The following is a 72,089-nucleotide window of genomic DNA, read 5'->3' on the forward strand; positions in this document are numbered from 1 at the left end:
GATGCAATAAAATTACGTTTCTCGTTTTGTAATCACATGCATTAAAAAAGCAATGGGCTAACACTGATATTCTCCAATGGTGTTACTTCATAACTGTTTTAGTCTATTTTTCTTCATAAGCTGTACTCATTCTCTATATGCCACATTTTTCTTCAATGGTAGAGATAAGTACTTATATCAGCAACCTTTAAAAAATTCTTTACAACTATTATAATGAGCAAAGAAAGTGTAAAAAATACATATGTAAATTTATGTGGAATATACTATGGTATATATAACATACAAAATAAAACACACACATATATGTGTGTGTGTGTGTGTGTGTGTGTGTATACATGCTACAAGAACTTCCCTAGGAAGAAATATTTCGCAGTACTTATTCGTAATCACACACAAACATGTATCATGTTGTTTCATCCTCATATTTCAAAAAGTCATGAAATAGTAATAAAAATAATAAAATTTAACATGGTTATTAATTTTATTATTTTCTTTAAAAGATATTCTCTTGAAAATTTGGAAAATAGAAATAGAAAACTCAAATAGAAAATTCAGGACTTCTGGGGAAGATGGCGGAAGAGTAAGACGCAGAGATCACCTTCCTCCCCACAGATACACCAGAAACACAGCTACACGTGGAACAACTCCTACAGAACACCTAATGAACGCTGGCAGAAGACCTCAGACCTCCCAAAAGGCAAAAACTCCCCACGTACCTGGGTAGGACAAAGCGGAGAGATTCCCGCAGAGGATCAGTGCCGACCGGCACTCACCAGCCCAAGAGGCTTGTCTGCTCACCCGCCGGTGCAGACGGCGCTGGGAGCTGAGGCTCGGGCTTCAGTCGGAGCACACGGAGAGGACGGGGGTTGGCGGCGTGAACACAGCCTGAAGGGGTTAGTGCGCCACAGCTAGCAGAGACGGAGTCGGGGAAAAAGACTGCACCTGCCGAAGAGGCAAGAGACTTTTTCTTCCCCCTTTGTTTCCCGGTGCGTGAGGAGAGGGGATTAAGAGCGCTGCTTAAAGGAGCTCCAGAGACGGGCGCGAGCCGCGGCTGAAAGCGCGGACGCCAGTGACGGGCGTGGGATGCTGGGGCTGCTGCTGCCGCCGCCACGAGGCCTGTGAGTGAGCGCAGGTCACTGCCCACACCCCCCATCCGGGGAGCCTGTGCAGCCCATCACTGCCGGGGTCCCGGGATCCAGGGATGGCTTCCCTGGGAGAACGCACGGCGCGCCTCGGGCTGGTGCAACGTCACATCGGCCTCTGCCGTGGCAGCCTCACCCAGCACTCCGTGCCCCTCCCTCCCCACCGGCCTGAGTGAGCCAGAGTCCCCGAAGCGGCTGCTCCTTTAACCCTGGCCTGTCAGAGCGAAGAACAGACGCCCTCCGGCGACCTACACGGAGAGTCGGGGCCAAATCCAAAGCTGAGACCCGGGAGATGTACGAACAAAGAAGAGAAAGGGAAATCTCTCCCAGCAGCCTCAGAAGCAGCGGATTAAAGCTCCACAATCAACTTGATGTACCCTGCATCTGTGGTATACATGAATAGACAACGAATCATCCCCAATTGAGGAGCCAGGAGTCAGTGCTGTGCCTCTGAGGTGGGAGAGCCAACTTCAGGACACTGGTCCACAAGAGACCTCCCAACTCCACATAATATCAAATGGCGAAAATCTTCCAGAGATCTCCATCTCAACACCAGCACCCAGCTTCACTCAACGACCAGCAAGCTACAGTGCTGGACACCCTATGCCCAACAACTAGCAAGACAGGAACACAACGCCACCCATTAGCAGAGAGGCTGCCGAAAATCATAAAAAGTCCACAGACACCCCAAAACACACCACCAGATGTGGACCTGCCCACCAGAAAAACAAGATCCAGCCTCATCCACCAGAACACAGGCACTAGTCCCCTCCACCAGGAAGCCTACACAACCCAGTGAACCAACCTTAGCCACAGGGGACAGACACCAAAAACAATGGGAACTACGAACCTGCAGCCTGCAAAAAGGAGACCCCAAACACAGTAACATAAGCAAAATGAAAAGACAGAAAAACACACAGCAGGAGAAGGAGCAAGATAAAAACCCACCAGACCTAACAAATGAAGAGGAAATAGGCAGTCTACCTGAAAAAGAATTCAGAATAATGATAGTAAAGATGATCCAAAATCTTGGAAATAGAATAGACAAAATGCAAGAAACAGTTAACAAGGACCTAGAAGAACTAAAAAACAATCAATGATGAACAACACAATAAATGAAATTAAAAATACTCTAGATGTGATCAATAGCAGAATAACTGAGGCAGAAGAACAGATAACTGACCTGGAAAATAGTGGAAATAACTACTGCAGAGCAGAATAAAGAAAAAAGAATGAAAAGAACAGAGGACAGTCTCAGAGACGTCTGGGACAACATTAAACACACCAACATTCGAATTATAGGGGTTCCAGAAGAAGAAGAGAAAAAGAAAGGGACTGAGAAAATATTTGAAGAGATTATAGTTGAAAACTTCCCTAATATGGGAAAGGAAAGAGTCAGTCAAGTCCAGGAGGCACAGAGAGTCCCATACAGGATAAATCCAAGGAGAAATACGCCAAGACACATATTAATCAAACTGTCAAAAATTAAATACAAAGAAAACATAATAAAAGCAGCAAGGGAAAAACAACAAATAACACAAAAGGGAATCCTCATAAGGTTAACAATCTTTCAGCAGAAACTCTGCAAGCCAGAAGGGAGTGGCAGGACATATTTAAAGGGATGAAGGAGAAAAACCTGCAACCAAGATTACTCTACCCAGCAAGGATCTCATTCAGATTTGATGGAGAAATTAAAACCTTTACAGACAAGCAAAAGCTGAGAGAGTTCAGCACCACCAAACCAGCTTTACAACAAATGCTAAAGGAACTTCTCTAGGCAAGAAACACAACAGAAGGAATATACCTACAATAACGAACCCAAAACAATTAAGGAAATGGAAATAGGAACATAAATATTGATAATTACCTTAAATGTAAATGGACTTAATGCTCCCACCAAAAGACACAGATTGGCTGAATGGATACAAAAACAAAACCCACATATATGCTGTCTACAAGAGACCCACTTCAGACCTAGAGACACATACAGACTGAAAGGAAGAGGATGGAAAAAGATATTCCATGCAAATGGAAACCAAGAGAAAGCTGGAGTAGCAATTCTCATATCAGACAAAATAGACTTTAAAATAAAGACTACTAGAAGAGACAAAGAAGGACACTACATAATGATCAAGGGATCGATCCAAGAAGAAGATATAACAATTGTAAATATTTATGCACCCAACATAGGAGCACCTCAATACATAAGGCAAATACTAACAGCCATAAAAGGGAAATCGACAGTCACACATTCATAGTAGGGGACTTTAACACCCCACTTTCACCAATGGACAGATCATCCAAAATGAAAATAAATAAGGAAACACAAGCTTTAAATGATACATTAAACAAGATGGACTTAATTGATATTTATAGGACATTCCATCCGAAAACAACAGAATACACATATTTCTTAAGTGCTCATGGAACATTCTCCAGGATAGATCATATCTTGGGTCACAAATCAAACCTTGGTAAATTTAAGAAAATTAAAATTGTATCAAGTATTTTTTCCGACCACAATGCTATGAGACTAGATATCAATTACAGGAAAAAAGCTGTAAAAAATACAAACATATGGAGGCTAAACAATACACTACTTAATAATGAAGTGATCACTGAAGAAATCAAAGAGGAAATTAAAAAATACCTAGAAACAAATGACAATGGAGACATGACGACCCAAAACCTATGGGATGCAGCAAAAGCAGTTCTAAGAGGGAAGTTTATAGCAATACAATCCCACCTTAAGAAACAGGAAACATCTCGAATAAACAACCTAACCTTGCACCTAAAGCAATTAGAGAAAGAAGAACAAAAACACCCCAAAGTTAGCAGAAGGAAAGAAATCATAAAAATCAGATCAGAAATAAATGAAAAAGAAATGAAGGAAACGATAGCAAAGATCAATAAAACTAAAAGCTGGTTCTTTGAGAAGATTAACAAAATTGATAAACCATTAGCCAGACTCATCAAGAAAAAAAGGGAGAAGACTCAAATCAATAGAATTAGAAATGAAAAAGGAGAAGCAACAACTGACACTGCAGAAATACAAAAGATCATGAGAGATTACTATAAGCAACCCTATGCCAATAAAATGGACAACCTGGAAGAAATGGACAAATTCTTAAAAATGCACAACGTGCCAAGACTGAATCAGGAAGAAATAGAAAATATGAACAGACCAAACACAAGCACTGAAATTGAAACTGTGATTAAAAATCTTACAACAAACAAAAGCCCAGCACCAGATGGCTTCAAAGGCGAATTCTATCAAACATTTAGAGAAGAGCTAACACCTATCCTTCTCAAACTCTTCCAAAATATAGCAGAGGGAGGAACACTCCCAAACTCATTCTACGAGGCCACCATCACCTTGATACCAAAACCAGACAAGGATGTCACAAAGAAAGAAAACTACAGGCCAATATCACTGATGAACAGAGATGCAAAAATCCTCAACAAAATACTAGAAAACAGAATCCAACAGCACATTAAAAGGATCATACACCATGATCAAGTGGGGTTTATTCCAGGAATGCAAGGATTCTTCAATATACGCAAATCAGTCAATGTGATATACCATATTAACAAATTGAAGGAGAAAAACCATATGATCATCTCAATAGATGCAGAGAAAGCTTTCGACAAAATTCAACACCCATTTATGATAAAAACCCTGCAGAAAGTAGGCATAGAGGGAACTTTCCTCAACATAATAAAGGCCATATATGACAAACCCACAGCCAACATCGTCCTCAATGGTGAAAAACTGAAACCATTTCCACTAAGATCAGGAACAAGACAAGGTTGCTCACTCTCACCACTCTTATTCAACATAGTTTTGGAAGTTTTAGCCACAGCAATCAGGGAAGAAAAGGAAATAAAAGGAATCCAAATCGGAAAAGAAGAAGTAAAGCTGTCACTGTTTGCAGATGACATGATACTATACATAGAGAATCCTAAAGATGCTACCAGAAAACTACTAGAGCTAATCAATGAATTTGGTAAAGTAGCAGGATACAAAATTAATGCACAGAAATCTCTGGCATTCCTATATACTAATGATGAAAAATCTGAAAGTGAAATCAAGAAAACACTCCCATTTACCACTGCAACAAAAAGAATAAAATACCTAGGAATAAAGCTACCTAAGGAGACAAAAGACCTGTATGCAAAAAATTATAAGACACTGATGAAAGAAATGAAAGATGATACAAATAGATGGAGAGATATACCATGTTCTTGGATTGGAAGAATCAACATTGTGAAAATGACTCTACTACCCAAAGCAATCTACAGATTCAATGCAATCCCTATCAAACTACCACTGCCATTTTTCACAGAACTAGAACAAAAAATTTCACAGTTTGTATGGAAACACTAAAGACCCCGAATAGCCAAAGCAATCTTGAGAACGAAAAACGGAGCTGGAGGAATCAGGCTCCCTGACTTCAGACTATACTACAAAGCTACAGTAATCAAGACAGTATGGTACTGGCACAAAAACAGAAAGATAGATCAATGGAACAGGATAGAAAGTCCAGAGATAAACCCACGGACATATGGTCACCTTATCTTTGATAATGGAGGCAGGAATGTACAGTGGAGAAAGGACAGTCTCTTCAATAAGTGGTGCTGGGAAAACTGGACAGGGACATGTAAAAGTACGAGATTAGATCACTCCCTAACACCATACAGAAAAATAAGCTCAAAATGGATTAAAGACCTAAATGTAAGGCCAGACACTATCAAACTCTTAGAGGAAAACACAGGCAGAACATTCTATGATATAAACCATAGCAAGATCCTTTTTGACACACATCCTAGAGAAATGGAAATAAAGACAAAAATAAACACATGGGACCTAATGAAACTTCAAAGCTTTTGCACAGCAAAGGAAACCATAAACAAGACCAAAAGACAACCCTCAGAATGGGAGAAAATATTTGCAAATGAAGCAACTGACAAAGGATTAATCTCCAAAATTTATAAGCAGCTCATGCAGCTCAATAGCAAAAAAACAAACAACCCAATCCAAAAATGGGCAGAAGACCTAAATAGACATTTCTCCACAGAAGATATACAGACTGCCAACAAACACATGAAAGGATGCTCATCTTTAAACATTAGAGAAATGCAAATCAAAACTACAATGAGATATCAACTCACACCAGTCAGAATGACCATCATCAAAAAATCTAGAAACAATAAATGCTGGAGAGGGTGTGGAAAAAAGGGAACACTCTTGCACTGCTGGTGGGAATATGAATTGGTACAGCCACTATGGAGAACAGTATGGAGGTTCCTTAAAAAACTACAAATAGAATTATCATATGATCCAGCAATCCCACTATTGGGCATATACCCTGAGAAAACCGTAATTCAAAAAGAGTCATGTACCAAAATGTTCATAGCAGCCCTATTTACAATAGCCTGGAGATGGAAACAACCTAAGTGTCCATCATCGGATGAATGGATAAAGAAGATGTGGCACATATATACAATGGAATATTACTCAGCCATAAAAAGAAACGAAATTGAGCTATTTGTAATGAGGTGGATGGACCTAGAGTCTGTCATACAGAGTGAAGTAAGTCAGAAAGAGAAAAACAAATACTGTATGCTGACACATATATATGGAATTTAAGAAAAAAAAGTCATAAAGAACATAGGGGTAAGACAGGAATAAAGACACAGACCTACTAGAGAATGGACTTGAGGATATGGGGAGGGGGAAGGGTAAGCTGTGACAAAGCGAAAGAGCGGCATGGACATATACACACTACCAAACGTAAGGTAGATAGCTGGTGGGAAGCAGCTGCATAGCACAGTGAGATCAGCTCGGTGCTTTGTGACCGCCTGGAGGGGTGGGATAGGGAGGGTGGGAGGGAGACGCAAGAGGGAGGGGATATGAGAACATATGTATATGTATAACTGATTCATTTTGTTATAAAGCAGAAACTAACACACCATTGTTAAGCAATTATACTCCAATAAAGATGTAAAAAAAAAAAAAAAGAGACACATGTCTCTGGCGTGGCAAATTTTGCCCTCCTACAATTATAACAGTGACACGGGTTTTTAACTGGCCTGAGATCCCAGTAAACATTTAAACAAGCATGTTTCCAGAAGAAAATGTGTCCCAAGGTCCAAACAAGGGACACCCAAATGAAGTTTCAGAACATCCCAACTCTGACACTCATCTCATCCATAGAGACTCAGAAAACTCATCAATAGAATGCGCGTACCACCTTTACGAGCTTCCTTGCCAGACATTAGGAGAATGGACCAGATTGTCTCTTGCAATACCAACAATGATGTAAGATTAAAGCTGAGCTCAAGAGAGAGAGAGAGAAAAAAAAGAAAATTCAAATATACAATATCATCTTGAAATAAATACACAACTAAAAAATAATATTAGGTTATTGTTATTGTTATTTGAGTCTATAAGTAAAACATCAAGGTTTTTGAAAACTGCATTTTTCTCGATTGTACTTACGATGCACAGAATGAGATGAGTAATAAACCCTGGTTCACTGAACATACTCATCGTTGTCAGTACTTAGCACACTTTTGTTTGGTATTTATTATATTTTAATAATGTTAATAAATTTAATAATGTAATAAGCAGCAGCAAACTCATCAATGAAAATCTGAGTCATCTTGCCAATGTTTTAATTTTTAGCTGTTTTAATGCCTTTTTAATATTTGTTTTTATAACATATTATAATTTTTCTTTTATTACCTCTTTTGTTTCTCTTCTTTTGGGTATATTCTATAATAATTAAAATTGTTTTTCCTGATGAATGATGAATGTTGAATTCATTAATTCTGATGCTTCCTACCATTCTAATACATATATTTAAGGCTATAAGATTTCCACAAAGCATAGGTTTTGCTGAATTCTACAGGTTTTTATAAATACTCTTTTTACAATCATTGATTTCTAGGAGTATTATAATCAGCCTAATTGAGTTGTACTCCGCACACAGTAAAATTCATAAATTTTAAGTGAATTGCACAGTAAGTTCGGAGACAAATATATGTACTCATATAACTACCACTGCAATCACTGCAGAGAACATTTCCATCACCCCAAAAGTTACATCATGCCCTTTTGCTTTAAATCCCCTCCACACATCCACCCTAACCCCGGCAATTATTGATTATTAAATGTGCCTTTTGTGGAATTTTACATAAGCACAATTATATAGTTTAAGATTTTTTATCTCAGGTTTTTTTTAACTAAGCACAATTTGTTTATCCATTCACCAGTTGATGGACATTCGGGTTGTTTACAGTTTGTGGGAATTAAGAATAAAATTTAATGAACTTTCACGTACAAGTCTTCGAGTGGACGTATATTTTCCCCTCTCTTGCATAAATACCCTAGGATTACTAGGTCATATGGTAAGTGTGTTTACCTTTATAAGAAATTGGCAAAGTATATTCTAATGCGGAAACCATACCAGCAATATTTGAGCTTTCCAGTTGTTCTGCATTCTCACAGATACTTGTTATCATAAGTTTCTTTCATTTTAGCCATACTAGTGTATTTATAGTGGCATTTCATAGTTTGATTTGCATTTCCCAAAGGATTAATGGTGTTGAACATCTTTTTATGTGCTGACTGGACATTCATATAACTTCTTTTGTCTATTTTATTTAAATGTAAATTAACTAAAATAAAATGAAATTTTAAAAGTCAGTGTTCTCAGAAATAGACCCACAAACATAGAAAACAAACTTATGGTTACAGGGAAAGGGAAGAGGGATAAATTAGGAGTTTGAGATGAACATATACACACTACATATAAAATAGACAACCAACAAAGACCTACTATACAGCACAGGGAACTAAACTCAATATTTTACAATAGCCTATAAGGGAAAAGAATCTGAAAAGTATACATACACATATATATGTATAACTGAATCACTTTGCTGTGCACCTGAAACTAACACAACACTGTAAATCAACTATAATTCAATTTAAAAAAAACTTAAAAATAAAACATTAAAAAAATTGGTTTTCTAGTCACACTTGGCCACATTTCAAGTGCTTAAAAGCCACATGCAAAAATGCAAACTATAAACAGGGAGAAAAATTTTGAAAACAAAATCTGATAAAATATTTTAATATTGAATATATAAATAGCTCATAACTCAATAAAAAGTGAACCAACCTAGTTTAAACAACAGGAAAAGTTTTGAACAAACACTTCACAAAAGAAGTTTTATTCATACCAATTTCTTCCTTTTGTAAGTGACTTAGTTTCTTTTTCTTTGTTTGTTTGTTTGTTTTGTTCTGGAGGCACAGATTTTCTTGTAATTTTACTTTGATATATTTTGGACTTGACCCTTCCAGGTTAATTTTTCTAGGCACAAAGATAGACCTTTTCAGTAGAAAGGGCAGGTCTGCTTTTATGTCAGAAATTAGCTCAGTTATAAAGTTCTGTCTTGTTTTTATTAGATCTTCCCATTTCAATTGTATGTATGTATGTATGTTGGATCTCTGTGCCTGCCTTCTTTTTTTCATATTTAATCTTTTTTTTCTGATTTCATTTTTGTTCTTTTACTTTGTGTATCTATCACTGTGTATTGAGTCATATTTTTTTCTCCCTTGGATACTTTTTATCTCCATATTTATTTCTGAGTTGATTTTCTGTTTTTCTTCAATGAATAATTTGTTTTCCACTTCTGTTTTTGAATTTCTGATTCATCTGGTGTACCTTATCTGTGACAATTATTTAATAAGGTTTAATTCATATTGATGTTATGTACCAGTTTTTCTCTTCTTTGTGGTTTGGAGTATTTCTTCAGCTGAAAATTTTTGATTTTTACTTTATCTTTTCTTCTCATACTGGCTTTTTATGATGAATGGGTTCCTTTTACTGTTCTTGATAAGCTTGGTAATATTTTTCTGGACCAATAATGATGGATTATTCTGTGGATGGAGGATAAAAGAGTTTGGGTGATTTTATCTATTAGTTCAAGATTACCTTCAGAGTAAAGGACAGTTCATTTAATAAATGGTGTATTGGGAGAGGTTGATTTTTTATTTTATTTTATCTAGTGAGCTCATTTGCCCTCCTTATATCAGCTATTTGTCAGACATGTGGGAAGGACATGACAGATCCAAACAGCTGAGGGATAGAGAGCAAATGAACCCCTAGGATGAAGACCCAGTGTCATTAGAAAACCACAGGCAATTCACTCTTTACTATCTAGAATCAGAAAAGGCTTACACTTACCCTTTCCCCCAACAAGACAACATTAGGAGGAGACCCTCTTTAGAGTTTATCAGTCCAGTAAGTTTAGAAAGGAGGGGTGGGGAAGCCCTGCCTAAAATTAGTTATTTTAATCTATTTTATCAGATTCTTAAATACATAGGGCTTCCGATTTTACTCCTGACAAATCCTGAGCGTACCCGGAATCATTACCAATGTCAAGCAGGCACTGTTTGCCCAAAGTCATTGGCAAGGAGAAGCAACAATATAATCCCAGCAGCCCTTTTACTATTTTATCATTCTGCAGCACAGCAATGCCCCAAGCCAAAACCTCTACTCCCTGCCTTGTCCCCCAGTCCTTACACAGGATGCACATACTAATTCAAAACAGAACCCTAGACACTCTGTGTTGTTGTTTTTTTCATTTATGGGTGTTTTTATTTATCACCCCACATTGACCTTGTGGGAGAGAATCAGCCGAAGTATGAACACTAAAATAGTGTTCTTACAATGTGAAAACATTGAGTCCCTGTAACATTTATGAAGAGTTCCTGTAACTAGCATAATTTTGAAACTTTTATGAGAACAATTTGTAAGGATTTCTTTTAATAAGAGAAATTCATAATGGAGGTGATCCTTATAAATTCTGGAATTTTCATCTTTCAGATGAGTTTAGGTTAAAAAGATGTTTATTTCACTAACATACTTGCCTTAGTAGGTAATCTTGGCAAATAAGTTTTAAATTGTATTTTCCTTTATTAGAGTAAATAATGGACTGAAGTTTTAAAAGTACAAGTAGAGGTAAGAAAAAACAATGCTTTTTGGAGACTTTGAAGTTAATAAATTTTGTTTTACTGAGGCACTAAATGAACCACAAAACAACTGCTATTACTGTTTATGTAAAAATTTGTTTAACCGGAGATTTTAAATTTGGATCAAAGTTTCAAATAGGAGTGTATCAGGCATAAAGACATATAACCACATAGTTATTCAAACTCAGATTTGTTCAAGGTTTCTTAAGAGTTTTTTCATTCTTGGTTTCTTTTGGATGCTATTTAAAGGACCTAAATCCTTTGTTTTGAAAATCAAACACTTAGAAATATAAATGTAATAAAGGATGGCAGTACTTCAATATATGTGCATATATGTCATTTTCCTCTTATATCCATGAATGGTGAATGAGAAAATACTATTAGCATGGTAAGTTGGGAGACAAGAACCTGGCAATGAGCCATACAATGTACTAGAGAATTTACCTAACCATTCAGAATCTCAATGTACACAGCAGAGATAAAACCATCTCTAAACCTCCCGGGTAAAATTCTGGAATAGAAATTAAGAGAGTAGTTGGCATTATCTTAGAAGGCTCCTCAAGGTCAGTTTATGTGGAATTTTGTACGAGTAAATCAGGATGGGTTGAAGCTTTTCAATAAAGTGAAGATTCTTTTTTATAACCTTCTATTCTGAAATAGAGAGCCTTGATAAAAGACTGGAGCAAGTATAGAGCTTTTATAGACCCTGGTGCAATGTCAGCTACCTTGCAGAGAGCCATACATCTCTATTTAATCATCCTTTCTCTAAGGGCCTTGGGATTTCAGATAAATTTAAATAAATCAACCTTGATTTTTCAGACAGAATTAGAGAACCTCTGATTTATGGGCCACACAAACTTGTACCTATAACAGTGCAATGACAAAGTAGGACACAATTTTAGATAAATGTCAGCTAAGATTACAGTTAAAACTCATGCTCAGTTGGGTCTTGTCTATGTGATATGTTCTTTGTAGCTTTGTTTTATCAATGTATCAAATGGCACTAATATTTTACAGAACCTTTCAACATTTGTTACTTTCACAAAGGGAAATATATATATAAATTGAAAAAAGTTCTGTGCACTGATTTAAAGCCCATACTAAGGTTCCAAAGGTAAAATCAAAATATTATTCTATCTTGTGCTCTGTCAACCTTGTTTAAAAAAATCTTTTTTTCTTTTTTTTTTTTTGGCTGTAGGACTGGAAACCAGTAACTCTTTCAGAGATTAAAATTTTATGAACATAGTCTTCATATTGAAATACTCTGAAGGTGACTGGTTACAGTTTTTCTACCATTGTTTTTTCTACTCAGTATATGCAATTTTCAATTGGGGATATAATTGAGAGAAGATGGAGTAATTAGTTTTTCCTCAATTTGTGATAGTAAAAAAGGTATTTTGCTGTACTTTCCATTCTTGGTAGAGTAATAAAAGGTACGTTATTGTCTCAGGGCATAATATCAGATCAGATATGAATGAAGTAAGGCAATGACTTTTAATAATTTAAACTAAATACTTTTAGTTTCAAAAATAAATCCATTATTCAAAATATATTTTAAAACATGAATAAATGCATATAACTTGTAAAAATTAATATATATTCAACATAGAAATTTTAGAAAATAAAGAAATATATACAAAAGAAAAGCAATATTATGTCTAATCTCACTTTTCAGCTCCCAAAACCCTTAGCATATAGAATATTATTTTGGTGTATTAATCTCTGGGATTTTTATATGTATATGTATATATTTATATATAAAATTGGAATTATATTATGATTACACAAGTTTTCTATCCTGCTTTTGGTCATTTTAGATGATTTAAAAAATATTTTCCCTTGTTATTAAATATTCTTCCACAGAATTTTAAGATCCACATAATAGCCTGTGAAATATATGTAGCATTATTTATTTCTTTGTTTATCATAATAAACATGATTCTCCTTCACTAGACACAATGTAGTGAACTAAATGTGAATATCAGTTGATAAAGGTAGAGCTTTTGCTGGAGACTCAGACATCTGAAAAAATATGACAGAAAAAAATGAAGAAAAACATGATATGAAAACAAGAATTGGAAATCAATGATGGCTACAAAGGAATAAATTTTAAAGTCCCAAATTAAAGAAATTAATGTATCCATGTTGCATTATTTTACTAAATTGAGTTAGAATTGAGTTTTTAAATGTTCTTTTAATTTCCTAAGTAAATAACTTACTAAGGTTAAGCCATATATACATATTTTCAGTATTTCAATTTATTAGTATATTTTCATTCAAACAATAAATCTTCCATATGGTTATGTAATTTTTATTGCATTCCAGATGTGACACACAAATTAAAATTACTTTCACACTATACTATCTAATTAGACATTAATAGAAAAAACCTCTATATTATTTTCCATTTTGTAGCTCTCATTGAAAGATGAAAATTTTAAGAAAAAATTAATAATTTCTTTTAATAAATAAGTTTCTGCCAATTAAGATTGCCTTTTCAGTTAAATAACATAAGGAGATAGAAACAGTACTTGATTTAAAGTATGCAAATTTACTCCTAAAAGCAATGTGAAATACAGCTGTATATGACAGAAAAGAAATTAATCTGGTACTGATGAGAGGAGGAGAGAATAAAATCTGTTCATACATTTTATTGGAAATTTCATGAGATGTTGGTTCTTATTTTTTAGCTTTTGGGGTTGTCAATACATTGGATCACTGAAAGTGTTAGAGTAATTATAAAGTTTTAAAAGATATATATATATATATATATATATATATATATATATATATATATATATATACACACACATATATATTCAGCAGATGAAGAAAATATATCCATAATTTCCATTAATCACTGAAGTACTTTTCCCTTCATCTTACTGATATTATTATATCTTGCACTTTTAACCTTAAATAATTATATACACCTCCTTTGATTTTTTTTAAGGTAAGCACAAATATAAGAACTAATTTTAAAATTTAAATATGTAGTTTAAAAGGATATATAACTTCACTTACACCAATGGATAGATCATCCAGACAAAATTAACAAGGAAACATCAGTTTAAGTGTCATGTTAGACCAGATAGATTTAGCAGATATACATATATATCGTTCTCTCCCCAAATGGTAGAATACATATTATTTTCAAGTGCACACAGAACATTCTCCAGAACAGATCATGTCCTAGGCCACAAAACCAGTCTTAAACATTTTAAGAAGACTGAAATTATATCAAGTATTTTTCCTGACCTTAATAGTGTGAAACTAAAAATAAATTACAAAAAGAAAACTGAAAATTTCACAAATATGTAGAGATTAAACAACATCAAGCTGAACAACCATGGATCAAAGAGGAAATCAAAAGAGAAATTTAAAAAACTTGAGATAAAACAAAATGAAAATACAACTCACCAAAATTTATGGGAATGTAGCAAAAGTAGTTCTAAGAGGAAATTTCATAGCAATACATATTTACCTCAGGAAACAAGAAAAATCTCAAATAAACAACCTATGTTTACCCCTTAAGGAACTAGAAAAAGAAGAATAAATAAAGCCCAAAATTAAAAGGAAAGAAAAAGCAAAGATCAGAGCAGAAATAAATAAAAGAGACTAAGAAGACAATAGAAAAGACCAATGAAACCAAGAGCTGGGTTCTTTGAAAACAAACAAAACTGACAAACCATTAACTAGATTCACCAAGATAGAGAGGGCTAAATAAATAAAATCAGAAATAAAAGAGACATTACAATTGATACCACAGAAATACAAAGGATCATAAGAGACTACCAAGAACATTTATATATCAATATTGAGCTTTGTAGAATAAATTCATACATTCCCAGAAAACTACAGCCTTCCAATTGAAACATAAAGAAACAGAAAATCTGAACAGACTGATTACTAGTAAGGAGACTGAATTAGCAATTTAAAAAATCTCCCAACAAAAAAAGTCCAGGACCAGACAGCTTCACTCATGAATTCTACCAAATATTCAAAGAAGAATTAATACCCATTCTTCTCAAACTCTTCCAAAAACAGGAGGGAACACTTCCAAATGCACATTACAATGCCAGCATTACTCTGATACCCAAACCAGACAAGGATACCACAAGAAAGAAAATTATAGGCCAATATCTTTGATGAATACAAACTCAAAAATCCTCAACAAAATATTAGCAAACTGAATTCAAAGATACAGTAAAAGGATCATACACTATGATCAAGTGGGATTTATTCCAGGGATGCAAGAATAGTTCAGTATCTGCAGATCAATCAACATGATACACCACATCAACAAAAGGAAAAAAAAATGACATGGCTATCTCAATAAATGCAGAAAAAGCATTTGACAAAATTCAACATCTATTTATGATTAAAAAAAAACTCTCAATAAAATGGATATGGAACAAACGTACCTCAACATAATACAGACCATATATGACAAGCTCACAGTTATTCATACTCAATGCTAAAAAGCTGAAAGTTTTTCCTCTAAGATCAGGAAGAAGATAAAAATGTTCACTCTTGCCATTTTTATTGACACGGTATTGGAAGTCCTAGACAGAGCAACTTGGAAAGAAAAAGTAATAGAAGGTATCCAAATCAGAAAGGAAGAAGTAAAATTTTCACTATTTGAGGAAGACATAGTATTATATATAGAAAACCCTAAGGACTCCACCAAAAAACTGTTAAAACTCATCAATGAATTCAGTAAAGTTGCAGGATAACAAATCAGTATACAGATATCTGTTGCATTTTTATACATTAGTAACAAACTAGAAAGAGAAATTAAGAATACAATCTCACTTACAATTGCTTTAAAAAAATACCTAGGAAAAATTTATCCAAGGAAGTGAAAGATCTATACACTAAAAACCGTAAGACAATAAAAGAAATTGAAGAAAATACAAATATATGGAATGATGCTTGGTGTTCAGGAGTTGGAAGAATTAATACTGTTAAAAAGTCCATACTACACAGTCTACAGATTCAATGCAATGCCCATCAAAATTTCAGTGTCATTTTTCACAGAAATAGAGCAAACCATCTCAGAATGTGTATGGAACCACAAAAGACCCTGAGTAGCCAAAGCAATCTTGGGAAAGAAGGACAAAGCTGTAGGCTTCATGCTTCCTGATTTCAAACTATATTACAAAGCTATAGTAATCAAAACAGTACAGTATTGGCATAAAACAGACATATAGATCAGTGGAACAGAATAGAGAACCCAGAAATAAGCCAATGCATACATAGTAAATTAATTTATTTTAAAAAAAACAGCCAAGAAAATACACGAGGAAAAGGATAGTCTCTTCAGTAACTGGTGTTGTAGAAACTGGACAGACACATGCAAAAGAATGAAACTGGTACAATGTCTTATATCATACACAAAAACTAACTCAAAATGGTTTAAAAAATTGAATGTAAGATTTGAAACCATGAAACTCATAGAAGTAAACATAGGTGGTAAGCTCCTTGACGTCAGTCTTAGTGATGATATTTTTTTTCGGATTTGACACCAAAAGCAATGAAAGCAAAAATAAAGTGGGACTACATCAAACTAAAAAGCTTCTGGATGGCAAAAGATACCATCAACAATATCAAAAGGCAGTCTTCTGAGTGGGAGAAAATATTTGCAAATCCATATGTCTGATAAGGGGTTAGTATTCAAAATATAGAAAAAACTCATACAACTCAATATCAAAACAACCAATCCTATTAAAAAATGGGCAGAGGCTCTGTATAGACATTTACCCAAGAAGACATACAGATGGTCTACAGACACATAAGCAGATGCTCAATATCACTAATTATCAAAGAAATGCAAATCAAAACCACTATGAGATATCACCTCACACCTATCAGAATGGCTATTATCACAGGTGTTGGCAAGAAAGTGGAGGAAAGGGAACACTTGTGCACTGTTGGTGGGAATGTAAATTGGTGTAGCTACTATGGAAAACAGTATGGAGATTCCTAAAAGTAATTAAAAACAGAACTACAACAAGATCCAGCAATTCCACTTTGGGGATTTATCTGAAAAAAAAACAACACTAACTCAAAAAGATATAAGTATTCCCATTCATTGCAACAGTATTTATAACAGCCAAGATATGGAAAAAAACCTGTGTCCCAAAATGTGAGATTTATATATATAAATCGAATATTACTCAGCCATAAAAAAGAATGATATCCTGCCATTTGCAACAACATGGATGGATCTTGAGGGCATTATGCTAAGTTAAATAAGTCTGACACTTTGCTAGGAATTATGAGAGAATTCAGGGAATAATTCTGATTTCTTTAAAAAAAATACCTTATAGGGGCTTCCCTGGTGGCACAGTGGTTGAGAATCTGCCTGCCAATGCAGGGGACACGGGTTCAAGCCCCGGTCTGGGAAGATCCCACATGCCGCGGAGCAACTAGGCCCGTGAGCCACAACTACTGAGCCTGTGCGTCTGGAGCCTGTGCTCCGCAACAAGAGAGGCTGCGATAGTGAGAGGCCCGCGCAACGTGATGAAGACTGGCCCCCGCTTGCCACAACTAGAGAAAGCCCTCGCACAGAAACGAAGAGCCAACACAGTCATAAATAAATAAAATTTAAAAATAAATAAATAAATAAATAAATACCTTATAAACTTAACAGCTTACAAACTATTTTACCAAATAAAAAACCAAGGCTCAGAGGAGTTAAACACTTGCCCCAAATGAGACAGCTGGAATGTCAACTCCAGAGTATGAACCAGGATCTGAATTGAACTCCAAGGCTATTATTATTGAGTTCACTATTTAAGACCCTTTAATCAAACTGGAGAAATAGAAACTATGAACATATGAGAGGAGCACCGCCTCAGAGTGGGAGATCTTAAGCATGATGAACTGTTTCTTTCACCATATACTCTTTCTACCAGAAGAACAGCATTTCCAGTTACCCTATATCTGAAAATGAAATCCACCTTGTTCAAATGCTTTTTTAATGAACTTATTTACTAAGATAATAATATAAACTCTGCATGTAAAGTCTGTTGTTCAATCTATCTTTGATTAGAAGTATACGGAGGTTCAGAATCAAACCTATATATCTGAGTCACTCTGAACATAAACACATTTTGTCCTTATAACTCCCCCAACTATATTCGCTTTGAGCAACGAACAGTGGTGATGGGTTAAGTACAATCCTTCCCACATATTTAATATGGTAGGTGCTTTATAAATCTTACCAGTTGTGAAACTGTGCACAAATCTGAGTGTGGAATAGAATCTTTCTGTATGCACAGCTGGATTCATGATGCATGGATATTTATAGGTAACCTGGATACACAATGCATGGATAATATATAGATAATCTGGATATGTGAAACTTAAGCCAGTGACCCAAGCAGCAGCATCATACCCAACCAGTGAAAAGTAATCAGTATCCACTGTAATCTTCTGGGCCAATTAAATAAAAATATATTATTTTGAGCAGTTTAGAAAGGCTTTTTTTATCATTACAATAAAGTCTTCCCATGTGACAAAATAAGATTTAAGCATTATGATACAGAGTCCAGAAAAAACAGTAATGTTTTATTCAAAGGAATAAACTTAGTCATATGTTGAGTAAAGAAATGTTTTTGTATCTTCAGTTGTTTATGTGTTGCAGACCATTTGGAGAGTAGGTTAACTGAAAATTCATTTTATTCAGTCAACTTTTAAAGTACAGTTAATAATTTATATTTGAAAACATTCATAATATATGAAAAACAAATTAGCCCTAGAGCTCCCCAGCCCGCACTTCATCTGCTCAGTGGAGAGCCTGTTGGCATCAATTCCTGGGGATGGTTTGCAGAAGACCATCCTAAATCCCTAGCAATCACTGGGATTGCTCCAGAATCAGCCTTAATTTAAGCATGAAGGAGAATTAATGCAGAGGTTCCCTCCAGCTTCTAAGCTCTGAGCTATTTAATCACTGCTTTGGCTCTGCCCAGGGCAATCAGGGCATCAGAGCTATGACTCATTCCTGGGTAAGCCGAGTCTGGTATGGACCTGGGTGGATGAGAGCTTAATTATACCTTGTCTTTTTCACAGCAGAAACAACCGGTATATTTAGAGTCTTCTGCACTGCCTGAGATCATATTTGATCTACTGACCTAAAGATGAAAAACTTCCAATGTGAATTGCTGACTCATGTAATACCTAGTCTCTCCTTTTCTCTCCATCTCTTTCTATTGTTATTGGTGGAGGGTAAGACCTCATCTTAAATACCTCTGATAGTTTATTTTCAGTTCATGGAAATGAGATGTTCTCTCTTGCTTGATTTTCTTTACATCTTAGATTGCCTCAAATTCTTTTTGAATATGAACTGATTAAATTTCCTGATTTTAGATCAATACTACTGTTGATACTAGAGATCAGCTAGTTCAAGTCATATAACTGTCAGTGAAATTTGTTCCTTCAAGGTTTACTATTGGTACCTGGCCACCCTGAAAACTTGGGCACAGGTTATTAAGAGGCATATGTTAATTTCCCAGCATAGTACAATGGTTTTCTACAGTGAGTTTACAACTAATCTGATGTTCTCTAATGAGATTACAACTTAATCCATTGTAATTTAACTTTTATTTTTGATTTGTAATAAGAATAGCAGCATCTCACATGTACCAGGCACTGTCCTAAATAACTTTTTATATTATTTCAATCCCCCCAAAAACTTCTATGAGATAAATTTTTGTCATCTCCATTTAAGAAATCTGAAAAGAAAGACTCTGATTTTATGAGATTCATCCAGGTCCAAAAAGCAAGTAAGTGGTAGACCACAGAGTGAATCTAGGTCAGTCTGAATCCATGTCCCATGATCTTAATCAATAGTATATACTACTTCACAAAAAAATTGTACAGACTAAAAGCTATAAAAGTATTTAGATAGACTGTCTTTGAAATAGTTAACTTCTCTAAAACTGAAATATATTTTCTATGAATCTGAGGCAATCCATTGAGACTTTTTAAGAGTTTAGATTAACTGTTATCTTTTACATGAAGAGCCAGATATTTAGCTGAATCAACTTTTATCAGACTCTATGATGATTTGAGTCTGTGCTCAACACAGCTAAAATAATACGGTCTACCAAAGATCTTTAGTCTGTATTTGGAAAAATCTTTGTCAAATGTGAGACTACAATCTTGTAACAAATATCGTACTGGGATCCATTACTTCACACATTGTCAAACGGAAATCCTGGTGAATATTTTACTCATTAGATTTTTCAACATAAGTTTTCAAGATATTAAGCAGTCTAATTATTTTTAAAAGTAGATACAGGGCTTCCCTGGTGGTGCAGTGGTTCGGAGTCCGCCTGCTGATGCAGGGGACACGGGTTCGTGCCCCGGTCCGGGAAGATGCCACATGCTGCGGAGCGGCTGGGCCCGTGAGCTATGGCCGCTGAGCCTGAGCGTCTGGAGCCTGGGCTCCGCAACGGGAGAGGCCACAACAGTGAGAGGCCTGCATACCGCAAAAAAAAAAAAAAAGTAGATACATGCAGTAACAGCAACAGGAGTATAATTTTAGAATTAGGCTATTTTCACATTAGCTCTGTAGCAGACTTCAGAACACACTTGAAATGTGGAACTTGTAAAAACACTTATCAAAAATGAAATAAGGTGGTGTCTACACCCACACTTGTAATGGAGAATTCCCAAAAGCATTCGGCTGCTAGCTGGACATTTTCTCCCACGTGTAATTATTTTTTAATTCCATCAATTTCGCACTGTGATTGTTTTCTCCATGACCAAGTCTCCTGTCAGAATTAGGTATATCTTCAACGTGATGACTACTCTTCTATGTTTATATTTACCTGTCCTTTCCTGGACAGCTATGGCCCCTCTTTTTGTATGTAATTTTCATGTTTAATAAAGGGAAGTGGGCACATCAAATAACTGGAGGCTCTGATTCATGGTATAGGCCTTAGACACGAACCTGGCTGAGTGGCCACTTGCCTGACAGTCTTCAGGACCCCTAAGAACCCGAGCCTTTAAAGCTTTCACATCTTCCCATCTTGCTTCGTGTATAGCCTCAACTAAAATAATGACACAAGAGTGGACTATCCTATGAAGAATGTAGCCATAGTCAGAAACAAGTGCTGCTGTACACATTCCTGTGTGGTAGGGCTCACAGGTCTTCATACAAGCAATGAACTCTCTGACTGTGTCTAAGAAGTGTTAAATCTTTCCACCCAGCCTTAAACAGTCTACCTTGGGAATTATGTGCTTACAGCTAATTGCAACCAGGTACAGAACTGGTGGCTGGGCTGAATTCACATGAACAGCCAAAGGGGATTTAAATATTTGTGTTGTTGAAGAAAAGGGCATGCTAAGATATTGATAAAACAGAATTTGCAATATTTATCCAAACCAACCAAAAATTTCTTTGTGTAGTTGAACTATTCATCTCCTCCCAAACAAATCATGCTACGTCCTGTATTTTTCACCACTATCATCTCTTTGGAGAAAGAGATAGAAAAACTGAAAGCATAACAATTATCATAATCTATTATTTCATTTTAATTTTGTGCTAATTTAACCATGACTCGTGCTAGCAATAGGATTCTTAATACCATTAGTCCGGGGAAGTAGCTTATGATGTTTCCCTAAACCACTTGCTTATTCTTGTCATCACTCTTTTATTATTCCAGTGCTTGAAATTCTGATACTAAGATGTATTTTTAAGCGTTCTTAGAAAAATATCAGTAGGCTCCCAGCAAATCTCTTAGAGCAGTGAAGCTGCATTCAGATTTTGCGTTAAAATGGTAGGTGAAAGGAGACAGACACCGATGCAGTCTAGGAGCAAGGCAGCCAGGTGTTTAGTAAAGATTATGTCTGATAATTTAAAAAGGAGGGGGAAAAAAAGCTGTGCACATCATCAGTCTAAAACCAGGAAGAGAAACCCGCTGAATTTAAGCTGTGTCATTTATTCCATCACCGCCGTGCGTGTGCCACCTTCTCCTCCTCCTCTACTTTATCCTTCTATTTCTTCAGTTTCCACCCACATGGATTGTTGCTACCTATTATCCTCCAAGGGAGATAGGAGGGTGGACTGGCAGCTTTAGCTCTCTGGAGAGCTGGTGCAGCTCCAGGTCTGGAAATCAGCTCACTGTGAGGGCTGGATGCCTTCTGAGCACTGAAATTTCATGCTTTGCTAACATGCTTACAGTTCCATATTTTAGGCTTTGTGTGATTACAAATGTTTTAACAGGTTAGTAAGATCACCCACCGGAAGTGTTTGTAGAAACTATATTTCAGAACGATTTCTAAATGTCTTTCTTTTTTTCTTTCTGAAAATCAGGATAGGATTGAGAGGCTGTTCACTTATAATAGGATAATGATAGAGAGCTGTTTATTTCTAAGGCTGTAGGATCAAGCTTCAAGGAGAGCGATTAAAAATGCATCCATGGCAGAATAAGAATGTACACTGATAGTACGAAGAATACGATTTTATTTTATTTTCCTACGCTCCAGATATGTACCAGGCCCCTTACACCATCCTCTCCAAGGTTCTCTGAAAGACATTCTTTTAGTTGCAAAGTGCCTTACCGAACTTAAAAGGTGTGAGAGTAAAATAACAAAGACAATTACTAACAAATACCACAATGAGTGTTGACCTTCTAAGAAATCTCTCTGGGAGACTGTACATTAATTACAATGAAGCTACCACGGATTGAAACCTTTCTGGAACTCCTCTTCTGGAATTGTGTTCAGAAAGCCTTTTTTACAAATCACCTAAGAAAATGAATTTCGTACCTTGTCTATTCTTACTGCTGTGAGCGCACTCAGGCTGAGTTTAAAAACTGGGTTGCTTCATAACCAGTTTGAATTTGATGGGAGAGCATTTGTCACGGATAGAACTTACCAGTTTCTGCTTTTTTAAAACAGAATCTCTCTTTTCAAGTATTCATGAACTGCTTATTGAATTTCAACAAGAAGTTCATGAATTGTTCAGCATCTAGAAAGATTGATTAAATAATATAAACCATTTCCATAGAAATGGGCTTATTATTATTACTAACTTCCAATATTTTTACATGGCAAGTCAAAAGAAAATCATGTTTTAAAAACTCATGAAGAAGTATGGTCCTTGAGTTTTCAGAAGTTCTAGAAAATGAGACTCTCACCCTGGGGTGAAAACTGACAGTTAACTTTATCAACTTCCAAAAAAAAAAAAAAATGAAACGCACAAAACTGAAAAGACTACAATTAAAAATAAAATAATACCTTTGTGGGTTTGACTATAATAACCACAGTAAAGGAAAATAAAATTTGATTCTTCAGTTGTATATGAATAACTCAATCATAGTAACTATAAATAAGGTCCTTAATTTAAAAGCAATACAAACACCATTTTTAATACTTGTTTTCAAGTTTATATATGCTTCTTAAAAACCTTGATTATATTTATTATTAAATAACTATTGAAGGAAACAACACAATTTTTTTTTTTTCTTTTTTTTTTTGGCGGTACGCGGGCCTCTCACTGTTGTGGCGTCTCCTGTTGCAGAGCACAGGCTCTGGACACGCAGGCTCAGTGGCCATGGCTCACGGGCTCATCCGCTCCGCGGCATGTGGGATCTTCCCGGACCGGGGCACGGACCCGTGTTCCCTGCATCGGCAGGCGGACTCTCAACCACTGCGCCACTGCGCCTAGCCAAGCCATTTTAAAAAGCAAACTGAGTAGCACTTATCTTGTCAGATCTTACAAATATATCATAAAAATAAAATAATTAAATATTCAGAATTTAATTATTGTGTAAAATTTTGTAAGTAGTAAAATGAACAGCTTCTCCAACTTTTTTCTCTAAGATGCCATGAAAAGATAGGAAAAGAAAATTACCACGTTGAAAAAGACTCAAAGTCAATCTACTGACAGATTCCGTGAAGAATTTCCAGTAACCACAAAGCCAATAAATTTAAATTAAGAACAAATTGGTACTGTGACCTAAAAAGAATGCAAACATTTTCACCTTAAAGAAAGTAAAGATGCCTTTCCCTTATTTCCCCCAGTGATTCTAATGTTTTGTCCATAAGATTTGTAACAAAAATGTTGGAGTAGTAACTGTATTGTGTGACTTTTTTTTCACCAAACCGTTTATTCTATCTCCACAGTTCTACAGGTATCTATTTTTTTATTTACCCATCTACCGATTATTTTTGTAACTGTAAGAAAATATGAGTACATATATTAGTATATTTCTTGCACAAAAGATAACATACTATGTATATTGTTTGGCATCTTCCTTTTTTCATTCCACATTATGTCTTGGACGTTGCTCCATATCAATTTATAGAGATATTCTTCATTCCATTTTGCAGCTGCATTGTATTTGATTGTGTAGGCAGAGAATAATTTATTCAATCAGGTTCAAACTGATGGATATGTGGGTAATTTCCAATATATTTCCACTACAAATAAGACTACAAAGAATAACTTTTTGCCTGAGTAATCCCCCCCTCCACCCTCAGCCACGCAGCATGTGGGATCTTTGCTCCCTGACCAGGCATTGAACCCACGCCCCCTGCATTGGAAGCGCAGAGTTTTAAGCACTGGACAGCCAGGGAAGTCTCTTTGCCTAAGTAATTTTATACTTGTGCTGGTACATCTTAGGAATAGAATCCTAGAAAAGGGACTATCAGATGAATTAGTAAATGCCCAGCAACTTTTCTAGGTCTTCCCACATTCTTCATTGTAAGTGTTGAACTATTTTGCATTCCCATCAGCAATGACTAAACCTTCCTGTTTCCATACAAGAGTTTGTTATCAAATTTGTAGATTTTTGCAAAAGACCTTAGAAATATAATTTTAATGTTTATTTTCATGATCATAAACAAGGTTTTCTGTCTCTTCACATGTTTAAGAGCTATTTTCATATCTTCCTCTCTGAATAGTTTATATATGAGAACAATTAACCTTTTGTGTATATTATATGCCTCAAATATTATTTCTCAGTATGTAATTATAATTTTTATTTATTTTTTAGTGTTTTCTAGAATGCAAGTTTTAATGTACTCAAATCTAGTAATGTTTTGAGACATAATTAAAAGTGTTCCCCTTTCTCTAGTTATAAAACAATTTACCCAGGCTTTCTTTAAGTACACGTTGGTTTAAGTTTCCACATTTTCATCTCTGATCCATTTGGAATTTATTTTGCAGTACGGTGTGACATGAATCCAATATTATCTCTTTTCAAATGACAAAGTAGCAACAATCTTTAGCAGAAAGTTCTTATCTCCTCACATATTTGAGATGCCCCATTCTTCATATACTGCATTTCCACATGTATTCATATCTATCTGTGGATTTAGGAACTTGTTCCACTGTAGGTCTGTACCAATAATAAACTACTTTAATTATAGAGGTTTTATACTATGTTTTAATATTTGGTAGGGTTATATCCCCCAATATTCTTCTTTTTTGGTGAAGTTTCCTGGTAATTTTTATTTGTTCATTTTGCTATATGAATTTTATAGTTAATGTAGAAAAATAAGCCTATAGACATTTTTATAGAAATCATGCAAATTTGCAATTTAGGAAGAGATGGCATTTTCATGATGTTGAGTTTTCATATCCAAGAATAATATATGTTTTTATTTTTTATTTGCTTAAATCTATTATGTGTCTTTGGGGGTTTTAAACTTTTCCTCATATAGTTATTGCACAACTTTAATTTTTTGTGCTTAGGTATTTTTTTTGCATTTTTGTTATTCTTACCACAGAAAACAGAATTTTCTCTGGCATATCTTTTAACTGTTTTCTTTGTATTGATTCCTATATGTATACTTCCTGTTATTTTACCACATTCTCTTATTGTTTTGTAGGTTTTCCACTAAATTTCTTTGGTTTTCCAGTTATATAATCACATAAACTGTAAAACTCCTTTCATTTTTTATTTTATTCTTCTGACTGCATTCTTTTATCTAAATGCAGTGACTAGCACCTCAGTACCATGTTAAGTAATAATGGTAATAGTGGCATACTTGTTTTATACTTTGAAGAAATGCCTCTAATATGTTCTCAATATATTAATTTTTCAATATATCAGTCAACTTTTTCTACAAACAGCCCTAAAATTAAATGGCTTTCAAAATAAACGCTTCTTCCTTCTTCTCAGCTTGATGGGTTGATTGTGGCTTTGCCTGACTCCTCTGGTCTCAGTCTGGCTTAGCTCTGTAGGTTGACTTCAGGTCTGCTTCATGTGTCTCCCCCTGCTAGGATCCAGGTTAAAGGAACAGGAATTAAGGCAGCAGTCCCTAACCTTTTTGGCACCAGGGACCGGTTTTGTGGAAGACAATTTTTAAATGGATGGGGTGGGGGATGGTTCAGGCAGTAATGTGAGTGATGGGGAGTGATGGGGAGCAGCAGATGAAGCTTCGCTAGCTCGCCGCTCACCTCCTGCTGTGCAGCCCAGTTCCTAACAGGCCACGGACCGCTGAATTAAGGGAATAAGTGTTCCACTGCTGGGAACAAATTTTAATTTGTTTATTTTCATGTTTATTGATATAGCCATTTAGTGCTATGAATTTTGCTCTGAGTACTGCTTTAGCATCATGCCATAGACTATGATAACAATTATTAGTATTGGTAAGTTTTACAATTTAATTTTGTATTTCCCCGTTGGCATAAGAGGCTCTTTTTAAAGGATTTTTATTTTATTTCCCTGTGGCAGAGGTTTGATTCTGCTGCTTCTCCTTCTACATCTCCTCTTTCTCCTCATTATTCTTTTTTTTGGCCACACCTTAGGGCATGTAGGATCATAGTTCCCTGACCAGGGATCAAACCCATGCCCCTTACACTGGAAGCATGGGGTCTTAACCACTGGACCAACAGGGAAGTCCCCTCCTTCTCATTATTGTTATCATTCATATTATTATAAAGAAAAAGTTAACAAATGGAAATGATTAGAAGGAGAGAAGTAGTGAATATGAAAGAAGGAAAATGGAGAATAAACCAAGAATTATAAATGTGCATGAAAAATAAATAACAGAAATAATATTTAAAAACAGAAATGAGGAAAATTGTTTTCATTAAAATAGTAACTAAGTATATAGTTAAAAGGGAACCACTATACTCCCACACAAATTAGATAAGATCCAAATCAAAACATGTCCTGACAAAAGGTTTAAATTTCAAAAAGAGATGAGAACAAAAGCCTATAAACTTTGGTCAAAAAAGTACTTTTAAATTTTATACTCATACACAATAAGATGCCAAAAAGGCACTGGAAGGTATTGAACACTTAAAGGTATTGAACAAACATGTTTAAAACACAAGAATTTTATAAACAACCAAGTCTTCCATGTCAGAAGACAATGAATTTCTCAGATATACAAGGGCTTAGAAAACATACCACCTATGTACTCTTACTGAATATACCATTAACAAACACACAACATACACACACATAAAACTTTAAGATTTTCTTGTTATTTATAACAAATATTATTTTTTAACATCTTTATTGGAGTATAATTTCTTTACAATGGTGTGTTAGTTTCTGCTTTATAACAAAGTGAATCAGCTATACATATACATATATCCCCATATCTCCTTCCTCTTGTGTCTCCCTCCCACCCTCCCTATCCCACCCCTCTAGGTGGTAACAAAGCATAGAGCTGATCTCCCTGTGCTATGTGGCTGCTTCCCACTAGCTATCTATTTTACATTTGGTGGTGTATATATGTCCACGCCACTCTCTCACTTCATCCCAGCTTACCCTTCCCACTTCCCCTGTCCTCAAGTCCATTCTCTACGTTTGTCTCTTTATTCCTGTCTTGTCCCTAGGTTCTTCAGAACCAGTTTTTTTTTGTTTTTGTTTTTTAGATTCCATATATATATGTGTTAACATATGGTATTTGTTTTTCTCTTTCTGACTTACTTCACTCTGTATGACAGACTCTAGGTCCATCCACCTCACTACAAATAACTCAATTTTGTTTCTTTTTATGGCTGAGTAATATTCCATTGTATATATGGGCCACATCTTCTGCATCCATTCATCTGTTGATGGACATTTAGGTTGCTTCCATGACCTGGCTATTGTAAATAGTGCTGCAGTGAACACTGTGGTACATGTCTCTTTTTGAATTACAGTTTTCTCAGGGTATATGCCCAGTAGTGGGATTGCTGGGTCATATGACAGTCATATTTTTAATGTTTTAAGAAACCTCCACACTGTTCTCCATAGAGGCTGTATCAATCTACATTCCCACCAACAGCGCAAGAGGGTTCCCTTTTCTCCACACGCTCTCCCGCATTTATTGTTTGTAGATTTTTTGATGATGGCCATTCTGAACAGTGTGAGGTGATACCTCATGGCAGTTTTGATTTGCATTTCTCTAATGATTAATGATGTTGAGCATCCTTTCATGTGTTTGCTGGCAATCTGTATATCTTCTTTGGAGAAATGTCTATTTAGGTCTTGCCCATTTTTGGATTGGGTTGTTTGTTTTTTTGATATTGAGCTGCATGAGCTGCTTGTAAGTTTTGGAGATTAATCCTTTGTCCGTTGCTTCATTTGCAAATATTTTCTCCCATTCGGAGGGTTGTCTTTTCATCTTGTTTATGGTTTGCTTTGCTGTGCAAAAGCTTTTAAGTTTCAACAGGTCCCATTTTAAAAATTTTGTTTTTATTTCTATTACTCGGCAAGGTGGGTAAAAAATGATCTTGCTGTGATTTATGTCACAGAGTGTTCTGGTTATGTTTTCCTCTAAGAGTTTGATAGTGTCTGGTCTTACATTTAGGTCTTTAATATGTTTTGAGTTTATTTCTGTGTATGGTGTTAGGAAGTGTTCCAATTTCATTCTTTTACATGTAGCTGTCCAGTTTTTGCAGCACCACTTGCTGAAGAGGCTGACTTGTCTCTATTGTATACTCTTGCCTCCTTTATCAAAGATAAGGTGACCAGGGCCTCCCTGGTGGCGCAGTGGTTGAGAGTCCGCCTGCCGATGCAGGGGATACGGGTTCGTGCCCCGGTCTGGGAGGATCCCATATGCCGCGGAGCGGCTGGGCCCGTGGGCCATGGCCGCTGGGCCTGCGCATCCGGAGCCTGTGCTCCGCAACGGGAGAGGCCACAACAGTGAGAGGCCCGCGTACCACAAAAAAAAAAAAAAAAAAGATAAGGTGACCATATGTGTGTGGGTTTATCTCTGGGCTTTCTATCCCGTTCCATTGATCTATATTTCTGTTTTTGTGCCAGTACCATACTGTCTTGATTACTGTAGCTTTGTAGTATAGTCTGAAGTCAGGAAGCCTGATTCCTCCAGCTCCATTTTTCTTTCTCAAGTTGCTTTGGCTATTCGGGGTCTTTTGTGTTTCCATGCAAATGGTGAAATTTTTTGCTCTAGTTCTGTGAAAAATGCCATTGGTAGTTAGATAAGGATTGCACTGAATCTGTAGACTGCTTAGGGTAGTATAGTCATTTCACAGTGTTGATTCTTCCAATCCAAGAACATGGTATATTTCTCCATCTGTTTGTATCATCTTTCATTTCTTTCATCAGTGTCTTATAGTTTTCTGCATACAGGTCTTTTGTCTCCTTAGGTAGGTTTATTCCTAGGTATTTTATTCTTTTTGTTGCAGTGGTAAATAGGAGTGTTTCCTTAATTTCTCTTTCAGATTTTTCATCATTAGTGTATGAGAATGCCAGAGATTTCTGTGCATTAATTTTGTATCCTGCTACTTTACCAGATTCATTGATTAGCTCTAGTAGTTTTCTGGTAGCATCTTTAGGATTCTCTATGTATACATGTCATCTGCAAACAGTGACAGCTTTACTTCTTCCTTTCCAATTTGGATTCCTTTTATTTCTTTTTCTTCTCTGATTGCTGTGGCTAAAACTTCCAAAACTATGTCGAATAATAGTGGTGAGAATGGACAACATTGTCTTATTCCTGATCTTAGAGGACATGCTTTCAGTTTTTCACCATTGAGAATGACGTTGGCTGTGGTTTGTCATCTACAGCCTTTATTATGTTGAAGTAAGTTTCCTCTATGCGTACTTTCTGTACGGTTTTTTTTTTTATCATAAATGGGTGTTGAATTTTGTCAAAAGTTTTTTCTGCATCTACTGAGATGATCATATGGTTTTTCTCCTTCAGTTTGTTAATATGGTTCATCGCATTGATTGATTTGTGTATACTGAAGAATCCCTGCATTCCTGGGATAAACCCCACTTGATCATGGTGTATGATCCCTTTAATGTGCTGTTGGATTCTGTTTGCTAGTATTTTGCTGAGGATTTCTGCATGTATGTTTATCAGTGATATTGGCCTGTATTTTTCTTTTTTGTGACATCTTTGTCTCATTTTGGTATCAGGGTGATGGTGGCCTCGTACAATGAGTTTGGGAGTGTTCCTCCCTCTGCTATATTTTAACAAATATTATAATATGGTACTATGCATCAGATACTATGCCAAGGGTTGGGATAAGCTGGTGATCAAAACAGAAGTGGATCCTGTCTTCATGGAGATTTACAGAGAAAAACAGAAGAAAAACCATAACCTTAAAAAAAGGGGGGGGCTTTTAGATAAAAGAACTTTTTAAAGTTTTCATAAAGTTTGGTTCTTGACCTCGGGAGGTCGTTCAATTCATTAAATTTTTCTCATGGGACTGGATAAATAGTGGTTCTGAATTTGTATTTTCCTAAGGGAAAATGTGATTTTTGAGCCACATCCTTAATCCTACAATTCACATGAAATTTCCTGTCTTTTTAAGAACCCACTTAAAAATATTGTGCTGAAAGTAAAACAAACAAAAATTATTATTCGTTGTCTCCAAAAAGGGAATCCATGTCAAAGATAAAACCTGTAAATGTTCCTTTGTTGACCACTGTTAAAATCATATATGAAATAATCTCAACTATGTAAAGTAAAAGTCTCTACAAAATAGAAGACAATTCTTTTAAGGGTCTATTTTTTATAATGGTGAGGCTACTGTAACTAATAAAATGTGACATTAGTATACTTAATGTACAAAGAACTCTTTCCAATTTATAAGTCACATATTGGAACCTAGTTTTAAAAAAGATCAAAGACCTGAAAAGACAATTTATTAACACCAAGTTATTTTATGAAATCATGCTCAACCTCACTGAGAGAAAATTAAAATTTACTCAAATGTTGAGATGCAATTATTAACCTATCAAAATGAAAAAAAGATTTTAATGTGCATAATTTTGAGCCTATAATTCTACTTATATGTTTCTTAGGCATTACATTCAGTAACGTGGATATAGACATTCTACAAGGGTGCAACTAAAACATTGTATAAAATAAGTGCTTTTTGTCTGGATATGATTGTTATTAGAATACAGATGGATATAACTCCCTCCCAGATTTCCACAGAAATGGCCAAAAAGAAGAAAAAAAATGGAGGAAAATTTTGTGTTAGAAAAAAAGCCAGTCTTTTGAAGCTTTGGTGAATGTATGTTAGTTAGTAATGCCAGCAAAATGAGCTTCTTATATGAAAGCACAAGTGCTGGAGAAGCAATAAGGAAGACACTCAGAACTTGATTACCACTGCAGATTCGAAGCAGTGGATGCTTGTTCTCGAGACCAGTTCATACAAGATATAAGAAGTTTAAACTTGCATATAATACAGCTCTCAGAATAAGAAAGAGAATAGATACATTATAACCAGTGATCAAATAAATGTAAGAAGAAAACACTGCTAACCTGAAAAAAGTCCTTGAACTTCTCTCTAAAGCAATTTTAACTAAGGAAAAAAGACCAAATCCTAGACAAAGTCTGGTAATGTACAGGATGCAGGCAAAACAAAACAAATCTGTACAAATACCCTTAGAACACAAATCAGATTTTCAGCAGGCATCTGTGCAATATTGAATATTTTTTAAAGCTTTAAAGTAAAAATGATTGTACATTCAGAAAATATTTATCCAACCAAATTGTCATTCTTCTCAAAGATAATGCCAAACCATTCTCCGATATTAGGAGGCCAATATACTTTCTTTTTAAAAAAATAATCAAAGAGATACTTCAATTGACTGAGAGATAAATGACATGAAGAATGGAAGAATAAAGAGACCGTGATTTTAAAAGGATTTAAGTTGAGACACAGAAGCAAAGATTTAGTTTAAAAGTTAATTCCTATGGCTAAAAGTAATCAAACATTAAATAATTAGTAGGAAAGTAAATAATTTTAAAAATATGAATGTAATGTACTTCCCAGATAACATCAACAAAAATAGAGACTAAACATGCAGAAAGACCAACACTGTCACTTATGAAAATAAATGGATCTAGATTTTAAAATATAGGTAAGTAAGTATATTAAAGCCCTGCCAGGCTGTTTACTGAACAAAATAAAATTGTAGGAATGCAATGATTAAAATAGACTTTTTCATACTCCTGCTACTGAATACCATCTCGAGTTCACAGATCTTTAGTCGCTCTCAGATATTGACTAAAAACCTCATTCTCTAGTTTATAAAGTCCACTTTGATCTAAAGCAAAAGCTGACTTCCTCTTTCCTTTCAAAGCTTCTTTTCTTCTCCCCTCACTGATGCCTGACTCAACCCACCACGCGGAAAGGAGATGGGTTCCAAGGTTTGGCCTCCTCCCCATCAAGCTAGGCCAGCCGCAGCAGGAGTGAGAAATCCCAGAGTCACAACCTTACATGGCAGGTGCTATTGTAGTCCAGCAACCTGGAACCATGCTTGTGTCAGAAATTTAAATCTCGTTTTATTTGCTTTTTCTGCCCGTGAGGTGCTTTTGTGGGCCTTTTGGAGACCCCGTCCCTGGACTGTCTCACCTGCAGCAGGCTGATATGTGTGGTGCTGCCCCTGGTGACCAGTTTTGGCCTTCCCACTGGCTTGCCTTCAGGAGGACCTCACCACATGGACCCAATCACTGGAGCTGTTTCCCATCAGGCTTACTCCCACCTAGCTACCTTGCCCAGAATGTTCCACAGGAAAACCCACAGCCATACTGTGAACCTCAGTCTGTTTCCAGGACGCCTCCCTCCCCTCTGTCACACCAGGCCCCTCCAGCCAGCCTCTGGCCTTCAGCCATTTCTAAGCCTTGACACGGACACCGGTCGCAGTGTCTTTGCAATTCCAGGACACGGATCAATCTTTCTGAACGTGCTCTTGGGAGCTTTCTTCCCTGGCTAGGAGGGAGTGACAGGTCTATGCCTGTGGGAAGGAGGAAGACACCAGTACTCCATAGAATTCCTCATTCTCTTCAGAGAAACTATCCTCTCTAAGGAATGCTTAGCTTTTGTTCATTAAATGTGTGGTGGGAGACAGATTAGCAGTGGAGAACCAGATTTGGCTCATATACGTCTGGCATGACATTTCTATACCTAGAATGACAGGTTACTTTGCACTGATTGTTCTCAGATTTGAGGCCAGACTTCAAAACAGCGCAGTCTTTAATATTTTCTTACATACTTACTCTGCAAATCCAAAGGCCTTTGTTATCTAGCTCCTGTATACCCTCTAACCTCATTCCCACCTGCTCCATGCCATCCAGCTGCAATGGCTTCCTTTCAGTTCCTAAATGTTACGCACCTGTTCTTTCCTCTTCCTAGAACACTATTCTCTTAAATCTTTTTTTTTTTTTTTTTTGCGATACGCAGGCCTCTCACTGTTGTGGCCTCTCCCGTTGCGGAGCACAGGCTCCGGACACGCAGGCTCAGTGGCCATGGCGCACGGGCCCACCCGCTCCGCGGCATGTGGGATCTTCCCGGACCGGGGCACGAACCTGTGTCCCCTGCATCGGCAGGCGGACTCTCAACCACTGCGCCACCAGGGAAGCCCATATTCTCTTAAATCTTTGCGTCACTGGATCTTCATTCAGAAATTAGCAATTACTCAGAGAAAACTTCTCTGTTCACTTATCCAGAATATCTCATATCCCCTTTATCCCATTCAGTTGCTTTATTGTCTTCATAGTGCTTACTAATATCTAAAATATGATCTGCCTCTCCCCCATGAAGGTAAATTTCAGGGAAGTAAGAACCTTGGATGTATTTCACACCACTCTATCCCCAGAGACCAGAGAGCTGGCTGCTTCAGGCTGTGTACCAACAGATAGTGACTGAACAGAATAAACAGTTAAAATAGAACAAACAATGTAGGATATAAAAGAATAGTATATTTTGTATAAAAGAGACAATCAACAAAGAAACGGAAGAAAGAAGTAAAAAAAAAAAAAAAATCAAAGTATAGGTAAAATTTTACCAGGAAAGTACAAACTTAAGGAAGGAGAAGTGCAAATATTAAAATTTGAGAACTTACACTGAATAGGTATACAAATAAAAGGACAAGCCAAAATTAATACAGACCTTTCATTATATTTTAGTGTCAAATATCAGAGCATCAAAGATGGTACCATGAGACTACAAAATGAGCTCAGTGAGAGCAGGAACTTTTGGATTTGTCTTTTTCATTAACTACTATATCCACAGTACCCAGAAAAATGCCTGGAATATGATGGATATTCAGTAAATATTTGTTGAATGAATGAATGACTCAACAATTTAAAGCAAACACATTAAAAACTCAATAAAAATTGAAGAAAAAGTGATGGTAGTTGAATTGTTTAAAATATCATTCAAAGCATGGGCAGACCCATTAAGTAAAACAGATACATTGATGGATGTTTAAAATAATGTCATTATTATCAATGATAATATTCCTTTGCAAATACCTTTAATTCTTTCATCCCTCTCTTTTTTCGTGTATTTACCTGGAACAACCACAATCATGACATTTTCCTGTGCTTTTTTGAATGAATTTTATAAGAATGTTTAATGAATAACTTATTAATATAATTGATTTAAGTTAAATATTTTACTTTGTAAGGAAACAATATATATTTTTGTAAATATTTACAAACTTTATTATAAACCAGACTACGCTTAATGAATATTTCAATCAGCTCCTAAAAGTCAGATTTATACAGGTATAATATCAAATTACAGTGTAACAAACTAGGTATTAATGAAAAAAGTTTAAATAAGAAACATTCATTCACTGTTAAGAAAAGAAAGTCTCAAACAATTATTGTTTCAAAGGAGGAACCAAAACAAAGAATTTGAAAAAAATTTAATAAAAATGTACAAATTATGTAGTAAAATCTGCAGTTAGGAACTAATTATGTATGTTTAAATTAATATATTACTGAATAATTAAGGAAAAATATGTGAATTAGTCCATTCAGCATTCCATAGAAAGAAGCACAAATGGAAGTAGAGAAATAAAAACTTTCACTAACTTTATTCACATTTATGTTTGTATATATTTTGCAATGTCTATTCATTATCTTGCAATTATAAAAGCAATACATAGTAAATAGATGAATGAGTATGGGAGATCACTTTTTGTATCTGCTGCATTCTAGTGTTTCTAAACCACTGTCTCACAAAGCCTTGTTTTACAGTATATTTATAGATATGTTTTTGTGTGATGGTAGAAGTATCCATGTTCAAGTATGTTTTGGAAATTCCAAACTAAAAAAAAAATAAGGAGATATTTTGACTCTAGGAATTTTCAGAAGATCTGATAGGTTAAGGCATATTGCTGATTTCTAATTTCCCTGTTATAATATGCAAATGTATTTTACTAAGGAATACTTATTTCTTGGCATATCTGTTATCAATTCCTGGATCTAGTATCTCCAAAAGCCCATTTTTAGGAATATATTTTATGCCGATATACATTTTAAGATTTTATTAAATTGGTGATTTTCTAGGAAAACATAAAAGACCAAAATTGAAGATGCAACAAAATATACCAATAATAATGGAATAAATAAAAAGTTTGTTAAAGAACTACAACTGGAGCAGGCAATGTCCATAGACCATTTAGTAAATAACCTTTTCGATCATTTTAGATAAAAAGTCAATAAAATATTCCAGGAAATAGGAAATATTGGTTGTTTCTCTGTTAATTTTATAAATCTTACTTACCACTGATACACAAATCTATCAGAGACCAAAATCTATCTATCTCTTTAGAGATATCCAATACCAAATAAAATATCCAGCAGTATAGTAAAAAAAAAAAAATCCTTTGACAAAGTAGTATTATTTATCATACATTTAAAGATTGCTTATGTTTTTATGAAATGTATTCATATAAATCATCCTATCAATGATTCAGAGAAAAAATGGTTTAGTAATCACATTTATTTAATCCAACCATGAACAGTATCAACTCTAATGTCAGATTATAATTCCTGACATTCTCCCATGTGTCTTGTCTAGTCACTTTGTCATGACATAAACTGCTTTGTAGTTTGCTCTGATAAATGTTTCATCTAGTTTCTAGAATTACGAGCATGAGATCATCTGAAGTACATTTTTTAATAGAGTTGCACAGGAAAAGGTTGGTGAAAACCTTTCTTTAGTTACTAAAATCTTCCATCTCCTTTACCTGATCTCTTTACAGTATTTCTAACTTGGGTGGTCATTTAAATTTTTCCCTTTGTGTGAACAAAACTAACTCATACTCGTGTGATGGACAGTAAAATAAAGGACATGTGGACAAATAAGTAAAATCTGTATTCATTATTACCTTCCCAGTGTAAGATTATCCATTCAGGGATTATGACCAATAAGTGTAGGAGTCAGAAGTGTTAAAACTTTCCTGCTCTACCAAGATGGTGCCTTTGAAGTTTAGAAGTGATGAAAATAAAAGTTTGTCTTTAATTTTCCATCACAGTTTTGTGAGATGGATTTTATTCATTTTTAAATATATCAAAGACATTTATCTGAGGAATTATAAGAGTCGATATAAAGTTCATGCTATGCAAATATGCTCTTCTATCTGGGCAGGCTGAAGCTATAAAGTTCCTGTTGAGATGAGCATAGGCTCAACATTTCAGAGTTTAAAGAAAGCTAGGAAGCAAGAAGACTGAACTATAATAAATATCAAAAAGGTCAATTAGAAGCCTTGATCCAGTATTTTTCTGGAAGATTACTGCTCCTAAATCTCTCATTTGGCCAACTGGCATACTGTTAAGTGAATGTTTGTCATTACAGGGAATAGATTTTTGCTTCCTACATAGGAAGTTATTATTTAGGATCTGAATGTTTTTTGTCCTCCTAACTCATCCGTCCAATCATTCAGTCAGTCAGTTATGATATCGACATGATGTACACATAGAAGAAAGAATGCATATGGCTGAATATGCAAAAAAAAAGTTGAAGAGTATTTACAAGTAATATTAAGGACAAAATATTGCAGATAAAAGACACCATACAGGGCCTCCCTGGTGGCGCAGTGGTTGGGAGTCCGCCTGCCGATGCAGGGGATGCGGGTTCGTGCCCCGGTCTGGGAGGATCCCATATGCCGCGGAGCGGCTGGGCCCGTGAGCCATGGCCGCTGGGCCTGCGCGTCCGGAGCCTGTGCTCCGCAACGGGAGAGGCCACAGCAGTGAGAGGCCCACATACCGCAAAAAGAAAAAAAAAAAATAAATAAATAAAGACACCATACCATCCAATCTTTATCTAGTAAAACATAGCATTTCTCAATATAGTTCTGTTGGAATGGATAAGTAAATTGTAAATTAAAGAGCACTACCCCTGAGTATCAGAAAATGTAATTACACTACTTGAGCATACTGTGTACTTGTCTTTAATATAAAGGTGCTATGCTTAAATGTGGTACCTCTGTAAGAACCCATCAGAGAAATCTTTCTTTGCTGCTGGGACCAAAAAACTCACTCACTCACTCACTCACTTACATGTTCTCCTAATTATCTAGTTTCTTCTTCAGCATTATGGATGCTGTGTTCACTTTTCTTCCTTCCTTTATTTACTAGGAATCTCATAGCCAAATTTGTGGCTCCTTTAACATGGTCTTAGATTTTAATTTTTGACGTAGATTTTATTTTTCCTTATCCTTGATTTAATAATCTATTTTTATTCTATGCCAGTGTTCACATTTCTACAACCTTTACAAAAAAGAGGTTTTTGAATGAAGTGTTTCAAATAAATAAAACCAGCAGAGCCTTCCTATCTTTTACCCTCTAATTTCCCCTATTCCAGCATTATTATGTTATTTAGACCTTGCAGTAGCCGCCACACCATAATCTACTGAAGGGGTTCAGTAGAATTTCTTTATGTCATTCCCCCGTAACACTACTCCTCTTTTATCATCCTAATTCTTTTAACTTACAACTCCAATATTTAATATCCCTCTTTACTATTTTATTGCTACAGGATATAATTACTGCCCTTCAAGGAGTTTCTAAATTACCTTTCTAAATTGATTTTTAACCAACTGTATGCTTCATGGAAAAAATATGAAAAAAATATACAGCAAAGCTAAAAATTGGGACACGTATGTATTACCTTGGAACAAAAATATTTCAAGAATGGAGAAAAATATTTTTATGAATACCAATTATTATCATTTTATAATACAGTGTGAATGTTAAATGACTAAAGGTCCCTAATCAAGACTTCTTTTAGCCATTGTGTACTAACTAATACTAGACTTGCTCTTTTTCTGCAAACAACTATAAAAGTGGACAGAATATTAGAGAAAACTGTTTACATACATCCTTCTCAAGAGAAGGGAGACACACCAGGTGAACTGCACATTTGCTCTTGCTTTCTGCCTGTGGTCTCTTTCTAGATTATGCTACAAGATGGGTATAAGTAGAGCACAGAAGTCTTGCTATGCTGAGAGGGCAGATATCAGAGATGCCTTTGAATTTATTGAGCAGGGCACTGAAAAGGAGAAAGCTGCACAGAGAGGTGGGCTCAGAACTCTGCATAGAGGTTCCCCATGTGTCCTTGGCTGAGAGTGGTAGAACCTATGTACAGACGTGTAAAAATAAAACAACACATACACACACACACACCATTCTGACAAGTTAAAATGAATTATCTGATAGTAATTTATCTGCCTAACTAAACAAAGTCTGATCTCTTTAAGGAAGACAACATTCAGATTGTCTACAGCATCACCATAATACCATAATATAATTTTAAAATATTATTAGAAGAAAATATGGCACAAAATAAAGACAAAAGCAGGTAATAGAAACATCTTTAAGGTGACCTAGATGTCAAAATTAGCAGGCAAAGATTTTAATGTAAGTATTATAAATACTCAAGGACTTAAATAAAAGATGGATAGAATGAGTAGATAGATAGGAAACCTCTGCAGAGGAATAAGAAATATAAACAAGAATCAAATGAAAATTCTAGTACTGAAAATTATGATATCTAAAAAAATTGCAGTACCTAATGGACTTAGCAGATCGGAAACTAAAAAATAAAGTGTTTTAAAGACAAATTAATAAAATAATTACATCAGAAGACCTAAGGAAAAGAAAGATTGAAAAAGAATACAGACTCTTATAGGGAAATGTTTGGCAGTCTATCATTACTTACTTGGGAGTCCAATAAAGATAAGAGAGAGAGATTGGACAGAAAAAAAATACTTCAGGGGGAGGTGAAGAATGGGAAGTGACTACTTAATGGGATTAGGTTTCCTTTTGGAGTGATGAAAATATTCTGGAACTACAGTGGTGATGGCTTTGCCAACACTGTTAATGTATTAAATGTCACTTACGGTAAACTTTATGTTATATGTATGTTATCACAGTTAAAATAAAAAAGACTGCCAATATCAAAAGTTGTGGAACAAGAGGATATTTACATATTGCAGGTGAAAGGGTAAAATGGTATAACCACTTTGGCAGCAATTTTTTGCTAATGTTTGTAATAGCCAAAACTTGGAAATAACTCAAATATCCTTTAACAAGATGTTGGATAAAAATTACTTTTATTCATAAAACAGAACACTACTCAACAATAAAAGAAAATCTGAGCCACTTGTACATGCAACATCATATGTGCATCTCAAAAACAGTATCTGAGTGAAAGAAACTAGGCACAGAAGTATACATACTATATGGTATCTTTTATATGAAATTCAAAAATAGGCAGTATTATCTATGGTGGTAAAAATCAAAATATGAGGAGAGAAATTTACTTGAAGGGTAGCATAAGCAAGCCTATTGGGATGATGGAAATATTCTATATCTTGATTGGGATATTTGTTATATGGTTCTATGTACATCAGTGAAAAGGCATAGGATTAAACTTTGAAGACTTCTATTTTGCACAGATACAAATTTTGCCACAATGAAAACAAATGAGTATGTAGAATATGATCCCAGCTTGTAAAAATGGTATATCTTTATAAACATGACAATGTGCATTTAAAAAATATTAACTCAAAGTGGATCATAGACCTAAATGTGAAATTCAAAGTAATGAAATTTCTAATAGAAACATAAAACAACATCTATTGTACATGACCTTGGATTGACAATGAGCTTTTAAATACAATACCAATAGCATGATCCATGAAATTTAAAAAAATTAAAGATGTACTTCATTTTAAAAATTCTTTTCTACAAATGACACTGTTCAGAGAATGAAAAGACAAGGCACTGACTAGGAGAAAATATTTACAAAACACATACCTGATAAAGGACGTGTATCCAAAATATACCAAGAACTATTAATACTCAGCAATAAAAAAAGATGACTCAATTTTTTAAAAATGGGCAAAAGTTATGAACAGACATCCCATCAAAGAAGATACAAAAATGGCAACATAAGCATCTTTAAAATGTTCGACATTATCTGCCGTTAGGAAACTGCAAATTGACACAGCAGTGAGATAATACAATGATCTATTAGAATGGCCAAAATCTGAAAACACTGACAGTACCAATATTGGTAAAAATGAAGAGCAGCAAGAACCCTCATTTACTACTGATGGTAATACAAAATGGTGTAATGACTTAAAAGACGGTTTGACCGTTTCTTACAAAGGTGAATATAGTCTTACCATATAATCCTGCAGTTGTGCTTCTATGTATTTTTCCAATTGATTTGAAAACCTATGCCTACACAAAAACCTGCAGATGTTTATAGTAAACTTTTCATCATTGCCCAAACTGGAAGCAACCAAGATGTCCTACAATAAGTGAACAGACTATGATGCATCTATACAGTAATATATCATTTAGCAATAAAAAGAAATGAGCTATCAAGCCATACAAAACATAGATGAATCTTAAATGCATATTGCTAGTAAAATAAACCAATCTGAGAAAGCTGCATACGGTATGATACCAATTATATAACATTCTGGAAAGGCAAAACACACCATTAGTTGTCAGGAGTTCAAGGGCTAGGGGTTGCAATAGATGAAGCAGAGGAAATTTGGGGGTGATTAAACTGTTCTGTGTGGCACTCTAGTGGTGAGTACAGGACATTAAGCATTTGTCAAAACTCATAGAACTTTATAGCACAAAGAGTGAACCTCAATGTATGCAAAATATTTGTGAAATTATTTAGGGCTTCAGAGGAATCATGGGATGAAGTGCTAAGTGTAACCAAAACATGTAACTATATTACAGCTATATGAAACCACCTCACTGAATGGGATGGGAGAAGAAGTTCCTGAGCTAAGTAACTCTGGAAATGAGTGGAGTATATTCCACTAAAGGCAAAGAGAGCTGTACATATGAACTGCATTCTAGTTGATAAAGTTATTTCCCATGGGCATATGGGTTTAACAATTCTGAACCCATTTTATATGTATACAGAAATCAAACAATTAAGGAAATGGAAGGGGGTGGGAGGAGTAAAACGTTTCTCAATGTTGGAGTGGGAGGTTATAGATAAGCAGGAGGCACAAGCTAGAATGATCCGTGTAGTAACTGATTAAACTTAGAGACATCAGTATCAACTCATATTTAGCGTAGTATAGATATATGTGGCTAAATATAAAAACACTTGTAAATACGTGCATATGCACAGGTTAGTGCACAAATATATATATCTCCATGCTCTGTCAGCTGAAAGGCCCTAGAAATAATGACACCCTAATAGCAACCGGAACACCTAGCACCCAGACTTTGGACTTCAATAAAAGGAACAAGAGAAATGGCTGATTCTTAGAATGTAGAAGGAAGTATATAAACAAGCCTAGAGCATCTTATAATTCCAGAAAGTAAGAAAGTGCTAAAAAAAAAAAACAACAACCCACAACTATGAGGATATGTCTAAGGGATACAGGAGTCATCTGAAAGAGTTCCCAACAGCCAAGCTGGAAAAACTTGAGAAACAAAGTAAACTAAGTAGTGTTAGGTTATAATCCAAAGTATAAAATAAATATGCATGAGTCCATAAAGATAACCAGTGATTGAGTAATAAATGAAAGGGAAAAAAATAGATAAAAACTTCCAAGTAACTCATATAGATACTCTGCCCTTGTGGAAGCATAAAATAAAATCATAATTTCCCAGTCCCTAAGAATGGACTGAGCATAGTGACTTTCTTCCATTCGGTATATTATGAAAGGGAGGGGAAAAAATACTGCCTCAAGCAGGTGATCAAGATTAATCTGGTAGGAAGAATAATGGCCTCAGAGGCATACATGTTGTAGGCCCTGGAAAATATGAATATGTTATGTTGCATGGCAAAGGCAAATTAAAAGTTGCAGATGGAATTAAGGTTGCTAATCAGTTGACCTCAAGATAGGGAAGTTATCCTGTAGTATTCAGCTGAACCTAATGTAATCACAAGGGTCCTTAAAAATGGAAGAGGGAGACAGAAGAGGAAAGTCAGAGGGAGAGATGTGATTATGGAAGAAAGGCACTGAGAGATGCCACATTGCCGACTTTGAGGGCAGAGGAAAGGAGCCAGGAGTCAAGGAACGTGGGAAGCCTCTAGAAGCTGGAATGGCAAGAAAACAGATGTTACTCTAGAGCTTATGGAGAAGAATACAGCTCCTCTGACATCTTGATTTTAGATAGTGAGACCTATGCGGGATTTGTAACATATAGAAATGTAAGGTAATAATTTTTTTTAATCTTCTAAAGTTTGTGGTAATTTGCTACAGCAGTACTAGGAAATGAATACAGGTAACAACAACAATGGTAGGTCATATTGATAATACACACCTTTGACATTCTGTGATGAGAACAGCATCTTGTCTCTGGGGTTATACCCCCAAAACACATTACCCCAGTCTAACCATGAGAAAGACATCAAACAAATCCCAACTGAGGCATAGTATACAAAAATACCTGACCAGTAATCCTTAAAACTGACAAGGTCATCCAAAGCAAAGAAAGTCTGAGAAACTCTTCCAGCCAAAGAGGAGTTTAAGGAGACACGACCATGTATGTAATGTAATGTGTTATCCAGGCTGAAATGCTGGAACAGAAAAAAGGACATTAGGGTAAAACTGAGAACGTCTAAATACATGATGTACTTTAGTTGATACTAATGTATCGATTCATTACTTGTGACAAAAATACCATACTAATGTAAGATGTTAATAGTGGTGGGAACTGTATGTGGAGTATACGGGAACTTTTCTTACTGTCTATGTAATAATTTTGTAAATATAAAACTGCTATCAAACAAAGAATGGATTTTCAAAAAGAAGCCTTTGAGATGACTCCAGTTCCAGTCACTGTCTGACTTTTGTCAAGTGAATGACCCTAAAGGAGAGAAACTTGACTGGGATCCATCAACCCCTGAACTATGAGAGAGAATATTTTTCTTAAATGTTGTTTTCAATTCCATCAAATTCAAGGTGGTTTGTTTTGCAGCAATAGATAAAGGGAACAATCTTGAAACTAAGAAATCTCCTTTGCACCCCTTTCCCTGTCCCTCACTAAGCTTTCCTTTGCAAAGGTGGCCAGTAAGATGGGCTCTTTATGAGAGGCCTGAATTCTCTCACTCTGCACAGTCTCCTGATTTTTCTATTTTGAGGTGCATGTTCTATAAACTAATTAAAACCAATTCTGCTGATTATGAGTAAGACATTACAATTTTTACTGAATGTTCTGTTTGAACCTTAAATAAAAGCCATCATCTTCTTATACATACAAAAATAGTAATAGTGAAAGCAAAGTGCTAATTTTGTGCCAAGTTCAAATCTTAATATAATACACATTATGACATTCAATCCTACAGCTCTTTGATGAACCTGCTACACTGATCATTTTACAGATGATGAAACCAAGACTCAGGGAAATTAAGTAACTTATTAAAGTTGCACAGTGAGTCAGCACTGCAGGAAGACCTGTAACTGGATGATCTGACCCCACAATCCATGCACCTAACTAATACAATATACTTCTTACCAACAAGCAAGCCATCCTAACCACCTGGACTACAGAAACACTGAAAAAAATTAAACCAGAATTCCTTTGGGATCTCGGAGATCAAGTCATCCTACAGTAGCCACATACCTCATCCTCAGATACCACATTAAATGCCTCCTTTCTTAACACCTATCTTTTCTTGTAACCTCATCCCCATATATTCTGTACATCCTTTCCCTACTCCATTTTTCTCACTGTTCCCTTCCCTACTAATTCTTCCCTCTAGCCTCTGGAATGACCTTTTCATGGTCAACAAACTTTCCTACATACTCAACTATTTCACAGTTTGCTTACTCCAGTATCTTTCCTTGGCTGTTAATTACTTCCCATATTGTTGGCTCCATTCAGCTTAGTTTCTCTGATCAGAATTTTATTGGTGGTGATGATGATCAGATAGTGGTGTTGTCAGTGTTCACTTAGCTCCTGTTCACCACTGTGAACTTATAACTTGATATTAAGAACCCTTCTCTTTTGAGATTTGTGATATCCATTGACATATATCCATATAACCTTGTCATCTCTCCTTGATACTGTTATTTACCATCCTGGTCAAATCTATAGCCATTGAAGGCTGTGTCAGGCTGACCCAGAGTGTGTCTCTCCATCTCTAGCCTCTAGACTTAGAATTTCTTGACTTCCTTAACTCAAGAGCCAGCAAATCTTCTTTGCAGAAGTCACACACACCCACAGTCACACATTAGACACAGCTTATATTTCTCAAAAGTTCTACCTCCAAATTGTAAACTTTAATATTCCATTTTCTTAATACCTTTTTTTTGGCTTCAACTACACCCTGCCACACTATCAATGACCCTGCTTCTGTTAGATCTTTTATAACTGCCTGGAAAAGCAAAACAAACAACAACAACAATGCCCTAATCCTGAATCATTCTAACATTCTATCTTCTCCATCTTCTCTGAGATTCTCAGTACAGTTGAGAGAAAGTGCCTCAATCTTTTGTCACTGTAAATTTGTAGTCCCTCTCAACTTCTTGGAAATTTCTGCATATGACAGAGGTGGCTCTCTTTCCTATTCCTCAAGGCTTAATTATACCTAGATATAAACTAGATATTCTCTAAGGCCTTCTAAAGTACCCCTCAAAATGTTACAGATGCTCACAAAGAATTTTGATATAACCTACCATCTCTATTACATAAACGAGGTGATCAGTAAACTTACCTGGAATGAATGATTCTAGCTATGTATTTTCTTACTCATAGATAACTATTTTTAGACATTTTTTCAGATACTTTTTATGAATTTCAACATTTAGTCATCACAAGAATCTATCAAGATATATATCATCACCATTTTCAGATGAGGAAAAAGGGTTAGAGACCATAGCTCAGGTCATACAGAGTATGAGAGTTCAGATTAGAATCTAGTTCTAATGTTAAATTGGTGCTTTGGTCCACCGTGCCTCTTGTCTTAGCAGCCTCAAATACACTGTCCAGTGTATTTTCATACTGGTCACTCCATGTAAGCATAGGGCTGGCTGAATTTCACTGCAACACTGAGAGCATTTTCAGGCCTGGGGGAAATCATTCTGATATTTTCAAATTTTAGCAAAGCTTCAGACTCCACATTTTGTTTCTAGGCACTCAGAAAGTTATCCTCTGTATTTGTTTGAGAGCTGCATAACTTAATCGAAAGAGCAGAGGCTAGAAGTTTGCATAGCCCCAGGGAGGTACAAATCTCTAAAAATCTGACAGGAGACTGACTTTTTGAGCTGAGCAGAAGTTAGAAACTGGAATACTCGCCTTGTTGTCCCTCTTGTCCCTTCTGTTTTCAATGCCCTGATAATTCAATTAAGGTTATGTAAACCTCATCAGTTTAAAGTGATAGGCCCATGGCATTTACAGGGTCACTAAACAAACCAGATGTCACAGGCTAATGCATACTTTCCTTAAAATAAATTCTCTTATTTAGTTTTATGAACTATTGCTGAGGAGACAGGTGGAAATCTCACAGCATTACTGAGAAAAGTTTATATATTGGGAACGTACCCTTTCCACAAAAACTGGATTACATTAAAAAATGTGAAATGTCTGCCTTGCACATAAACACTGAGCTTTCTTTGGACCAACATCCAAAAACTTGAAGCATATGCCTGCTTGAGGTATGTATATATATATTTTTTCTTCACGTTATACAAGTTTAACAAAAACAACCAATGGTTTCAGAGAATCAGAATCCAGTTTTAGAGGTGACTGCTCTTCTGGGTTTTTTCCCCCATAACATAATTTTTAGCACCTTTTCTTTCTTACATACATGATGAATTTATTACTTCAATATATACATGCTTATTTTTTTCCATATAAACTTACTATTTTCAAAGTTTGCATAGGCATATTCTCATTTCACACACAAAAAGCATACCTTGATTTTCATTTGGCATTCTCATGTGAGACTACAGTTATTTTCTATTTTAATTAACTTATCTTACATTATATTAGGTTGTTTAAACATATTAGCTACTATGTTCATCTTTGTAAATTCTGATCTTTTAGATGACATGCAGAGTTTAAAAAGAATTTAACATTTTATAAATTTTTATGTTTAAGCATGCAGCAAAGAGGCATTCTTGTCCTTGCTCTAAAATTTTAAAATCAGTTTTCCAAACTGATACTGGAAGGTTTTTGTCATTTGTAACTCTGATTCTCAAACTTTGGAGTGCACCAGAAATGCACTAAAAGTGTAGGTGCTTCCTGAGACTGACAGAGATGGAGACTGAGGCATTTATATGTTAAACAACCTTCACAGGTGATTCTGTGGCATATGAAATCTGAAACACAGTGCACTGTCAGATTTTTTCAAATTAACCCTCTTCTCAACAACTTTGAGTTTATTCTGTGTCACTTGCATTATGCTTTTTGGCAAATGAGTGAGAACAATAAATTCTATGATAGCTCTGAGAAAACTTTTGCCTAAGAATAAAACTTTTAATGTGAGCCTGTCTAGTCCATTGGGATGGTTAGTCATCCAATGGTAACACACAGAAAGAGAGTGACTGACAAAATTAATAGGGAAAGTTTTTATTAAAATTATTACTCTATTGCCTAAATTGATGACAACATGTAGTTTTCTTCTTTGTAGCCCTCACTATAATTTGCTTCATTTAGTTCACTGAGAGGAAACTTATATTTTTCTGAGATCACTGTAGCAACATCAAAAGGAGGTGCTTTCAAGTGTTAAGCATTTTATAATGCCAACCAAAAGGCACAGCCTTAGTAAGAAGAAACCAAAAGGTTAATTTCAATTATGATCATCCTTTGCTTGTGACCACTTGAGTGATCCTGCTCAGATCATACAGAATATACAAAACATACTCCTCCTACACATGCCAACCCATTAGAGCGATATCCTGCTCTTTAAATGTTCCATGCTTAAAATAGATATTTCTAAAGATCAGCCTTGGAACTCAGAATTCACAGTCCCAACTTTCTTGTAAAAAAAAATTACTAAGATAACTCTCACTGTATTTATTTTTCCTTGAGTCCTTGGTATCTCTCCTTAGCATTGGTATGATGTCAAGAATATATTACTCTATTCCTAAACTCTGGATTTCTTCAAGGATAAGGGCAACACATCTCCTATAAAGAGAAAGTTGATTTCTGAGGCCATAGGATTCTCAAGGGGAGAAATACATCTTTTACCTCTAAATCTAGCCATTTCATTTTCCAACTTAAAATCTGTGTGCTATCCCCACAGTATAAAATTAAAGTTCCACAACATGGCTGACACCTCTTTACAAACTTGTTTCTTCCTCCTTCTCCAACATCATCTCCTACCATTCCTGTCCTCCCCCTGAAAAGTCAGGGCCACACTAAACTGTGTAGCTTCCTGCACATTCCATTTTGTTTCTTTTCTCATTGCTCATACTCTCTCTGTAGTATACGTCCTCACTTCTTATATTCTTCCTGCTTGGTTCTGAAGCCTAACTTCCTTCTCAAATTTTTAGCTCAGAAAAGGCATATAACAAGAATCCTCCTTGGCTTTCAGGCTAGGTTAGATGATATGCCCTATAGTCCCATAATACTTCGTGCACATTCTGCCAGAGTGGATTTAAATTTTTTTTATTGTATTTCTTTCCCATTATACTGACCTATTTAAGGATAGGAAATATGTCTAATTCACCTTGGAAATTTCTAGAAATAGTCTCACAGGTACCCCTTAATAAATGTTGAATAAGGGAATGAATGGGTATTTCTAACTCCTAAATAGGAGATAGATAGATAGATAGCATATTAGGTGTCAACAAGCATATTTTGAATTGAGAGCATAATTAGATTAATGAAGCACTGCAATCATCAGGCTAGATGTTTCCTATTGCAGGTAGATGTCAAATACCAAGTCAAAGACCTGAATATTTTTCTTGCTCTGAAATTTTGGTCTAAGGTAATAATATTTTCCTTTACTTACTTTAGAAGTATTTTAATACATTGAAGATATATAGTTATATTATATACAAAAAACTCTTTGTTTATTGAATGTTTTCCCCATTCATCTATGAGGTCAATGACATTATTGGTTTCATATCCTCAGGGTGGAATATTCTTGGCTCACAATGGACATATAGTAAATATTAGTTGAATGAGTGAATGGCAAACAATAAAAATGTCTTGAATTTTGAAAGGAAGTTCAAAAATCACAATCAACAATTTTGACTATTTGTACAAAGTTGTACAGCTTTCCCTTAGCTGAGGGAGCAAGGAAATACATGTACCTGTACTAATCTGTATGTACACACATATCTATAAATATTTCTAAGTGCAAGTAACTCCACTGACATTAAGTGGGATGTGCGTTGATGCTGATGTCTCTGCTCTAATCCACAACCACGTGGGTCATTCTAGCCTCCTCCTCATGTTTTCATGTAACCTCTACTCTACCAGCTACAAAACTCATTCCCACCATCCCCTTCCATTTACTTAATTGTTCAATTCCAATATCTATAGTGGTTTCAGAATTGTTAACCCACACCCTGTAGGAACCAACTTTATCAACTAGGGTAGAGTGTTCATGCACAGTTCCTTTTGCCTTTAGTCATACAGACAGCACTCAGCTTGCAAAGTTACTTACTTAGGTCAGCACCTTATTCCCCGACTCTAATCACTGAAGCTGTTTCATACCTCTCTTACAGTTTCTTTTTTTTTCTTTTGGACACATCCCACATTCATCCTGAGATCCCTTAACTTCCTTATTAGTTTAAAAATTTGCCTACATGAGAGTTCACCATTGTATAGTAAAGTTCTGTGGATACTGACAAATACACAGTGTCATGTATTTTCCATTACTGTATCATATAGAATAATTTCACTGCCATAAAAAAATCCCCTGTGCTTTGCTTATTTATTCTTCTCCCATCCCCCAAGCTTCTAACCACTGGTCTGCTCATTGCCTCTATGGCTTTGCTTTCGCAGAATTTCCTTTAAATGCAGTAATAAAATATGTTGCTTTACAGACTGGCATCTTTCACTTAGGAATATGTGTTTAAGATTTATCCATGTCTTTCTGTGTACTTGATAGTTCATTCTTTTTTATTGCTGAATAAGATTCCATTACATGGATATACCACTGGTGGTATATCCATTACCTGGTGTAGGACATCTTGGTTGGCAACAGTTTTGGATGATTATGAATAGAGCTACTATAAACAGTTTCATGCAGATTAGTGTACATATAAGTTTTCACATCAGTTGAGTGAATATCTAGAAGTACAATGCTGGAGCATATATCAACACTATGTTTTGCTTTGCAAGAAACTGCCAAACTGTCTTCCAAAGTGGGTGTACTATTTTGCCCTCCCACTGGCAATGAATGAGAATTCTCCTTACCAGCAATTGGTAGTCTACGTTTTAAAAAATTACCTTATATACCTACTGGAATGGCTAAAAGAGTAGTGTTTTATCAGTTATTTGATTTGCATTTTACTAACATGATATTGCACATCTTTTCATATAGTTATTTGCCATATTTATATTTACTTTGGTGATGTATTTTTTCAAATCTTTTGCCCATTTTTAAAGTGGATGGTTTGTTTTATTATTGTTGAGTTCTAAGGTTTTTGGTTTTTTGTGGGTTTTTTTGGTATATTCTGCACACATGTCCATTATCAGGTATACATTTTGCAGATATTTTCTCCCATTCTTTGGCTCATCTTTTCATTCTCTTAAGAGTGCTTATCAGTTTACAATGGCTGCTAAAACAAATTACTACAAATGCTTAAAGTAGCAGAAATTTATTCTCTCACAGTTCAGGAGGCCAAAAGTCCAAAATCAGTTTCACTGGCTGAAACCAAGGTGTTAGTAGGGTAAATCGACCTCTGGATGCTTTCTAGAGGGGAATTTGTTCCTGGTCTCTTCCAGTTTCTAAAGACTGCTAGAATTCTTTAGCCTGTAGCCACCCTAGTTTCTGCATCTATGGTTAATTATAAAGTCCTCTTCTATGTCAAATCTCTTTCCACATCTTTCTCATAAAGACACTAGTGATTGCATTTAGGGCCTACCAAACAATCCATGATAATCTCCCCATCTCAAGATCCCTACATTAATCACATCTGCAAACATTTACATGTTTGAGGGATTAGGACCCTATGTCTTTGGGAAAAGATTACTGAGCCTACTAGAAATATATTTTACAGAGCAGATAATTTTACTTTACTCCAATTTTTCTGTCATTGATTGCATTATTGGTGTTGTATCTAAAAACTCAGTACTAAACGCAAGATCATGTAGATTGTATCCTATGTTTTCTTCTAGAATTTTTATAGTTTGGCATTTTACAATATAAGACCCTTTTTGAGCTGTTTGTAAAAGGTAATAAACTTTTTGTCTAGGTTCACTTTATTTTTGGCACATGGATGTTCGAATGTTCTAACCTCATTTGTTACACATATTAACCTCTCTCTATTGTACCTACTTTATAAATGTGTCCAAAATTAGTTTATTATATTTGAGTATGTTTATTTTAGGGCTCTCTCGTGTTTTATTGAGCTGTGTGTGTGTTTATTATTTTTCTATTACTGCAAGATTTATAGTAAGACTTAAAAACAAGTAGTAGAATCTTTCTGAGTTTCCTCAGTATTGTTTTGACTAGCCTAGGCTATTGCCTTTCCATTGGAATATTTGAATCAGTTTAAAAACTGTTTCAAACTACAAAAGAGTTTGCTGGGATTCTGATTTGAATTACACTGAAGGTACAGGTCAAGTTGGGAAGAACTGCCATCTTAATATTGAGTCGTCCAATCCATGAACAAGGAACTTCTATTTACTCTTCTTTGATTTCTTTCAACAGTGTTTTATAGTTTTATACATATTCTGTACATATTGTTAGATTTGTACCTTAAGTACATTTTGTTTATAAATTTGCAGCATAAACAACTCCATTCTCATACTCTCCGTAGTTCTTTAGACACAATTTCTTTTAGCTCTCTGAACATATTTAAAATAGCTAAATTAAAGTCTTTGTCTGGAGAATTCCTGGACAAGATGGCAGAGTATAAGGATGTGAGCTCACCTCTTCTTACAGAAACACCAAAATCACAACTGACTGCTGAACAACCATGGACAAAAAAAATGCTGGAACCTACCAAAAAAGATACCCTATATACAAAGACAAAGGAGAAGCCAGAATGAGATGGGAGGAGGGGCACAATCACGATAAGATCAAATCCCATTCCCACTGGGTGGGTGACCAACAAACTGGAAAATAATTATGCCACAGAAGTTCTCCCACAGGATTGAACTCAGAATTCTGAGCCCTATGTCAGACACCCCAGCCTGGGGGTCTGGCACTGGGAGGAGGAGCCCCCAGAGAATCTGGCTTTGAAGGCTAGTGGGGTTTGACTGCAGGAACTCCACAGAACTGGGGAAAACAGAAACTCCATTCTTGAAGGGCACACATAGGGTCTCGCGCAGATTAAATGCTCCAACGAAAAGACACAGACTGGCTGAAAGTGTACAAAAGCAGGACTTATATATATATGCTATCTACAAGAGACCCACTTCTGATCTAGGGGCACATACAGACTGAAAGTGAGGGGATGGAATGGAAAAGGTATTCCGTGAAGATGGAAATCAAAAGAAAGCTTGCATAGCAATACTCCTATTAGACAAAAAAGGCTTTAAAATAAATACTGTTACAAAGACACAAAGACATAATGATTGAGGGATCAATCCAATAAGATAAAGCAATTGTAAATATATGCACCCAACAGAGGAGCACCTCAATACATGAGGTAAACACTAACAGCCTTAAAAGGAGAAATCGGGCCTCCCTGGTGGCGCAGTGGTTGAGAGTCCGCCTGCCGATGCAGGGGACACGGGTTCGTGCCCCGGTCCGGGAAGATCCCACGTGCCACGGAGCGGCTGGGCCCTTGAGCCATGGCCGCTGAGCCTGCATGTCCGGATCCTGTGCTCCGCAACGGGAGAGGCCACAACAGTGAGAGGCTCGCGTACCGCAAAAAAAAAAAAAAACAAAAAAAGAAAGAAAAAGAAATAGCTAAGCCTACCGTTCTCCAAGGAAGTTATTGTTTACTCAAGTATCAATCTGCATAACTAAATGATAAATGTAACCCAAATTATTATGGGCTGCATGAATCACCAACACAACACTTAGTTTTTAAATCCTTTAATGTTTTAAAGATTTATCCCATGGAGCTATTTCTTCAACCAGGGCAGAAGTGTGAAAGATTTCTTCACAGTTCTTCTAATTATATAATCACACTATCAACCATGTAAAATGAATCGATACTACAATGTTGTTTCAGTACACTGCTTTTGGAAGAAATGCACTATGAAGCCAGGCCACGTTGTCAATCTTAAAACAAAATTGAGTCTAGACTGAAATGAAACAGAGCATCTCAAAATCAAATGTAGAATGTATCCTGCTTTTTTTTCCTCCTGCCATCCTCAGAAAGGGAGATACAAGAGCTTATAAGGGATCACTCAGTATCACTTTTAATATTCAAGTTTACTTTCTTTACATTTTAATGAGAAGTTATCACACAACATTCTCCTTATTCCATTAAAATCTATTTTAAAAATGAGTCCTTGGCATTTTACAGTTTTCATTCCATTTTTGGAACATGAGTGTCAATAAAAATTGGGTTGAAATGTTGTCTTAGTCTTACTTCATCTTTCATTTTTCGAGCCCAACCTACTTTTCCCTGTGATCAATCAAGGACTGTGAAGGAATAAGGCAAGAGTCCATCAAGGTCAAAATGGAAATTCTTCAAAAGAATTCAGTATAGACAGAACTTTGCTGAGAAGTAACATTTATGAATTGATAAGGTTCACTTATTTCTTGGAAGGTCAGAGGATGTGGGTTACATGGAAAAGTTGTACCAAACTAAGTATGATCTTGTTTATAATTTACCCACAACTGGCTTTTGAACGGCAAGAAAGATTCCCACTGTAATTGGCTAGAATTTCAAGAAATGGAAGAACTTTGTAAAACAAAAGATTATATTGCAATGAAAAGTCAAATATGCTAGCAAATATGATATTCCTATGATAATTAACACTGTTGTTTCAATGAGCTACTGGTGATATTCAATAGCTACTGGTGATATTGATAAAGAAACTGTCCTGGTGCAAAATGCTATCTGAACATGGAATAAACCATTTTGCTAAAAGAGTAGGGAGGTAATAGCCAAGAAAAGATGGTATCCATGTTGGAATTTGCATTTATTACATGCTGACAATGTGTCAGACTCAATCCCAGTGCTTTAAAACGATATTTGATTTAACAGCTATACCATTCTGGTGAAGTATTATCATCATGGAAATTTACAGATGGTGAATCTAATCACAGAATCAGTACTTGGCAGAGAAAGAATCAGAATTCAGATCAATCTAACTCTAAAGTACATCCCCTTTCCTTATACCTTAAAAATCATGGAGTTGCAGTCATTTTGACCTTCATTGCGTCCAGACCTTCCTGTCTCCAAAGATCACCAACCTCCTCAAATGACTTGTTAATTATGCCTGCCATTCTCTTTATTTCCCAACTCAGTATTTGGTAAGCTTGTTGAACATAAGACTCCATTCTAAAAGCAATAGTATTAAATGCATAATAGTTCTCTTTGATTTGCAAATCGCTTTGACTAGAATAACATAAAATTGGTAATTAATAGCAATAGGGAATCCCGAAGTATATTTGCTTTGGTCAAAATGTTAAAAGGTCCTTTAACACCTCTAGAACACCTTAGTATTAAATGTTTGGAGCAATCTTATGTGGACCTAACAGATATAGCCTTATACACAACTCAGGGGTTATCTGTTCTTACATTATTTATCTTATCAATGTAAACATATAATTTAATACCGATGCCATAATCCAACATTGTAAGATATGATAGAAAAAACATACACTTATTCTTCCTTTCGCCCTCAGTACCGCCCTTTTTTCCTTCCTATCTTTTTTTTTCTTTCTTTCCTTTTTTTCTCTCTCTCTCATCAAAGATTTAATGAATGTTCTCTGTGTTCCATACCCTGTTCTAAAGCAAGGACATATAGTAGTGAACAAAAGAAAAACCCAGACTTCAAGAAGCTTTCATTCTAGTGGAATTTTATTTATATAAAACTAGATGTAAATTTCTATTTAGACCTTTACTTTCAAATTTTGCATATTTTTTTCAGAAGATCAACATGCAAAACAAAATCTGTGAGAATTCTTCATAATACTGCTGTTTATATTGAGATAAATTGAAAGTTAGTGTCATGATGGAAGGAGTGAGGTCTATCCAACCACCCTTGTTTTCTCAGAACACAGCAGAGTTCATGGTACTTAGCTGGCACTCCCTAAATATATTCATGAATTTAAGAGGTTTGTGTCTGGGATTGCACTTTCTAGTATAGTAGTCACTAGCTACATATGGTATTTAAAGTTATATTTAAATTGCTTAAAATTAAATAAAATTTAAAATGTAGTTCTACAATACCATTAGCCTCATTTCAACTAATCAATAGCCACATTTGACTAGTGCCTACTCTATTGGACAGTGAGGAGAACATCGCTACCATTGCTATAAGCACTGGACAGCACTGCCATAGAATTCTACCACTAAAATTGATGTCTACTGTTGGTCCAAATTGGTAATTTTCACTCATGTTAGGAGAAATATGTTTTTTAGAAACACTAGTTAGTGGAGTAGGGAACAGATGTTAAATTTCATCAAATTAATTAAGATGATTATAGCTTTTTTTTTTTTTTTTTTGCGGTACGTGGGCCTCTCACTGCTGTGGCCTCTCCCGTTGCGGAGCACAGGCTCTGGACGCACAGGCTCAGCGGTCATGGCTCACAGGCCCAGCCGCTCCGTGGCATGTGGGATCCTCCCGGACCGGGTCACGAACTCGTGTCCCCTGCATCGGCAGGCGGACTCTCAACCACTGCGCCTCCAGGGAAGCCCTGATTATAGCTTTTTAAAAAATAAATTCTCTTAAACTTCTTTGTATGATGGATTTAATAAGGTATTTTTTTCCTAATGTTAGTCATTCTTGCTTTCCTAGCACAAGTACAATTTGTTTGTGGCATTTCATTCTGCTGTATGAAATTCTCAAAGATTTTTCTGGGAATTTTCCTTCTATACCTTACATTAAAATATAGTTTATTCTTTGAATAACATGTTAAGAGTGCATATCAAACCATTTTTAGCTTTCGAAATTAGTTCTAGGAAGACAATCTTTGTCAATGATATGGGACATGTCACATACCTAAATAATTACCTATTTAAAAAATTTGGTCTAGTACATATTTTAGGGTTTTTTTTAAATGGTTAAGTGATGCAAACACATTTTCAAGTCAATTTTCATAATTTATACTTTGCTAGACAATTGCCACATTTATTGAAAATTTCCCAATTAGAAGAGATTCTCCTTTTATCCTTTAAAAAATATCTTTGCATTTTGGTTATAATGTCTTTCTCATTCTTGATGTGTGACTTTAGGGGTGGCCTCTCACTTTCTTTAAATATCCTGCCTGAATTTGGATTTACTCATAAATTCTAATGTACTTCTAATTTTAAGCAATTTTTAATTCTAATATTAATGTCTTTTAAAAAAAACTTTGGAGCTGAGTGCTTAGTTTGTTTCTATTATTTCATGTTAAATAACATGAGCATTTTTCACTATGAATTTTCCACATAAAATTCAGTTCTTTAGTTATATTAGTCATATTTCAAGTGCTCAATAGTAATATGTGGCTAGTGGCTACCACGCTGAACAATGCAGAGAACATTTCCATCATTGTGGAAAGCTCAATTAGACAGCATTACTAACAATTCACTATTAAACTTGATGTCCACTGCTGCCCAAATAGCTACTCTTAATGTCATCTCATAAATTTTCATATGCGATGTTCTAAAACTAAATGAGTAGTCTGTTAGTGTAATTTGAAATTTAAAATTTTTTCTGTGATCAAGATTGTATTTTAAAAGTTTTGTAGTTATTTTTTAGTTAAATTTAAAAATTGTACTCTAGTGTTACATTACCATGGTCAGAGAATCTGTTTAGTTAAATAACAACTTTGGGAAATTTTCTAAACTGTTTTCTCCAGCTTAGTATGAGATCTTGTTTTACAATTGCAGCATCAACATTTAAAACAATGTTCTATAAACATATCTCTGTTCATAGAGTAGAATGTTAAATATTTTACAGATATATTTTAAAAATTATAGTAGTATATTAAATTTCCTGATTACCTCATTTAAAGGCTCTATTATTCTTTTCTATTTTTTCCCAGGGTGCCTACAATTTTCTGAAGCTATATGTGAAAAACATGCTTTCTCTTTAAGATTTGACTTGTTAGTATCTTGGGGTATCTTCCAAGGATGGTGGGGAGGGGTGTGTATTCTGTTCCCTGGGACACTAAATAAGTAGCCAACAGTAAACTAAGGGCATTTAGAGGACTCATGACCCAAATATTTCCAATCCCCCATATAACCCACAATTTGAGAAGGCTTTTCACCTTCTACACTTTTCTTTTAAACTGCAAAGCTCTCTTCAAATTTCTAAGCCACTTTTAAGCCTTAGTGGAAGGAGGCTATTTCATTTGAAAAGGGGTAAGTTCCTAAAAGCTACTTTGTATTTTCTGCTTAAAAATAGAACATATCTTCCTGGGCTGAAATTGTTTCACCATCTTTTTATAATGATATAGTAGGTAGTCCCACATTAGGAGAGGGAAGGAAGTCTAAGATCCATTGTGATTATGTTTATTCTTTTGCTTAATACAAGATAACCAGCTCACAAAGCAGCAAAGGAATAGAGCAGGAGCAAGAGGTAGTCCTCCATGGGGAATTTAGCACAGAGTAGGCACTCACTCCTTTTTGTTAAGTGGATGGATGAACAAAACCAGGGAAGTTTTGGACCAACAGATGATATACAAATGAATAAATGATGAACATCTAAAGGTTGGGAAAAGGGAATTATAGCATAGAGCTGAGTATATCTGTAAAAAACGTTGGGGAATGAGAGAAGCATATTTTCTATATCCATTCAGATGTACGGTAGCTAATTATCTCACTTTTCACTATTAATGTTTACATTAAACAACTCAAAATATTGTAAAACTCAACATTCTTCATTTTAGCCAAAATGCTAATATTGTTGTATTTGCAGTGATTCCTATAGTGTAACAAAGTACTATAGGTACGTTTCTAAGTCTAGGGTAGTCTTTTATCTTCTCTACCTTTCCCTTGTAGTACAAAGAATGAAAAAGGCAGAAGGTAATATGGAGGAATATCTATGAATGAATTTATTATCAGTATAGATCATTAATGTGTGACACTAATATTGAGGACTCATATGTTCCAGAGTTTATGCAAAATTACATTAAAATAAGTAACAACATCCTATCAGAAAAAAGTTAAATCTTTGCTCTGGCTTTAAAGATACACAAAAGTCCATGAGTTGTGAAGGCAATTTTCAACATGTCAGCATTAGATACTGTCTCTCATCTATGCCATACAGTAACTCCCGGAAAATATTTTTCTCACCCCTCTCATTCTGGAACTCCAACCTCTCCTCCCCACACTCCCTGTCTCCCACCGTGTGTGGTGTCTGTCTCTCACTCATTCTCATTCTCACTCTCACTCACTCTCTCCCTCTCTCTCCCTGCTTCTCACTCTCACCCATACTATTCTCCACATCACCTCTCCCTTCTACATACCTTCCCATAAAACGCTCCTGATTCTTTAAGCCAATTTTCCCCTTATTTCTCTTTTCCTTGAAAACTTTAGACACTATCTATACATTTGCAGACTATCTGGCATAAAACAGTGGGGAAAGCTTCAGCTCTCTTACAGGTATTCCTATACCTGGGTCCTGAATTTGTCTCTAATTGGCTGTGGGCTGCATTTTCCCTCTTTGTACCTTAGTTGCCTTATTTGCAAAATGAAGGAAATGTATGTATGCAAATATCTTAGTGCCGTGATAAACAGGAGATCATATATATGAAAATATCTAGCACCTAGTTCAACAATTATTTTCCTCCTCTTTTGTCATATTCCTCCATTGTTCTAACAGACCTTCAATGTCTAGAGAATATCATGGTAGAAAATCTCATAAAACATCAGCTGGTTTTAATGCAGTTCAGGCAATATTTTTTCTATGTACATCTGCAGCAATAAAAAATGATGTTTAAATGGAAGACTTTTTGAACAATGCAGGATTGAATGTGGTTCAAATAAGTATATTATGATAAGCTTATAATGAGTCTATTTTGGACTTTACTACTTTACTACTTCCGCACTATGAAAGAGAAGGAGACTAAGCAGACGAGAACCTTATTGAATTAATTTATTCTACTTCTAAAGGCTATTAGGGAATTCTATGCTGACTTCACACTGGGCTCAATAGTCAGAATAATAAGATTTCCTCTGAAGAATATAAAGAATGTCAGTCTATGAGGAGATAAGTATGTTAAGTTTAGCAGATGTTATTGACTAATTTTTCATGAGAATTTCTTGTATTTTAACAAGGAAAAATATTATTCACATTGATGAAATAAAGTATATTTTATATAAAGTTAGTAAAAGAAATTATTAGAAGAGAGCAGCATTTTCAGGTTCAGCTTTTTTGAGAGCTTTTCTAAAAAGGCAGTGTGGTATACTGGTTAACTGCACTGATGCAAAAGTCAGACTTCAGGGGTCAGATAACAGTTCCACCCTTTACTAGGGTAGAGTATTAATCTCTTTATGCCTCAGGGAGCTCATCTGTAAAAGTGGGATAAGAGGTGGGCAAACATTAGAGATACTATCAATAAATTGATACAGCATCTAGTAAGTGTTAAATAAAATGGCCTCAGGGGCCATTGCAGTGGAGAAGCAGCATGGAGTGCAGCAGAAGAAACAGGCCTGGACCCATGCTGCTACAGCCGAGCTCTGAGCTCTGATCTGGCCAGGAACTTCCTGTGACCATGCAAGGCTGGCTTCATTCCTCAGGGCCTTAATTTTCTCATCTGAAATTAGCTCTAATTTTAAAAATTCCATGACCTATTGAGTTTTTAACACTATGAGGAATGAGATGATTGAACCAAAATCGGATGTGTATTCAACATCTGTTCTTAGAATCCACACTTAAAGGACTAAAATAAATTTGGAAAGTAATGGGGCTATAATAGTTAGGATTATATTCAGAAGAACATATTAACAAATACATTATTGTCTGGCAGAGGCTGAAATCTATTGAATGTTGAATAGAGATAAATAATTCTCACCAGTTTATATGCTAGTAATCATCCAAAAAAAGAGAAATATATAAAAATGCAGTTTGGGATATGCAAGGATAATTTTCTTGCATGGTTCTCTACATATAAACAACTTTGAAGCCACGTATGAAGACTAACAAGATTTTTGTTTTATTGTTGAGAAGAAATGTCTTATTCTGGTTTAAATTATATTGGGAGATGAGATCAATACAGATTATAATAAACCAGCTACATTTGCCAGAAAGGCTACTCAGGAATAATGTAAAGAAAAATACATTTAGCATAGATTTTTAAAAGGCTAACGTGACGCTTGCATATGTTTACATATTCTGTTTCCATTCTGCTACCAAATTAACAATTATATAAGCCAGAAGAAACCATCTAACTAAAGAACGGAACGTAATCTGCATTGTTACACTTCCCTTGGTCCTATTATAGAATTATCTGTGAAGATGATGAAATACTGCTCACTACTAAGTGATTTATGCCTGTATGGCCATTTATCATTAGAGGTAATTGTGGCTTGGTGTAGTGCCTGGAGTCCTAGCGTAATGCTGTGTTAGCAGTGGATCTTTGGAATAATCTAACGTAATCCCAATAATATAGCCTTCCTTATGTCTGCCATCCTTTCACCCCATCTTTCTGGTGTTTTCCATCTTAATAAATGGAAACATTTATCTAGAAGCACAAACTGAATGAGTCATTCCTGACACTGCCCTCCTTTATCATCACCCCTCCTATATTCAGTCTATCACTAAATCTTTTATATTTTATCTTAAATACTTCTTGAATACTCCCATTTCTCTGTCTCCAATGCTCCCACCTAACCCAAGCTGCCACTGTTTGTCTGCTGTCCTACTTGTCATCTATAAGTACCTTTTCTTCATTCACACTTTTCCTAATCCAATCTCCACCTTTAAATTACTTTCTTTGTTCTTAGGCTAAGGCACAATAACCTCAACATGACTGATTCCCTGTACTAAAATATTCTCTCTCCATCACTTCCACTTCAGATACACACATCCTCAGGAATGTCTTCCCATTTGGTTACTTCCCTTTACAGTATTTATCTCACAATGTATTCGTATACTCATTTATGTAGTTATTTCATTAATGCCTGCCTCTCCATTAGTATGTAAATTCCCTGAGAGCAGCCATTGTGCCTGGTGTCGCTAGCCATTTTTTTGTCTCCACCATCATTTGTCCAAAGCACAGTGCTTGGAGCACAATTGATACTGAATAGTTTTTGAATGAATAAATGAAGGATTGCGTGCCAATATTATAAAGAGCTTTCTGGTTCATGGCTCAGCCTTTGACTAAGATATCTTTTATCAACTAATTTAGGGGGAAAATAGGAGAAACAATTGGACATATTTAAATAATCTGTAAAAAATATTTCATGTCATCAGATTATTTTTGTTTCGGTGTTTCCTTGCAGCAATATAATTAAGTGATTAAGGTACTTTTCATTATTTAAATCTATTTCTTATTATCATAATATAAGCCAAGTTTCCTCAGAAGTTGTGAGCTTTAGCTTAAAACTCCCTTTAGGCTATAATGATGCTATTTTGTTGTATATTACAAAGTATACAATTTTTACTTAGACCTGGAATAACCATTGTTTTTATTTCTTCCTTCTTATGATCAAATTTTCTTTATTTTTCTTAATTTTTTCAACTGTGAGCTCATATTAAGGGAGCCAAATAATAAATTTCCACTAGATACTTCACATATGTTCCTCACACAATATTACTCAAATACAAAGTTTCAAGTAGGTGTCTATTCTTTGGAGGCAGAACACTAACAGATTGTTGAGTCAAACCAAAAGCTTTATTTTCTCTCACTCCTTCTCTCCCATGATTCTCATCTCTTTCTTAGTCCCTCTTCTCCTCTCCCTTTCTTGGCTTTGCTTCCCCACCCCCTCCCAAACTGTTCTCAGAGAATCTCCTCACTCAATCTCTACACTTTTGCCAGTCTCCTCTCCTCCCTTCAACCTGCTTGGTACACAAAGACATGTCTCTCTGGGCTGCAAATACATATAATTTATTTTTCCTATCATTTTTCTCAATAGCATTGGACACTTTATCTGTTTTCCCTGGGTTCCTTACACATAGTTGTTATCCTCACATTTCTCATCACACGTACCATGTATAGATTTAGCCCTGCTCTCTCACTTACTGGTTATGTGACTTTTGGTTCTGTGCCTCACTTTACTGTCAATCAGGTATCATAACATCATTCAGAAAGAGGGGCTCTGAACTAAGACCATTTGAGGGCCACTGTTTAAAAAATAATACTGCAAAATTGAGAGTAAAAATTGGTACAGTATGGTTACTTATTGAGAATAAAGGAAGAAATCAAAGTACAACTTATTAAAAGTTGAGACCACAAATATCACAAAAATGAGGAAATAAAGCAATATTTTTATTCATTAACTAACACTAATTTTTATAAGACTTTTTGCCTGCAAATTTTGGCTGCAAACTTACTGATTTGATGATGCCACTTTCCCATGATGGCAACTTTGTAAATTATTTTCTATAGAGAGAATTGAAAAAAGACCTTAGTTTTCCTACCAGAGTAGACTGAATTTTTTTTTTTTTTTGCGGTACGTGGGCCTCTCACTGTTGTGGCCTCTCCCGTTGCGGAGCACAGGCTCTGGACGCGCAGGCTCAGCGGCCATGGCTCACGGGCCCAGCCGCTCCGCGGCATGTGGGATCCTCCCAGACCGGGGCACGAACCCGTGTCCCCTGCATCGGCAGGCGGACTCTCAACCACTGCGCCACCAGGGAAGCCCCTAGACTGAATTTTTTATTGATGGTTTAGAAATGATTGCTTTAGATTTATAACCTATTACTGGGAATATCACATAGATATTTAAGAATCACCATCTAATTTGGGAAAACATTTGTCAAGTCTCTTTCATATATGAGCTGTAAGATTGGAAGGGCTTTTCACACACTGGCTCTGGCTCTGTATCTTTCCAACCATGTACCTCTCTTACTCTCCACATGCTTCCGGGGCTGGAAGTCACAGGAGCCACTTATACCCTGATGCCATCTTTGGCCCTTCATGCAGGAAGTTATAGGTTGGGTACAGAGCGTCTCAGACCACCTAAAATTAACCCTTAAGTAACATGTTATGAATGAAATAAATTTTTTAAATGTTCTATGGTGAATAACTAAGTCTATATTAAGGTAACAAGAAATATAGTCAAAGTAACAACACAAAAAATAGTCTATTTTGTCTTATTTCAAGAGTCATTGAAAAAATATGTATGAGTATTCAGAATAGTATAATAAATAACAGTTACCTAGAGTTTACTGTGTGACAGGCACTCTTTTAAGCACTTTATATAGGTAATAATCCTTTCTGTTACCCTATGTGGTATGTGGTTTTGCATTCCTTCTTTACAAATGAGGAAACTGAGGGCTGGTGATTTTTATCATATTTAATCTCTAGAGTGCATATTATTTTTCTCCTTTAAACTGAGAATTGTGAGAAGTTTATATACCATTCTACGTGAAGTAAAATGGTAAAAATCTACCTGAGATAATTTAAGAACACTTTCCCAAAGACAAAAGTACAGGTAAAATGACTAGATATATTTCACCTTTTTAAAACTTCTTTAAACTTTGAAGGTTAGACTTGGCTATACTTGGAAGCTCATGCCAGAAAAATATTACATAGAATTTGTTGCTTAAAAATAACCAGATATCTATAGTATGAATGTCATCCAGGAATTAGAGTCCCAGAGTGGGCTAATCTCTAGTCACCTTGCAGCAACCTTCCTCTCAACCACTCTATATTTCAAAGAGCTTCCCTTTGCTTGAAGATCTAGGTCAAAGATTTCTTCTTTGCAACTTCTCTCTCCACTCACCTAAAGGAACTTGATTATGACTCCTTTAAACCATACCTGTATCTTGTATAGACAAAACTCTGCATAGTCATTTTCATTCAGTTGGAAGACTACTTGGTTATATGTGTTTTTTTTTCCTGTAAATATAAACTGCTATAACTTGGGGACCATTTTTATTCATCTTTATATTATTAGAACCAAGGAAAGGGCTCAACAATTAGATGTCAAATAAATCAACAAATACTGTAGGATAGCTTTGGAATTCAACCTTTCCAAGATGTAAAGCATTCTAGCTATTAGAAAATGGTGTGGTAAAAAAAGGTTTAATAATTTCACAAGAGAATTTGTTTATATTGTTTCTAGGATTGATTTATGAATTCTTAGATGACAAATGAATCCAACCTGACTCAAACAAGTTTTGCTAGAATGAGCATGTAAATTTGCACGTTTGGAAGACAGATTGCTATTTTTATTCTTTTCTACTACCTTTTTAAATCCTGTGCTTTTTAAACTCTTTTATACAGTGGTGACACCCTTTATGAACATGAAAATAACACAGACCTATTTGAGAATCTCTGTAATATACTTCACATAACTTTAAATTCAATATATTGTTTCAAAAGTATCTTCGAAGGTTTCTTTGGAGGTCTTTTTATGTGTCATAGACTAGTAATTATGAATTTCCTTTCTGATAGTCCTGTCTTTTTTCACATCATTTACAACTTACAATATTGTATTTAATTTTTTTAGTTATGTTTCATATTTATATACAGATGTTACTTTAAAAGCTTAGAAGTCAACAGTCACATTACCCACTTCAATTCAACAAAGTCACAGTGTTATAATCAGCTAATGAAAGATATTAAGCAGCACATAATACGATTGGGTTTATGTTTGAGAAGATCATCCTGACAGTTTATGGAAGGTAAAATTGGAAGGGGCAAGAGACCAGTTATTAGCCTACTTAATTTAGTTATTTACTTATAAATTTTTATTGGAGTATAGTTGATTTAAAATGTTGTGTTAGTTTCTGCTGTACAGCAAAGTGAATCAGTTATACATATACATATATCCACACTTTTTTAGATTCTTTTCCCATATAGATCATTACAGAGTATTGAGTAGAGTTCCCTGTGCTATACAGTAGGTCCTTATTAGTTATCTATTTTATATATAGTAGTGTGTATAAAAGTTGAGGCTAAAGATGATGAGTCTTGAACCATAGCAATTGCAGCCAGGATGAAAACTAAAAGGTGGATCTAGAGATGTTTAAAAAAAAAAAAAAGGAAAGTAAAAAGGGATCTGGGGACTGACTGCTTGGATGGTCTATTTTTTAAAAATAATTGGATTTATGAAAATTTGAGTTTGGTGTTAGCAGGCTTTTGAGCTAACAGGTCTCAGCTTGCAGTGAAGAAATTTACAACCTGGGGGTCAATGCACAGAAGTCATCTTTGGTTCATTTGTGTAACCCTCAGTGACCAGTTAGATGTACAAGATGGGAGGGAGAAATCCTGCCAAGTTTCAGGTTTGGATTTCTGTTGGATCATGACACAATTTTTTATGTTCACTAGAAAAATTAAGGCCACTTTGTGAATGCTCAAAACTATTTATAAGTACATATGTATTATCAATAATAGAGAGTTCAGAAGTAAGATTTTAGCAGCTCTGAATGCATGCCTCTAGAACAATCGCTGGTATTATTGAGCAATTACCATATATTTAGCACTGCTCCAAAAACTTTTGATGTAGTCATTTATTTAATCCTCAAAACAACACTATGAGAACAGTATACTAGAATCTCCACTTACATATGAGAAAGCTGTGAAAAAGAGAAGTTAACAGCTAGCAATTAATGTGGAGATACGTTTTGAGCCCTAAGCTCTTGGATGTAAAAATTTACCATGTCCATTCACAATACAGCTACAGTAATAAAAAAGGAGATGACTGAAACCAGGAGAAAGATGACACATTTACTGTAGTTGAACATTATTTGTAACATGCTTCATTCAACTCTCCATGAGTATCCATAAGCCTAGGTGCTATTCTACACGTCGAGAACAGAGAGCTATAGAAACATACTATCTATCTTTTGGGGAATTCTGAATCTTACAAAAATAATAAGATGATATAGTCAACATTTTTCAAACACCCACCATGGTCCAGTCAATCATAAAAAAATCTTTTTATTTCCTGCAGGCTTCACTCATCATTTATTTAACACAAATTTATTGAATACCAACCACGAGCCAGACAATCTGCTGGATATTGAGTATGTAGGAAAAACTAAATTAAGTCAGGTTTTTTGCAAATAACCAGGAATTACAAAAAAACAATGTCTACTTTTCTGGTTTTTAGATTATATAACTAAGGATCAGATATGTTAGGAAAATTCCCCAAGATCATTTAAGAACATTTAAGTGGTAAGGCCAGGAACTTGAATTAAGGTCACTAGTCTATAAAAGTCCAGCTCACTCACTCTGTATGTATTGAGAGCTTACTATGTTTTAGACCACAAATACAGCAGTGAACAAGGTAAGGAAGATAGACATGGGTCCTATCTCTTGATACATACAGCTTTATCCATTGCCCCATAATCTAAGTATTAGTATAGGTCCAGACAAAAAACTGGAAACTATAATGAAGAATTTAATATAGGACAATGACTAAACTTAGAGGGCTGAAAAAGAAGTGGGAGTTTCGAAAGAAGCTGGAGACTGGAACCAACTGCTAAGCAATGTACAACAGCTCAACATGGTTCAAGGATCAAAAAACAAACAGCCTTGCTGTCTCCCTCCGGTGCTTCCTATTGAGAGAATCTAACTGGAAACCAGGTGGCATAAGAGAAATATAGTTTGCAGAGTCCCAGCCCTGAGCATCACAGAGCAAAGGTATATAGTGATAGGTTTGGAGCTGAGAGACAACAGGGAAATGACAGACACACAATACCACCCTGTATCAGAGAGAATATCTTCAGAAATTTATGAACATCTGGATCCAGGTAAGGTGGTAGAAACTACCTAGTCTGACCTGCTTCTTTTTTAAATGAGAAAACTGAGGCCCAAAGGGATTGAGTGTCTTGTAAAAGGTTATAGTCTTTGTAAGCATCAGAGCCAGGATAAGAATCTACATTTTCTTATTCTGAATTTCACTGAAATTTCTGCTATTCAGTGCTATCTCTAAGGAGAATGAACAATTAATGGACAATGTTCTCAAAAGATGAAAAAGATAATCTACAAAGGATGCAAGAGATGAAGAACTGATATAATGGACAATTATTATTTCCTACCTATATCAAAATAAATTACTGCCTGATGACTTTAATATGAAAGGAAACTTTGAGAATTTAGGGAACAGATGATAGCATGTCTTATCTGTGTCTCTCAAATTCCATTCTTTTGGTCTGGAGTTAAGAACCACTCAGTTTGAGATTAAGCTCCTATCAGGACTGACGAATGACTTTAGTGTAATTATACATTTTTTGAGGCTATCCATTTGATAATTTAGTTCTATCCAGTGATTCTCAGGTATGAGACTACAGAACAAGGGAGTGCATAGGGCAAAGGATGTTGAAGTAACATAGCCTGCTTGTTCATTCCTTAAACTCAAAGGATGCTGTGCTAATTGCATTGCCATGGACACAGCGTTGTTAGTCTGGGCATAGGAAGCTGTTTGACAAGCAACCGTGCTCTAGCAGTATCTCCTCCTTACTGAGAGTCAAGTCATATCATGGGTTTCTGTGAGTTACAACCTGTTTGACTAGCCCAGGTACGTACAATCTTGAAGGTCTGTGAAAAGGTAAGTTTTGAAAAGATGTATGTCTTCCATTGGTTGTTTTCATAGATAAGCTTTTGAATAAAGCCACCTACACTTCAAGCCCTCTTTAATCCATTTTCTGTAAGTAAAAAAAAAATTCCCAAAATACATTAAAATGTATGTTTTTGTCTTTTGTCAGGGCTTTTCAAGGATTTACTGATTCACATCACACAGGCTTTTTTTGTTTAGGCATTTTTCTCAGTGATCCTCTGATGTCAAAGTCTTTTGTTTAATTTACTCAATAAGAGCGGGCTTGTCTTTTCAATGGTTTAGAATAAGGATGGCATTTAATTTTAGCACTTTACTGTCTTGGCATAAAGCTGAACTTTGGCAATTGAGAGAATGTTTTATCTTCAAAAAGCAAAAGAGTCTAGAAAGTTAAGTAGCTGTACCAGCTGATTTCATTGATAAAATTATACAGTTACACACTGATTATTCCTTTTTTTTTTTTTTGAGATGGGTTGTTCTGAAGCAACAATTAATAGGACCAATTTGGGAAGTTGCTCAGTTTCACAAGGTGGAATTTTTCCATGAACACTGATCATTCATAAAAGATGTACTAAATATTCACATTAAGCTAGAGAAGAAATAATCTAATTTTACCCCCTTGATAAAAGGATCAATTCAAGATGATGGTTATTGTAGAGAATATGCATTAGTGGGTCAGCTCAAACTTTGCATTTAATTATTTGATTTAATTATTTAGGTTTGGTTTAAACCTTGTTTGAAAAGCAAAATAAAAATCAAATTAAATGGTAGAATCATAACACACTGGATCTCTTATTGTATGGTCTCTGGATTTTTTTTTTAATAACGAAAAAAACTAACAGCCTTAGAATCAGAAAAAAAATATCATTCTCACCTTGACATTCAAATCTTTTCCCTCTGGACTTATTCTCTAGCTTCTAATTAAATCTTATATTTATCACAGAGAGATGAATTATTTTCAGCATCATCAGAAACCCCTGGGTTGTCAAGATCTTTCCAAAGATAGAATAGTGCATTAGCTAGAATAGAGCACCATTAGGTGCTCAGAAATGTAAAGATAAAGGAGGACTGTGGAAATGAGTAGGGAAAGACAGAATATGGGAAATAAAGCAAAGCCAAGTAGATAAATTATAGATTTAAAGACAGTTATATGCCAGGTAAGAATAAGGTGAACCTTCATTATTTTATAAATGAGTTATTCAATATCAAATAAATATTTATCCTATTAGGTGATATTAATCTAAAATAGTTATTGCAATTTGTGGGTATTCTTTTAAATATATTAAAAAGGAACATTATCTATGTTAGATATAGTTATTTTTCTCACTTTGAAACTAAAATATCCTTTTGTTCCTATTCAAAGCTTTTGGTCACTTTAATAAAAGAATATCCTGTGATTAAAAAATCTACTTCAAAACTGTTTCCATAAGGCAAAACTTATAGTGATGCAACAAGGATTTGTCTTGTGAATGCAAAACAAAATACAAAAAAATAATTTTGATGCCAAGGCTAAATGAACGCTACTATTGCCCATAGCCCTTAATTTGAAGGTATACTGCATCACTGTTGCCACAGATCTTTCTATTCAGATCTCATAGTGGTTTTTTATTCATTGAACACTTTTGCAAATGGCTTAATGCTCTGAGCATAGATTTGGGCATACAATTATGCAATTTATTAGTTCCATAATTTTGAAAAAGTATTTAGCCTTTCTGATATCTGTTTCCTCATCTGTAGAATGGGAATAGTGATAGCTACCTTTCAGAAGTGCTGTGAGAATCAAGGTATTTAAATATTAAGTACATGGTAGTTCTTCTGATTGTTGATATTCATCAAATATATTATTTTCTTTCAAGGAGAAGGAGAGAAGGGTAAGTATGGAGACTAGACTGTAATCAAATTATTATAATGCTATACTGTTAGTACATTTTATTAAATTAAAGGTGATTTGATAATTAGTACTGTTTTAAAGAAAGATTTTTTTAGTAGACCGAAAATAATGTTTACTTTGGAGGTCTTTCTGCCAGAATAGGTTGTATAACACTTACACTTTCTTAAAGCTGCTAAGTGTAACTTTATAGATCACGAGAAACCACCTGGTCCGAGTGACAGCTATATGACCCAGTAGTAACAACACTGACCACCAACACAGCAGTGATTACTAATACTTACTGAACATAATATGTGCCATGCACTTTTATAAATGCTTTGCATTAATTATCTCATATGATTTGCATAACAGTCCTATGGGGATAATTAGTATTACTGTTTTACAGCAGAGAGAAGTTAAGTAAGAGACCTAAGGTGTCACAGTTAGTGGAGTAACAAAATCAAGTCTTGAATCCAGGGAACCTCAACTCTAGATCCTGCCTTGGTGTCCAAGGAATCACTGGATAGACAGCAAGACCTCCATAACTGTGCCAGAGAACATTTCCAAATCAGACCAAACCAAAAAGGTCAGGGTGATAAAGACATAGCCCACTTTCTTGGCCTTAGATGCAATGGTTTTCTCAGGTCAACTTTTTTTGTATACTTCATTCAAATTATTAAAAATTCTAATAAAAATATGTAATACATATTTAACTTCCACCCAACATCCCTTGATATTTAGAATATTTAACAAGGATTATGACAGCATTCAACAGGCGAGTTCTGGAGGACCTACTGTTTCCCTCAGCAGCCCTAGGTCTTGTCTTGCTGCAGTCTTGACAGGATGGACAAAATGTGCTAGGTGCAGATACTGAAGCAGCTGAGGTTTGTGGCTCTTTTTCTTCCAGTTCAGAAATATTCATACATTCGAACATCTGGAACTTCTGGCATGACTGAAAATTGTGCATATGGGCTAAATAGCAGCCCTGCTTTGTACATGTATCGTTTAGTCAAACTATGAGAATAAAAGGCTTACTGTTTATAAAATTGCGTGATAAAGAATAAGCAATGACATCGTTTGGTGAACTCAGGTGTTGCTGCTTTCTGAAAGATTTGAAAAAGAGAAAGAAGGAAACTGTAATCAAAAAAGAACTGCCTAGGTAAGCCAGCTGTAAAGAAAATCTATTTTTTAAAGGTTCCTTGGAGATCACAAAACTGCAATATGTTATGAGACACACTGCATCTGTAATCTTTTTTACTACAGCAGCTACTTTACAATGCCTCTCTGGACTCGTAGGCGTGTGTGGGATCAATGCTTTGTTTATGACCACATGCAATCTAAATAAAGAAAATCATTGCTGTATAATACTTGTCACTACTATGATAGATTTCAGTACTACTATAGACAAAGCAAAAAAAGAAAACATGATACTCAAAGAACAGTCTTTCTGGTGAGGGGTTTAAAAATCAATACTCCAATTGAGACATAAAGAGGCATAATAACTTAAAATAATAAAGTAACATGATTTTGTCTCTTGATTAAAGAGACCGATAGATGGTGTAGAGGTCTTAGAAAAGAGAAGATCACTGCATAAACTGAGAGGTAGTTGGGATTGTTAAGAAATTTAAAATTTAATGTTTTCAAAGTCAAAGAGTAAAAGACAAAACTAGCATTGTGTTAGCTTAAATATTTTAATAGTAAATTATGACTATTTTATGTTAGTATTTCATATTATAAAAACACATACTGCACAAAACTGTATATAGTTAAATTAACAGCCCTTCACCTAGTTGCTATGCTGTTTCCCACAGAAAGCAACTCATCATCTACTGTGTGTTTTATCCAGATATTTGTGTGCTCATGTCTGTGAGCATGAACGTGCACGCGCACGCACACACACACACACCAGAAAGATTCAACCAAAAAGAGCAAATTATGATGGAAACTTAAAGAAAGCACCGATAATATTAACATGTCAGAGGGAAAAACTCTCTTTATAACCCAAGTTATCTTTAATATAAATTTAATATAATTAAAATTATATTAAATATAATTAATTATATAATTAATAGAATTATATTAAATATATAATTAAAATTATATTAAAGATAACTGGGGTTATGAAGAGACTGATTAGCAAAAGGTCAAAAGAAAGAAATGTACAATATATAAGGGGTTGCCAAAAATTTAATTCTTTTATCAAATTGATTTTTAAAAATATTTATTAAGAGCAAACAATTCAGCTAGCATTTTTTCACACATAATGGCATAAATCTCAAAAGCCTCTGCAAACTAGGTATTATTAGTCCTAATTTACTGATAATGAAACTGAGGCATGGAGGACACGATGACTTTCTCAAGTTTGTACACTTAATGATGGGAGAACCAAGTTTTGAGTTCTATTTGTCTAATTTGTAAGCCCATATTTTTTCCACTAAAGTGTATTACGTTCCTTC

This window comes from Mesoplodon bidens, assembly GCF_964165515.1.
Source record: "Mesoplodon bidens genome assembly, chromosome: 11".
In the NCBI taxonomy this organism is placed as follows: Eukaryota; Metazoa; Chordata; class Mammalia; order Artiodactyla; family Ziphiidae; genus Mesoplodon; species Mesoplodon bidens.